A 72,089-nucleotide genomic window follows, 5' to 3' on the forward strand; every position below is an offset into this window, starting at 1 on the left:
AACAGGCAAGTCCTGGAATCCCCAGGTGCCTCAATCCACCCAGATGTGTGTTTAGGTTGCCACCTTAGATAAACCCTTAATTATCAATCTCACATCTGTCATGGATATCACTCACCCAATCCACGTCTACGGGCATAGCATGGCATAATAAGCAAACGTAGAAGTAACTCCCAAAGGTTTGATAATAAACAGGTAATAGGTACTACCTCATCTACTTCCCATCCCACAATTTAATTAGATCCTAATCATGCAATGTGTGAGGATTGATCTAATGCAATAAAACTGGGTTGTAGAAAAAGGTATGATCAAAGTGTGAACTTGCCTGCAATGTTGATGAAGATGATTCGCACTCAAAACTCTTGATAGATCTACTCGTCACACTCCGGTCAATCTATCGTAAGCAAGCAATAGTAACCACACATAAGCAATCACTCAAAAGATCAGAAAGAACGAAGAAAACAATTCGGAAAACATCGAAACCAAGCAAATAACTCTTGCAACATAAAACAATTTCTAACAGTACCAAAATTATGTGAATTTGGCCTTATTAGAATGTTTAGGTCAAGAGCTTCGATTTGCAAAAAGAATCAACTCAAACGGAGCTACGAAACTCAAGTTATGATCAAATGAAGTTTGAATTCAAATCTGATCTAATTCAAATTTTAAACTTTTCAAAAAAATGTTTGGGTTGGATTACTGGATAGAGGAGATCGTAACGAAGAAGTGGGCGTTGGTTTCGTTGTATTTGGACTAACGAGTAAAAAGTTATGATCGTTTGAAGTTCAGGGACTAAACTGTAAATAAAGTCATCACAGATAGGTCCCTGGCCGAAATTAAAAAGAAAAAGAAAAATCCTATCGAACGAACGTTCGCTAAACAGATCTACAGAAAGAAAACGTCCACTAAACTAACTAAACAGAAAACGTTCGTTAAGTAATAAACCAGGTTTTTTTTCAGAAAACCGAACTAAAAGGAAAACCGAGAAAACCGGGCGGCGGTTATACCGGTTCGATCGGTTTTTCACTGAAAACCGGCAGCGGTCGGCGGCAGCGGCAGATCGGACCGGCGAGCTCCGGCAAGGCGGCACGGGGCTCCGGCGGGCGGCTCCAGTCGTCGGGGAGATGGCGAGGCGCACGGCTCAGGCGGCGCGGGGCACGGCGATGCGGCGCGGGCGGCGGTCGGCGACGCGGCAGAGCAGCGGCGCGGAGGCAGCAGCTAGCGGCGCGGCGGCGATCTGTGGTGGCGGCGGCTCGGGATGCGGGAGGGCAGGCGGCGGCTGCAGGAGAGAGAGGGCGGCGGCGGATTTATAAGAAGGGGCGGCGACCTTGGGGAAGGGGCCAAAGAGAGGCCGGGGCGGTCACGGTCGTCGAGGCCGGCGCTCGGGAGGCGTGCGGTGGCCGGTCTCCCGCTCGGGAGCTCGGGGATGGCGGCGGCGTGGGCTGGGCCGTGGCCTGGCCTGGGAACTAGGCCGGCCCAGTCGGTGAGGGAAGTTCTTTTTTTTAAACATTATTTTTCAGACAAATAAAATAATAAGAGCAAAATAATTAAAATATTATATAGGCATATAATACATCAAAATTTTAAGAAAAAGTTTTTCTACGACATGAACATTTTTATAACTTCAAATAAAATACACACAAATTCTAATAATTCAAAGAGTGCTATTGGTCTATTAAAATTCAACAAAAATCATTTTAAAAATACCAAAATGATTTCAAATTAATTTTTCTCCAATTTTCTAATGTAGGGAATCATGTTACCCTAATTTTCATATATTTTATTTTTGGAGAAAAATAATTTGAATAAAACTCAAATAAATCCAAATTGAAAATTAATTCCAAAAGGACTTGAAATTGATCCTTTGAAACTCCCAACTCATATTTCATAATTTGAAGAAGTCATTTTATCTTCTCTCGTGAAAATCATTGAGTTGCATAAAGTTTCTGAAGTGGAAAATATTTCCCAATGGAATTCAAATATTTTTCAAACACCCTTTTCATTTTAAATGGAAGAAGTCATGTCATCTTCTCTCTAGGGTTTTGTGTTGAAAAGAATTTGAATTCATGGAGATCATAAAAGCAAATATGAAAGTTTGGGAAAGTCCTTTTATTCCCTCTCATTTAACTTTCAAAAGTTTCGAATTCACTCACTTTCAGACAATCAATCAAACAATCAATCAAATCTATCTATTTATTATAACATTCCAAAATTTAGAATTTTGGGATGTTATAGATCGAAAGGTATACCGCTCCATAATTGGTTCTTTACTTTATCTATGTGCATCTAGGCCAGATATTATGCTTAGTGTTTGCATGTGTGCTCGATTCCAAGCGGCACCAAAGGAGTCGCATCACTTAGCTGTGAAGCGAATTCTTCGATATTTGGCTCACACCCCAACTCTAGGATTATGGTATCCAAAGGGCTCAGAGTTTGATCTGGTTGGATTCTCGGATGCTGATTATGCTGGTGACAAGGTGGATCGCAAGTCTACATCAAACACATGTCATTTTCTGGGACGATCACTTGTATGTTGGTCTTCAAAGAAGCAGAACTGTGTATCTCTCTCCACTGCTGAATCTGAATACATTGTTGCTGGTCTTGCTGCGCTCAGCTTCTGTGGATGAAGCAAACACTCAAGGACTATGGCATTCATCTGAAGCAAGTGACACTCTACTGCGACAATGAAAGCACCATCAAGATTGCCAACAACCCAGTTCAGCACTCGAAGACAAAGCACATTGAAATTCGTCATCATTTTCTCAGAGATCATGTTGTGAAGGAAGATATTGATATCATACACGTCAACACTGAAGAGCAATTGGCAGATATCTTCACCAAGCCCTTGGATGAGAAGAGATTTTGCAAGTTACGGTGTGAGCTAAATATCTTGGAATCCTCAAATGTCATGTGATCAGGAACACATCCTAACACTTATGCATATTGATGACTTAGATGTGCAACACACGAAGTGAAGTATATCTTCAATCAATGAAGACATACATTCTAAGTGTGAATACATTAATGTGGAATTTGACTTCAGAGCGCCACGATAATTGTGCGCCATGTCTGGGTCTAATACTTCCTATACGGTGGGTAACACCACCACCACCAAATGTTCTGTTTGAAGTTTTTCACTCATGGCGTTACATTTGCTATGTCTTCACATTTGGTTTGGCTTCAATCTCAACATGTCTTCATGATTATCTTCACTATGTTGATTATATATATACTAGTGTTCTGTCCTCTACAGCATTCACTTATAGCTATGTCTTCTTGCTGAATCTTTTGAACTAAGTGAATGTGATCGGACCCTAACCTCTCTATGCTTTCTATCTCAAAGTCTATCTCTCCAAATCATATGCATTCTTTTGAAACTGTCAAATGTCTTCTCTACGTCCTTGTCAGCAGAAGATACAGAGACAAACATTAAGTCCGCTTTCAATGCTAATTCCTTCACCTGAAACCCAGAGAAGTGGGAACGACCCCCCGACAATCCAGGCGTGCGTGGGACGTGGAACAACCCCCGATATGCTGCATGATGGCCATGTGTTCCTCAGATGTGAATCGCCAGGGGCACTTGTGTAATAACACTGAGCCGCCCCTGTCCCTATAAATACACGCCTCACCACAGTCATTATCTCTTCTTCCACTCTCGCACGAACCCTAGCGCCACCGCTAGCCCTCGATGACGCCGGCGACGAAGCACTTCGCTGCCGCAACCTCTCCGATGCCGTCTTCACGCCGACCGTGGACATCGTCCTCTCCGCCGTCGCCGTAGGTGTCCTCCGTCGCCAAGTTAGGGCATGGATGATCGAACTGCTCGGCCTCCCCTTCCACTCCGTCTAGCAGTTCTACGTGTGGTAAATAAAACTTCCTTTTTACGGCCCCTTTTGATCCTATAGATTCGTCACTTTCTACCGCAAGTGGTTTTTGTTCACACATGTTGGATCCACTTCAAACTGCATCTCATAATATGCCTAGTATATTCACTTATGCTTCACAAAGTAGTTAGATTCCTCACTTGTACTGATCCCTGGATTTGTACAAATCTGGAACCAACTCCTTATCTATGAGTGAATGTCTTCGCACGATGAGGTCAATGTCTTCTAAACTGATTTATCTTCAAAATCTTCTAAGAATGCATATGACCTCTTCCCCTTCCCTCGCACCTTAATGCTGTCACAGGTACATGTCTGTGGGAGAATCCCTTGGTTCTCATAGTCTGCATTCATTTGCAGAATTCTTACAGTATCACATAAATTCTCCCGAAGCCAGTTCCTGTTTGTCCAGCAAGCGAAAGCCTTTGAAGCCTTTGAACGTATTGAAGCCATTCAGTTTAAAGTTCATGGCTTCAAAGAAATCAACAAGGAAGGGTGGCAGAAAGCGTCGAGGAGAAACATCAAGAGATCTGCCCGATGACCTCTCAGAGCTGTACAAGACAGATCCTGAAGAGGATTACAATCAGTGCAAGACACGAATCCAGTGGATTCGACGCTATTGGGTAGAACAGTGGTTCAAGTACAGATTTGTGACAAAGGAATATGCTGAAAAGAATGCCATCAAGCGACCATGGGGAGACATCCTCTACAAAAATCTTCAACCCAGGACAAGAGATGAAGCCATTGAACAAGGCTTCTATCCCTGCATGGTCCGTGGACCACAGCCTGCGGATGCTGACCCATCGTCACTGCTATGGTGTCGTGATGACAATCTGTTTAAGCGCAACTTCCAGTTTGCCCAGAACTCAGCGAAGCAGAATAAGAAGTCTTTGGGATTAGACTTCAATCCTGGTCCCTTTGCTCCCCGTGCCGATGGAACTCGTGAAGCTGAACCCAATCTTCTTGGGCCTTTCTACAACTTGGAAGGTCTCATCACTCACATCGTGGTTCAAGGGACAGCCGTGAATGAGCCTGCAGATGACACTGAATCAGATGAAGCGCCTGCAGTGCCGAAGCCAAAGAAGTTGAAGCAGCCTAAAGCTTCAAAGCCTGCCTCTGCACCAAAAATCTCACGGGCGAAGCCACTGGCCACTGCACCTCCTGAAGACAGTGTGCAGTCTAAAGATTTTTCACGCATCTCCAAGCCGCAGAAGGTCAAGATGCCTCTGCCACACACTGGCCAAGAACTGACTGCTGCTGCCATTCTGCGAAACGATGCCATTGATCTGTCCAGTGATGAAGATCTTGCAGATGACGCTCTTGAGCAACTCATCAAGAGTAAAGAAGAAGCAAAAATCTTCAATGATCTGCCTCTCTTTGACATGACAATCATCCACAACTTCATTGATGAGTGGTTTGACACGCCCAACATCAGCTTCGAAGATCTGCAACTACCCATTGGCCTCAGTGTCGCCTTCCATGGCGCCATTGCTTCAGAATTAGCTATCGCCCAGCGCATTGTTGAACTGAAGCAAAAGATTGACTTTGAGAAAGCTCAGTTCAAGAAGCATATGGCCAAGCTCAGTGTGCAAGAGGTGAAAAACTTCAAGATTATGCTGCAAGGCCCTTGGGCGTCCGGGCATTGATCCCGGGATGGCTGCCAAGCAGAAGAAGAAGCCCACTGTGGCCGAACCCAACGCACCAAGGCAGGAAGCAGATCCCATTGTCTTCCCAACTAGCATGACTAGCTCGAAGCCAAAGGCCCGGTCAACCGCTTTAGAGCTGAAGAAGACGAGGACTGCTGAGGCTGAAGCAAGGAAGAGGAAACATCATGAAGCCTCTGCTACTGCCCCCTCCAAGAAGAAGTGGAAGACCAAGAAGGAACGGGCTGCTCCCATAGAGCCCTTGATTGTTGACCCCATCTCCATGGTTCGCCCTGACGCTGAACCTCAAGAGCGCCAACTGACTGTCCATGAGCCTGCTTTCACAGGGGCTCATGAAGCTGAAGACTTTCCAGCAGCTGATCCCATCGCTGCTGAAGACATTGGTCACCATGACCATGTTGAAGATGATGCAGTTCTTCCTCAGCTCGAGCACCAACAGGTATCATCGCCTGTGCTAACGCACAGCGAGCTCATCAGCATTGGTTGTCCTCTGACGCCAATTGCTCAGGATGCATCATGGGCTGATCACCCACAAGCACAAGAGGAAGAAGACTTTGAGGCCCATGAAAGTGCGTTATATCGACTAGAGGGGGGGTGAATAGGCGATTTTTATGAAAGTCTTCAAAACGTGGAAGTTATGAAGACAAACGATAGAAATAAACCTATTACCCTGCAGCGGAAGGTAGACTACACTAGGCAAGCCATAGTCAAGTATTCAATAGAGTGAAAGCACAATGACTAATAGCAGCAATGTAGTAAGGATTAGGTAGGAAGATATTGTGAAGCCACACAGAACAAGAAGTCACTTAGTGAAGACGAAAGATAGTGCGAACATAAAATGACTTCACAAGGAGTAGCAGTAAGTAAAGGGAAGGGAAGATGAAACCAGTGACTCGCTGAAGACAATGATTTGTTGGACCAGTTCCAGTTGCTGTGACAACTGTACATCTGGTTAGGGCGGCTAGGTATTTAAACCTTAGGACACACAGTCCCGGACACCCAGTCCTGAACACGCAGCTCGGGACACCCAGTCCTCACCATATTCCCCTTGAGCTAAGGTCACACAGACCTCGCCCAATCACTCTGGTAAGTCTTCAAGGTAGACTCCCAAACCTTCACGGACTTCGTTCACCGGCAATCCACAATGTCTCTTGGATGCTCAGAACGCAACGCCTAACCGGCTGGAGGATGCACAGTCCTCAAGTGTAATAAGTCTTCAGATCACACAGACAAGAAGACTTAAGTGATGCCTAATTCTCTTTGGCTCTGGGTGGTTAGGGCTTTATCCTCGCAAGGAATTCTCTCTCAAAGGCTTTGAGGTGGGTTGCTCTCAAACGACAAAAGCCGTACTCTGAATCTGAGCAGCCAACTGTTTATGGTTGTAGGGGGTGGGCTATTTATAGCCACTTGGCAACCCGACCTGATTTGTCCGAAATGACCCTGGGTCACTAAGGAACTGACACGTGTTCCAACAGTCAGATTTCAAACTCACACGGCAACTTTACTTGGGCTACAAGCAAAGCTGACTTGCCTAACTCTGGACAAGATTCGCTCTCAAAGTCTTCACTCGAAGACATAGGTTTTGTTTAAGCATCACTTCAGTCATTCTGACTGGTTCTCTTGGACCCCACTTAACAGTACGGTGGTTCCTATGACTCAACACATAAGAAAGAGAACTACGAAAGATCTAAGTCTTCGAGCTCCATAGGCTTCATGTGGTGTCTTCTCTTGTCATAGTCTTCAATGTGAATATCTTCATATACCACCTTTGACTTCAATGTCTTCATACATTTTTAGGGGTCATCTCTGGTAGGAAAACCGAATCAATGAGGGACTTCTACCTGTGTTATCCTGCAATTCTCACAAACACATTAGTCCCTTAACTAGGTTTGTCGTCAATACTCCAAAACCAACTAGGGGTGGCACTAGATGCACTTACAGCCTAGCCAACTCCAACTCCACAGGCGTCGCCAGCGTTACGCAGGCTTCGCAAAGGACCAAGGCCTCCAGTCTCTGAGTCTGAAGCTAATACTGCTGAAGACATTCCGGCTGCATCAGCCGATGAAGAAGAAACCCCAAAAGCTGCTACTCCCCCGTCTCACAAAGAAGCTGTTCTCGAGGAGAACGTGACAGTGACCGACCCTCCAGCTCATCAAGTGGAGGTTGAGAATCTTGAGGCTGCCACTGACGCCACTGCCGCTGTCATGGCTGAAGCCAATGTGGAGCCTACACCAACAAAAGCACCAGAAATCAATGAAGCCAATGATGCTACCACTTCTGTTCCTGCGCCTGCTGCTGGTCCTCAGTTTGACTATCATGTTGAGCACAGGCCTCAGGTACAGAAGCCAATCCCCAGATTGCCCAGGTTTCCAGGTCCTGCATCAGCACCTGGATCCTTCAATGTCAATGGCTTCAAAGCAGACAACACTTTCTTCAATAGCTCCAAGAACCCCTACTCAAGGGAAATAATATCTTCTGATCGGTTCTGGAGCTATCCGCAGCGAAGCTATTACTCCTGCATTCTGTACAATCAAGGGCGCATCTTCCCCCATAAGCGTCTTGACATTGAAGCAATAGCTGGTCTGCCCTGTTTGGAAGAAGCTCTGGATTGCTTCAAAGAAGTTGGATTGCTGCCGTTTGTCACCGACCAAGAGCACTGGAATGAAGAGTTGCTGCTCCAATTCTATGCCACACTTCACATCCGCGGTTACAACAGAGATCCGAAGACTTGGGTCCTGGAGTGGATGACAGGAAATGTTCATCACGAAGCCAAAGCCTTTGATGTCATTGAGCTCACTGGTCTCCCCACTCCTGGCGATCTCTACGAACATGGCTGTCAGCTTCACAGTGAAGCTGTGGAGAGCATCTTTCAGAAGCCTGAACCTAACATGAGTCAGATGCTCAGTATGATGAAGCCATTGCCCCAAGATGCTGCATATCCCAAGGAATTCTTCGTTGAAGACCTTGAGTATCTGCCCAGGACTATTTATCACATCATAAGGCGAACTCTCTGGCCCATCAAAGGACATTCTCCACATGCCAAGCTGGAAGGTGCAATGAAGACTTTGGTCTTCTATATTCTTCATGGCAAATGCTTCAATGCACAGGACTTCTTCATCCGCCAACTTGCTGCATCAGGCTCTGATCTTTTTGGCTTGAAGTTCTATGCTCCATGGATAATGCGGCTGATTAAACTTCACTCCGCTATCTCATATCAGCCATCTGCTCGCAATCATCGGATCTTTCTGCCTGATGTGGATATGTCTGTTGACGCCATTTATCCTGAGCCTGCCAAGGAACCTCTAAGTCTTCAGAATGCGGAGCATCAAATTTTTCTCAGAACATTGAAGGCGTTGAAGCCGTCACTCGTGTGTATCCTTTGGCTGGAACTACACGTGCACCACATCCTGCCCTTACTGAAGCCACCGATAGCACAATTGCTCAACGACCTAAGAAGCGCACTCGTGTTCTCAATGACCGAGAGCTTTTGGTGGCTCTTCATCAGAAACAGGATAGGCATCATGACTGGCTGAAGCGCCAAATGCAAAGCCTCTTGGTGGATGTCAACCGCATTCGCAATCTTGCCACCAAGAATGCCTTTGTTGCCCATGAAACCTCTCGATGCACATGGAAAGGGCTGACGCTGATGTGCTCTGAAGATGATCTTTAAGAGGATGGCTTCTCTGAACGCTTCAAGTTTGACTCCACACCTCCTCGAAGGGCTGTGCTGCGACGAACTCCATCTCTTGAAGACTCTGAGTTCTCTTCCTCTGCTGCAACTGTGAATGCCAGAGTGATCGAGGACGAAGACGATGCTACTTCACCACCACCTCCTTCAGCACGCTTCGACACTGCTCCAAGTTCCTCTGCACCGCCGAACACCACCGACGACCCTGCTGCTTCACCTACTCTTCATGGGAACGAGTAGATGCTCTATGTCTTCAAACCTTTTTGGTCCTTATTGACAAAAGGGGGAGAAGCATATGAGTTTGATAGTCTTCAAGCGGGTCCATATGGGCAGTTGCTTTATATTTTGCTTCGTGTTTACAACTCTCATTTTAATACATTTGGTTCTTTGAGTTGTAACACCTAAACTCGATGGTCGTCTGCTACTTATTTGCTACTTCGTGATGCGACGATAAATTCCGCATGTGTGATGATAAATTCCGCACTTAGATCATTTTGTCGACGTCCATTTTCCATTATGCATGTCATTATCTTCACATACCTTCTCATGCATAATGAATTGTCATCATAAGTTGAAGAGGATCTCCACGAGTACAACCTGCCATGTGCATTTGCATTCCAAAAGCAAATTACTTATATGCACATCTTCAGGGGGAGCCCTTGCAACTAATGAAGACAATTCCTTTACAATTTCACATATTATATTCCCCGTTGAAAACTTCAACTAGTTTGTCATCAATCACCAAAAAGGGGGAGATTGTAAGTGCATCTAGTGCCACCCCTAGTTGGTTTTGGAGTATTGACGACAAACCTAGTTGAGGGACTAATGTGTTTGTGAGAATTGCAGGAAACACAGGTAGAAGTCCCTCATTGATTCGGTTTTCCTACCAGAGATGACCCCTAAAAATGTATGAAGACATTGATGTCAAAGGTGGTATATGAAGATATTCACATTGAAGACTATGGCAAGAGAAGACATCGCATGAAGCCTATGGAGCTCGAAGACTTAGATATTTCGTAGTTCTTTTTCTTCTTCTTTGTTGAGTCATAGGAACCACCGCACTGTTAAGTGGGGTCCAAGAGAACCACTCAGAATGACTGAAGTGATGCTTAACCAAAACCTATGTCTTCGAGTGAAGACTATGAGAGCGTATCTTGTCCAGAGTCGGACAAGTCAGCTTTGCTTGTAGCCCAAGTAAAGTTGCCGTGTGAGTTTGAAATCTGACCGTTGGAACACGTGTCAGTTCCTTAGTGACCCAGGGTCATTTCGGACAAATCAGGTCGGGTTGCCTAGTGGCTATAAATAGCCCACCCCTTACAACCATAAACGGTTGGCTGCTCAGAGTTAGAGTACGGCTTTTGTCGTTTGAGAGCAACCCACCTCGAAGCCTTTGAGAGAGAATTCCTTGCGAGGATAAAGCCCTAACCACCCAGAGCAAAAGAGTGTTAGGCATCACTTAAGTCTTCTTGTCTGTGTGATCTGAAGACTTATTACACTTGAGGACTGTGAATCCTCCAGCCAGTTAGGCGTCGCGTTCTGAGCATCCAAGAGACATTGTGGATCGCCAGTGAACGAAGTTTGTGAAGGTTTGGGAGTCTACCTTGAAGACTTACCAGAGTGATTGGGCGAGGTCTGTGTGACCTTAGCTCAAGGGGAATACGGTGAGGACTGGGTGTCCTGAGCTGCGTGTTCAAGACTGGGTGTCCGGGACTATGTGTCCTCAGGTTTAAATACCTAGCCGCCCTAACCAAACGTATAGTTGTCACAGCAACTGGAACTGGTCCAACAAATCATTGTCTTCAACGAGTCACTGGTTTCATCCTTCCCTTCCCTTTACTTACTGTTGGTCCTTGTGAAGTCATTGTATGATTGCATTATCTTCTGTCTTCACTGAGTGATTGTATGTTCTGTTTGGCTTCATAATATCTTCCTACCTGATCCTTACTACCTAGCTGCTATTAGTCATTGTGCTTTCACTTCATTGAATACTTGACTATGGTTTGCCTAGTGTAGTCTACCTTCCGCTGCATGGTAATAGGTTTATTTCTATCGTTTGTCTTCGAAACTTCCACTTTTTGAAGATTTTCATAAAAATCGCCTATTCACCCCCCCTCTAGTCGATATAACGCATTTTCAATTAGTCATTATGCTTTCACTTCATTGAATACTTGACTATGGTTTGCCTAGTGTAGTCTACCTTCCGCTGCTTGGTAATAGGTTTATTTCTATCGTTTGTCTTCGAAACTTCCATGTTTTGAAGACTTTCATAAAAATCGCCTATTCACCCCCCCCCCCTCTAGTCGATCACTAGCACTTTCACCTTTCCCACTATAAGTTTCTCGGACGAAGGAACCATCATGACTTCATTGAATTCCGATTCTTGAAGAAAACTACTGTACCAGCAATACTGTACACCCGCGGAGTATGAATAGCAGCAAGTTTATTACCGCACATGCCGTCGTTGCAAGTTGACACCCTTGAGGAATTGGAGTGATGTTTCCTGGGGGTCTCTCCAGAACGGTGTGGCCGTAGTTGCAAGTTGACGCCCTTGAGATGCCGACATTGAGGGGCACTCAGGTGGCTACGGTTGCGCCACTATGACCCAGTTGGGTCAATTTTTTTACAGGGCGGACATTGCCGAGTGGATTTAGGGCCAGGGTCTAGCTCTAAAACTTCAGTGAACACATGTTAAGCAATGCTCAAAGGCCTAAAAGTATGACGCTTATCGACATTGTACATTAATAATACATACCAACTTAAACTCCTATATACTGGTAATTTGCTCTAAAAACTACAGTAGTTACTAATACTGGTAGATGCTCGTAATTAATTAAACAAATGTATGGGTGACACAGACACACAGACACTAACTACTAGTACTACTACTTCTCACATGCCAGCCAGACATAATCATTATCTTTGTCGTTCTTCTCGGCGGCACCCCGCCATGGTTGGATATCTTCCCATCTCTCCTCAGCGTCACGGTAGCTATAGCCGCGATCCTAGCAGGTGGAGGCATTGGGCCATGCTGGCCAGACGCCATTGTTCTCCTTCTTGGCCTTGTCGGTGACACCCCACCATGCTTGGATCTCTGTCGAGCTCTCCTTAGCAGCGTGTGCGTCCTCTTCTTTCTTACGGAGGCGGGACTCTCTTTTCTTGAGTGCTTTCTGCCTTTTCTGCTCCCTCTGTGCGGCTTTGGCAGTCTCTTGCTCTACCCAATCGGCCTTGGCAGCTTCAAAGTTCGTCCACATAGGTGTGAGGTCGCGAGCGGCGATGAACTTGGCACAGCGGGATGCCATCGCTTCCTTATCATTTTGTGTGCGGGCGTGGGCAGCGAGGAACTCGGCACGGCGGGATGCCATCGCTTCCTTACCGGTTAGTGTGCGGTGTAGTGACATGAACGACGCTTGGAGAGAGCTCTCAGGCAGGGTGGCTGGACAACCGTATAGTGCATTGGTTTGTCAAGAGCTCAAGGACAGACGACGAAGGAAATTTGGATTCTCCTTCAATCCTGGTCATTTATTATCGCACACGGTTAATTTCGGTAGCCTCTAGAAAATGTGTGTGTTGACCCTATTGTGGGTTGCTTTCTTATTAGCCACCACCCTAGCCACGTGGATCGCACGCGTGCACCGTGATCGAACGGCATTCCACGTCCCTATCATCACACCCATGTAGATGTAGCTAGGATTTTATGTTTCTGCACTACTACCTCCGTCCTGGTTTATTGGTCCCTTCATATTTTGTGCTAAATTTTGAGTTTAGATTTATCTAACAAAATGTTAATGCATATAACTACAAATAATACCACTAGAAACTATGTTTAAATACGAATCCAATGCTATAATTTTTTGTGACATGCATTATTATTTTCTTAGTTCAATCTAAGGGGGCCAATAAATCAGCATGGTGGTAGTAAATTTCTACAAAATGCACATAATGGCCTAAATATGGTAAATGAACCCGGAAAAGTGCCAAATGTGAACACGGTGCTTTGTAGGGTGTATGTTGATCATAAAAAAAGTCAACTGCCACATTAATTGAGTATTTTTGCAAACTACAAAAACAATATACCACCACCCTGCGTTTGACTGCCCTGGCCCACCGAAACCCCTTCCCTCGCTCACACGCGCTTCCTGCCTGAAACGTTCAGCACCTCTCCAAAATGTCAATACGGCATTCATGCCCGACGCGACCTCTCACTGGTGTCGGCATTGCAGCAGCGTGACGGATGAGAGAGCGCCACCTACACGGCATCCCAGTGCAAGCGACTGCTTCGCGTTAACAACACCACGGCCATCCGTCTGTCTGCCGCCCACATTAATGACATGCAGCTGCCGACGAACCTACTCCGGTGCCAGCCGTCCGTCCGTCTGCCACAGCTCATTGCTATTTGCCCGCTATATTAACTTCAGCCCCGGCCATAGCCAAAGACCCACAGCCATTCTCCTCCGATCCCTTCCTCTGTCGGCACAACTCCAACCATGGCCTCCTCGCACTCCAAAGCTCTCTGGGACGTACAGTCGCCGGAGCAGACGAAGGACATCGCCGACTCTGCTCTGGGCGCGCTCCGAAGCTCTCTTGGACGTACTATCGCAGGACCCCTCGGTCGCCCTCCGCCGCCACAACCACGAAGTCGGCACGTTTGCGCGGGCGCAGCCGGCAGCGAGGAAGAGTAGTGCATGGTAGGTCACCGCCTCTTTGGTCCCAGGAAGGCCACAGCTCCTCCCCTTCGTCGATGCCAAGCTTGGTGGGATAAACATCAGCAACCGATTAGCCGCTTGACGGTGACGTGGAAGTGGAAATCTTCAGAACATTGTGCTCCGAAGGAGGAGGTTATGGAGGAGGATCTGGACAGAGCCAAGGCGAATGAGGAGGAGGCGAAGGCAATAGCCGAAGCGTCAGTTCTCGGGGCTCATGGCCGGACATGGTGGTCGGGCGCCGACGATCATCTAGATTAGGTTTAGAGTAGGTTTTAGTATGGTTTGTGCAAAAATTGTAATGAATTTTGTCCAGTTTATAGGAAAAGTTTTCAAAATGTAATGAATTTCATCTGGTTAATGTGAAAAATATAATAAATTTCATCTGGTTTATAGGAAAGCCGTCATGCTATAATCCCTAACGGTGCTCCATTATTTTGTAGGGAACAATTATCCCTCGATCAAAATCAGATCCGTCGTGTTTCACACTCCTCCCTCATAAGATTGTAGACGCTTTCTTACATAAAAATGGAACAAGTGAAGATGCTCTACCACGTTGTTCATGTCCTCGTCAATCCACAGGAGGTGTGGTAAGCAATCTTCAAGTCATCACCTTGTTTCAAAAAATCTTCAGTCATCAAGTCAAAAAAATCTTCAAGTCATCAAGTCAAGTTAACAAAATCTTCAAGTCATCGGACCAAGGAACCATCATGACTTCGTTGAATCCGCTTCTTCAAGAAAACATAACGCACCAGCGATACTGCTACCACACGTGAAGACTGAACGGCACTGTAGCACGTCATATCACTCAAACCCACTAGGCCAAACTAGCCCGCTTAACGCCATTGGAGTTGCCCTAATGTGAATGTATTCGTGAACTAGCTCTTTAAGTTTGATGTGAATGTTGAACTTGGAATGCATCGCGTCTGTACATTAATGTATAATTGTGGACTATTGTCTAATCAATCGCTAAGCCAAGTAGCACTACTATGAACTACTCCCTCGGTCCATGAAAAATTGTACATCTAGCATTAGAATTTTTTCCAACAAAGAGTGTACATCTACACGTTCAATGCACTTAGCCTTTAATCTAATTGGTATTAATTGACTAATGCAACAACTTATGCTTTAGCTATAGGCTGCATGTCTCCTTAATTACAGCATGCAACAACCTTCATCTAATCTTCTTATCTCAATGGTCGCATGCACACATAAGTCTACTACTTTTGGGCGTTCATTATACCATGGAATTCCGGTTCCTCTTGATCAATGTGTAAATCTCTATATGTAAAGTCTTTCATGGAGGGAGGGAGTTGTGCACATGCCAAGTTCACTGGGTTGCCGTGTTTTATACTCCTCTGTCGTAAGAGTGGAGGTAATAGCTTTCATCAAAAATAAATAATGAATAGTACTATAAAAGAGCACTGGCATTATACCGCCCGGTTTCCTTACTACTCCTCGATATCAGAAAGAATACATTCATCCGCCGACATGTGGGACATCAACCATCCTGGTCCACTTGCCATGCACCAAAATTAGAGTGCATCACACAGTACTACAGGGGAGACTCACCACAGTCGTAGCGCCGCAGTAATAAATGACCAATGAGCCGTCAAATCGCAGGCCCAACCTTTCCCACTGTAAGTTGCTCGGATGAAGGAACCATCATGACTACGTTGAATCCGCTTCTTCAAGAAAACTTACTGTACCAGCAATACTGCTACCATATGCGAAGACTGGACGCCACTGTAGCACGTCATATCACTCAAACCCACTAGGCCAGACTAGCCTGCCCAACGCCAATGTTCTAGGATATGTACGTCTCTATACTGCTATGATTTTGTTGACGACTAGAAAGAAATGGAGGGTCTTTCTCTCTGTCTCTAGATCTCTCTCCACCCCCCCAACCCCTCTCTAGCACATGTACACACTCTCTGTAGCCACTCCAAAAGTACGACGTAATTACACATTCACGCTTCTAGCGAAAAAATATGAATTCATGCATGTTACAGGTACGTGCCAATTTTGTTCTTAATGTTGGCTGTTAATGTGAATGTATCCGCGAACCAACTCTTTGAGTTTGATGTGAATTATGTATAACTGTGGACTATTGTCTGCTCAATGACCATACCTATAAGCGTACCACGAGCTCATCAGCCCCATCGTCTCTCTTCGGTGATTATTTGCAAGTACTATAGTAGCTCACACATTAGCTAGCCTGCTAACACGGTGCGGAATTAGTTGAGGTTTGACGCTAAGAATCACCAAACAAGCCCTGCTTATATGATAAACAATTCAAACTTATATCTAAGCATGTCATATATTACATCAAAACTGGTGAGGATACATCTGTTTCCATAACTCGGAGAGGGTTAGCATGATGCACTATCAAACAAAAGTAGCAAGTACCGCCCATACAAGACAGTGCACTAGCCCTAAGATGGTTTGATAACACGCATCGTTCTGATAATTAAACACAATGCAAACTACGTTGAAGAATTAGCGCGACCAACTATTTCTTGTCATCGATCTCTCGGGTAATGTCCACAGGACGAACAGCGGCATGGGAATCGATCTATGGAGCAATGTCAACAGGATGGACAGCGGCATGAGAATCGATCTCTGGGGCGATGTCCACAGGACAGACAACGGCATGGGAATCAATTTTTGGGGCGATGTCCACAAGACGAATAGCGGCATGGGAATCGATCACTGGGGTGATGTACACTGGCACTGGCACAACCTAACATATTAGTAAGCACATTGCAAATAATCAAAAACCACAACTATGGTAAGCCATTTTTTACCTTGTGCAGCTCACCAGGGGATCCCATCCCTCCCGAGGCCATCTCCTCGAATGGGGTGATCGTCTTGCCAGGGAAATACTGCTTCTCAACGGCGACTATCTCCTCAAACCTGGCCTCGGGCCTCTCATAGGTGGCCATTAGATTTTCTGGGGTAGGCACGGTGGCGCCCTTGCTATTCTTCCAGCTTTCTTTGCTCAGGAGTTCATCCGCCAACATCGTCAACTCTTTGGCCAGTGCTTGTTTCTTGGATTTCTTCATCTCCATGGGTTGGCCCGCCAACATCGCCAACTCGTTGGCCGGTGTCGCTTCCTGAAGATTTTTGTCTCGAGTGGGTTGTCCGCCGGTAACTCTTTGCCTAATGCTTCATGATCCATCAATAAACTGACAAACAAAAAGCAATCAAAAAGAAACCACAACCGCAATGAAAACGGGAAAAGAGTAAGCAGTGAGAATCGGTGGGTGCTTCGGAAAAAGAAGATTCTTCGAATGAAAATAGAGTAGCATCACTGATTTTCCCACCTTTCCTTCGTCGGTACAGAAGAAAAATGACAGAAGTGAGTAGCCTGGAGTGAGGTTTTCTTCAAGATAGGGGAGAAAGGGATTCAACGAGCGTTCCAGTAAAATGATGGTTGCTTCGTCCCGTCCATCTTCGAGGCCACTTTACCACTGTTGGTAAAGGTGTGGGTTTTGTGATATGATGGGTCATGACGGCCACACCGGGGTGACTGGTGAGTCTCGACTACAGCACCTTGCTGTGATTTGGTGGATGACACGCGGGCCCGGATGCTTGATGTCCCGCGTGTCCATGAAACAATGTAATAGAGCTGCTTGTCATGGAGTTTGGACGACGGAGGAGGAGCTGGCAATAGTAGTACTCCATAAAGAATGTACTCTCACATTTTGTTTTGAGGATTAACTGTACTCCCACATAGAAAATATAAATAATAATGCATGTTGGTGCAGCCCATGTTTCCGATAATTTGAGCCGTGGGATTGTTTACAAATTTTATGAGGCGGTGGTTGTTCACTTAATGGAGGGTCTAGTATCAGACGTGAACGTAACAAAGTACGACCTGGCACACCGTTAGAGGTGGAACAAAAGCTCGTAGCTCGCGAGCTTAATGAGCCCTCGATAGTTCGGCTTGTTATCCTCGTGGGTCACTTCTTAATGAACAAAGTCAATCATCAATTTCTTAAGGAGCTTAACAAATGAGCCAACAAGTTTCACGCTAAATTTGTTAGTAACAACACAACACATATTTCATCTTACGTGAAAATTTGTTAACGAGCGCTCACGGGCTTAAAGAGCTTCAAACGAACGAGCCAAGCAGGGTTTTTTTGCTCGTTAATCTTTTCGAGCTTAACAAACCGAGCCTTAACGAGCAAGATTTATCAAGATTTAATATCTATGTACAAGAAGTTCTCAATGATGAAACATTCAAGAAGCGGGGATGTATAAGGAGTGTTAGAAATTAATTAGTAGATTAATTAGCACATGCTAATTAGTGAATAGTCCTTAGCAAAGGGGTGTGTCCAACCCCGAATAGTCATGTCTCCTCTCTTTATTGTCAACAGGCACCTGTTCGAGGGGATGCCACCTTTTCCAGATGTATATACTTGAGAATAAATAGAAAACCGAACTAATCGTCCATTCATTTTCATTCAATCTCGTTTTACTTTGACATATTAGTCGGAGCGACGCTGCCGCCGTCATCGAAGCCGCACCGCCACCAAAACTATTCTTGAACTATCTACAGGCTGACGCCGAAGCACCGGGGATCTCCACACCTCCCTGCCGCCGGAGTGGCAGATGGAAGGAGGGAGATCCCACGGGCTCACCGCCGACAGTTGAAGATGGAAGTGGATCTCCGTCATGTTCGTCGCTCACTAGAGAGAAAACTGGGTCATGGGGAAAATTATCCCGCTAAGGCCTCATTTGGTTTCAGCGAATCCCCCTGGGATCCTTGCCTTTTCCCCGGGCCGACAAACCACGGACAGAATAAACCCCGGAATTCTCACGATCGCGTTTGGACGCCCACGAAAAAGGGGTACCCCTGGCCTTTTCCCGGCCTTTCCCCGGGAAAGGCTCCCACGAGTGGAGACATCGGGGAGGAAACCCTCGCTTCTTCTGTCTCGCACTCATGAACGACTGGCGGCGGCGACTGGAAGACCTCCTCCGTCCACCGCTCCTGCCTCCTCCGTCCACCGCTCCTGCCTCCTCCGTCCGGCGACTGCGACACCCCTGCCCTCCTCCCTTCGACGCTCTGCCCCTCCAGATGGGGCGACGGGACCGGGGTCGCCATCCTACTACTTCCCAGATCTCGTCTCCACCCCCAAGATCTTCACCTTCCGATGATGACGACGGCCAGGAGATCATGCTCCTCTTCGTCCAAGGTTATCCCCTACTCCTCCTCTTCCACCCACCATTTTTTCCTTCCCTGCTACACGCACTAACGAGCGCTTGTACAGATCCAAGAGCCTCCTCTCCTGTTTGAGTTTTGTATCACAAGAACCAATACCGAAGAACATCCATCGTTTGCAGTAGTGTTTCTACCTGACTATCCTGACCTCACAAGTGAGCACAATCACATCTACCTCCTTGTAATGCTAATCTACACACAATGTTCTAGTATATTTCTGAAGGGGACTACTCAGCCTGTACTAGCTTTGTCCTAATTTTAACTTAGAATCTTTAGGATAACCTGAAGTATGCTTGTCTTGCCTATAATAACGGTGTAGCATAAACGTACCAGTTATTGGAATTTAATCGCGTTAATGAAAGTAGCATTAGTATCATGGTAACTGTTTAGTTTAAAATTACTCTCATTCAAGTTCTTCCCTTTTGTACCAAGATATGGAACCAAGGTTTGAGCATATGTAATCTTGATAATTGGCCTTCGGTTTAAACTCTATGGACCCAAGGGGACATTCACTCCATTATCTCTGTCCATTTTACACTTTTTGCGTACGCCATTGAGTTGATCTATTGTTGTCTTAACTTCAAGCTTTATTTGTAAAAAGTATGTTAGTGGCAAAGTAATTAAAAGATGAAACCATGTGCTATTAAGATTTTGAGTTTTCCTGCGGATTATTCAAAGAGAGAACAACATCTTATTATGTTTGGATCTGTTTGTTTGTGAAAGATGCATATAAATAAGAATATGTGCTTATATATATTTTGACTTCTGAATTGATATTATCTTTTTGTAAAGAATTTTGACTTATGATGTGATTGCAGCAAAGCCAATTGATAGTATTATCGATGCAGTGCTATTAAGTCATCAATTACTAATGTACTGTTAGAAAACGGCCTTTACTGATTGAAGGAGAAAATTGCTACCAAGGAGAAAACATAAGGTATGTAATTTTGAAGTACTCCCTTCGTTCCGAATTACTTGTCGCAGATATGGATGTATCTAGATGTATTTTAGTTCTAGATACATCCATTTTTATGACAAGTAATTTGGAACGGAGGGAGTACCAATTTAGAGGTGCAGTTTTGTGTTTTCTTCCATTGGCATTTTTCAATTTGTTCATGAATTTGCACATGCTAACTCATAAGCAGGGGAATATCTTGTGGAGAAAACAGAGGGTGTATACAAATGAGTTCATGCTCTTGTCAGTTTTTCGTTGGGAATTATCTTGTGTTTTTGTGTTAATGCATCTCTACAGCTTTAGCTCCTTATGTCCATCATGTCGGCGCTGGCGACATTGAACATGTCGACGATGGGGGCAGTGCCATCCTTGATGATTCAGTTCAGGATCCCCCACTTGGCGGCGTCCTTGGCGCTGTAGCTCTCTTTCGGGTTCAGCCCGCAGCCGATGGAGACGGCCATGAACTTGCCGTATGTTGGAATAAACCCAAATCTGCACCTAGTATATTTCTCTGCCATGGTAGGCGCTTGTGTTTTGCTGCCATGCAGCGTTTTTAGCTAGTGTCTAGTTTTCAGTTTCAGTCTTTCTTCAGTCAATCTGTTAGCGAGTTTAGCTAGAGTAGTTAGTCGCCAGGAGCGATTCTGGCGTCCACTCTGATCGCTCGTGGGGTGGAATTTTTTTCAGTTGTAGCTCATTTTTCATTAGCTGATACCTTCAGTTATCGTATACCAATGTCTTTCTCTGAGCCCGTTTTTCAGTTGCAGCTCTGGATAAATTTAGTGAATTTAGTTTCACGACGAGATTATACAAAGCGAAGCAGTTGGTCAGTAGTAATCCTTTAAATATTATACAATATCGAGGAGAAAAGCTCTGACAAGCTTGTCATTCAGTCCCGTCATACAATATTACAATTGGAATAGTGTTTATACAATCGAAAAGCTCTGAAGGCTATTTTCAAACTAGTTTCAGTCTAACATTCGTTTCTTGCGAAATGATGGCTTTCATGCCGTGGTCATCTAGAAATTAAAGAGAACAATATTATACATATAAGAACACAAATAGGTGTGTGCTTATTATGTTTGCATCTATTTCATTGGGAACATGGATATAAATAAATATATGTGCTTATATATAGTTTAAAATTTACAATGTATAGTGACTACGTTGTTGTTTTTTGCTTTGCAGGTTTCCTAAAGCTAGCCAATGAAAATGTTCAAAGAAGTTGATCTTGAAAGTTTCAGTAGTGACTATCCCAGCAGCAACACATTTTGGCATGGATGATTTACACAGATACATGTTGATAATGGAACTAAATGATTATTCTTGCTGGATTTCTACCTTAGTTAGCATTTCCTCTGTTAAACCATGATTAGCACGCTAAATTTATTCGCAGTGCCATTATTTGTGCGACTGAACATGTATAACTTATGTCAGCATGTTTGATGTGGATTGAAGTGTGTTTTTTTTACAGATATACTTGTTTCATGTTTTTCTGTTTTTTCCTTGTCATTCCTGAAGTTTGCAATGAAATTAGAGAAAAAAGATAGTTACTTTTGAACTAATATAATATTTTCATAAAAAATTGTGTTATTTTTCATGGCTTTTGAATATAATGTTTTCTAAGAAATTTGATACTTTTCTGACAATTTTCTGAACGGGATTCCCTCCCCTCCACCTCATCTCCAAACTCACGTGGGGTTGTCCCCGTGGTGGGAGAGGGGGGAATCTCTACTCCTAATGTCTCAGTTGGTAGGTCGCGTTTCGGGTTTTATTTTCGTCCCACCTCACCCGGTCTTTTTTGGTACTTCTTTGATACTTCCTCCCACCTTTCACCCATCATGGTTTTTTTTTTACCTGCTCCCACCTTCCCGTTCAAAAAAAACCCAACCAAAACCACGTTCATGTAGTTCTCTCGCAAGCGACAGAATCGAACGAAAATAAACCTCCGAAGAAAAACCAGCGAAAAAAAACCCTCCACGACCCGCACGCAGGCAGGAACGAGGAGGCCTCCAGGTCCAGGGTGCCCACCTCTCCTTCTCTCTCGCCTCCCACCCTCATCCTCCCGATCTGGTCGCCGCCCACCCTCACCCTCCCGATCTCGTGAGCTGCAGGGGAAATCGGTCTCCAGAATCGCCACCACTGATGCCGCTCGGTTCCCCTCCGCAATGGTCTCCACCAGCGCCGCGTGCCCCCAAGAAAATGGCGGCCTTGGATGAAAACGTGCGGCTCGATCGACCTTGAGAAGATCCCCATCAACGCGGACTCCCCTATGTAAGTCCCCAATTCCCCTCCCTTCTCCCTTCCCTCGATCCAAATCTCGTACCCACAGATCTAGATCACGGCCATAGGGAAACCAACAACGAGAAGAAGCGGCTCGCCGAGATATGCCATGTCGACTTCTCCTTTTGTCATCAATGGAGGCGCCACGAAGGCCAAGAAGAAGGCCCCAACAACCCTGGCCATGATAGGGCCTCATGTAGAGCCTGAAGTAGGTGCAGCATCATAGTCCGTCCTTGCACATACAAAAAACAGACATTTATTTCTGATTATGGTCGACGTGAATAATGATGTCAATTAATTTGATGCTTCAGTTAACTTGTAATTTGCTGAATTACTATTGGTTAAGCACCGTGCAGGTCTTTGTTTGATTGTTAGTCGGTGACAATTAGCAAGAAGTTGTAGGAGGTTAAAATCATCTGCCAATTCTCTTTTAAAAACTGCCAACTTAATTAATGAATAATGTCGAATTGTAGACGCAGTGAACAGATAATGCAAAGTTCCTGCAATGACTAATTTGAGAACTACCGGTGTTACATATTTCTAAGACTATATGTGTACACGTCTAATGCCCTTTCTGATGTTTCTCACTATCGAGATTACGCTTTTAAAAAAGTGTTTGTTATGTTTAGTGTCAATCTAGAACAAAATCTATTTTGACTCCACTCTGGACAATCTTCAAAGAGATGCTAATTCTTCATGATTATTAACTTGACGCCTGAAATATTAATTTTGCCTGTCCTATTTTGGTTTATTTCAGTTCAGTGTGGTAATCTACAGCAATCAAGTTAACAAATCTGAAGCATTTTAGCAAGGCAACGGTGCAAGTGCTCTTTTGGTGGAAGATGAAGCTTTTGTTGGGCTTGTGATGTTTTTCTGAAGAAGACTGGCGATGAACTCAAAAGACAGATAACATGCGGTATTTGTGATATAGTACTAAATGATTCAGGACTGCTGTAGCTCCAGAAAGGATGGCACTCTTCATATTGTGATGCAACGTCATAATACTAGGTTGTTTCTATTTGTTTTGATGCAACTTCTATAATTGCAGGTTGCTACTACGGGAATACCTGATGTTGCTTCATATTAGTTATATCTTCCAATATTTACAGAAACTTCCGAAAATGGCACCAGGTCAGGACATGCTGATGATAACCTTCCAGTTTTGCTAAATCATAGTTACTTGAGTAATCTCTACTCCTAAAGTGTTCTTCGAAGGTGCTCATCAAATCTGTTGATACACAACACCGCAGTTATTGGTGGTTTACACTGGATAGTTTCCAGACCTTTATCGCAAGATGGACGAACTTGGCATCTCAGCCAGTACTCTGCCTCATCAACAGTTTGATGTCCCTTTGCATGAAGTTAGGCCAGCATCAGAATATCCGTAGCCTTTTTTAGGAGATGAAGGTGAAGAATATTAAGCCGGATAACCTCACATGTTTCCTTCTAATGAGCAGCCGTGCGTCATTGAACAAGATAGATGTTGTTGGAGAAGTTTTAGAAGAAATGCAAGAAAATGATGTAGTTCTAGGGTGGTATGCATATAGCATGGTTTCTATCTACCTGAGTGCTGGTTTGGTTTTAAAAAACAGTCCGCTCTCAAGAAACTCGAGGGCCTTGATTTTAGAAGGTAACATAAATATCTAGATTGATCGTTCATGGTCCTGGGGCTCCTTGTTACAGTTCAAGCAAGAGTTTAGTCCATAATACTCAATTTCATCCTGAAGTGCATGCCCCCTGACCCATGGGACAACGGCACGGAGGCAATCGCATAACCCAGCGGCAGGGCGTGGCGGCGTTGTGGCCAGTGAGGAGCGCCGTTAGGGCGTGCCCTGAATCGAGAGGAACAAGTATGTTCACTTTCTGTTCGCTTTGTGTTTGCTTTCTGTAGTCTCAAAGCAGAGCAATGGTTCACTGCAAATTTTATCAGAGAATGTGCAACAAAAGCACGTTGAGAAGTTCCTGTGAGCCCTAATTATTTCTTGAGAAAGCAAACTTATTGATCCTTGCTCTATTTTTTGTGTACTAAGATTGTTCGTTTGTACCCAGCATGTGTACGTGATGTGCCCTGCCGCTGTGTGTGCTTCTTGCTAATGTGTGTGCTTCCTGACGCAGTTGAGCATGCGTGTGTGTGTTCGCTGTCGCTGTTTATTAACATTGTCATGCTCTCCTTACTTTTTGCTTAACAATTCATGATCAATACTGAACATTATTTTTTGAATAGATGCCACTTGAACTTAGTTTTAGCTCTCATGTTGTTCAATGAATCATCAAGTAATGTTTTGCATGGATTTTATAACTGACACAATGTTTCTGATTTAATGAGAGCCAACCATGCGTTCCTGGCTTCCCCGGCGATGCCAACATGGCAGGGCAGGACCCAGTGGCCATCTTCGGCGCCTTCATGGACTTCGTCAGCGCCGACCTCTGCTTCATCATCTACGGCCACGACCCCTTTGCCGTCGGCATCATCTGGCACCTCGGAGTGCAAATTAAATGTGTTCATGGAGTGGGGTGTAATTGTGATTTGTGCAATGGGTTTAGAGTGGAAGGGGCTGTCATTCTTGTTTAGCAGGGGCTGCAAGTTCTATCTCTATAAGCCTGACTTGCAGCGGCAACAACAGATTCAGATGTGGTAAGCTCATTCATTCATTCTCTCAGGAGAAGAGGACCAAATTGATTCAAATTTTGTGTTCTGATCTTAATGTTGCGAGGTTTGCGATCACATGTATGGTCGGGACTGCGTGGGTCCGGCGACCAATTGCTTGCATCTCTTGCTGTATGGTGATGATGACCGGCTCTTGTTAAATCCAATACGACTGCACTTCTTCGCTTCAGGTGGCCGTGAAGCTCTGACTCCATCCTCACGACACTCAAACCTGTCTTGATGATTGCATCAGATTGCAACTCTATTATCTTTTCATACCATGATATGCGTGCATGTCTCTTCGGTTCTCAAACAAGAAATACTTTTCTTTCAGTTTGCTTTGTAGGTAACATGCAGTGTACAGTTGGTAGCAGATTATGATGCAAGTTTGTTTGTTTTCACTCCAAGCATGATTTTTATGATACATGACGCTACTCTGAGGCTGCTCCTCACTACCAGTCACAACAAGATGGGCCCCCTGGTGGTCCTCTGAAATTTGATTCCCTCGATGGCCGAGGATCGTTTTGCTTTGAAGTCTGATGTACATTTTTTTTAATCTCATGTAGGAAGAAGGTATCCCCCCTATACGAAGATTTCTAGCTTGCCTATGTGTTGATAAGTGCATTCGGCCAAACAATTTGTGGACCAAATAAACTTGTTGCAGATACAGAAGAACAAGGCTGCACACAAGGAGTTGCCTGAATTGCAGTGGCAGCGGTGTTGCAATATGTAAGGTTTTGCATTAACTTGGTCTATTTTCTATCCATAAGTCTAATGAATTGGCCCTTGTTTATCAGGAATCAAGCTTGTGAAGAAAAATTTCGTTACTTTAATGACACACACTTGCAGTAAGTCATTCAGAGATATATTCAGTACATGCTAGGTTGCCAAGCTCAGAGCCACCTGTTGTCTCCATAAATTCGCTGAAAGCAAAAATCATTTGCCCATAGTCATGTGAAACCTTCTAGAATTCTTTTTAGTATTTTGCATTGCTTGTGCATTTCTTTTTTTATCACTTCTAATAACCTCATTGATTCATTTTTCCTATCGTCATGTCAGTCCTTGCTCTAAATTTTTTGTTAATATGTTGCACTTCTTGTGCATTTCCATTTTTATCACTTCTAATAATCTCATTGACTGTTTACATCTCACCATGTTTACCAAGAACATGAGTGATAATTTTGTTTTATAATAATACAATAGTGACAATTTTATTTTATTTTATTTTATTTTCTGACATAGTTCTCAATTAGGCTTACAAATATTTTACATTGGCAGTAGTTCTGCCATCAAGCTTATGTGTAATGTATTCCTTAGAATGGTGTTTCAGCCATTTCTATGTAGGTGGCATGTGTGATGGCACGTATTTCAGCCATATCGACTTAGGTGGCATGTGTGCTGGCGCAAGAAAAGGAAGGCCCTGAACTGAAAGGAGCAACATATATTAATGAAATGCCCTGAATTGAGAGAGAGAGAGAGAGAGAGTTCAATTTAATTTGTCTGGTTTAAATATTTATGAGTAATTTAATTTGTTTGACCTTGAGTGTTGACTTGCTTTTCAGTTGTCAACAATGTCCGTTTTGCTGAATGTACTTGCTTATCCTTCTACTGGACTACCATTGGTTCACTGTGTACATACACTTTCCAATTCTGTCTGTTTACTATCTTTTGTTATTATTTGTCTTGATAACTTGATGCTTTCTTCCTTGGTTGTTTAATCTTAACAGTTCCACATCCCACATCGAACCTTCCAGACTCATCCAAGTGACCATTTGCAACATCCTTTTCCGGACAATCTGGATTAGTTCAAGGTTTTCATCACTCTGGTGAGCATATGGTGCGCTAACTCGGTTAGCGCATTGACATAGTGCAACGCCCATTGATTAAACGTTTTTATCTCTTATCATTTTCTGCATTTTCAGGTCTGCACAACATTCATGGAAATTATAGTCTTCCAAAATATTCCTGGATCACTTGCAAAAAGGAATGCTGTGAAGAGTAGCGTTCCATCATCTGGGGTCCAACAACCCAGAGGGAGCATTTCTGGGAGATTTGCTGCAAACAGCCTTCCTGTTGTCATTCTCTGGTTCGAATGCCCACCTTTGTGGAGGTTTGCGGCATTGTTATTTATATACGTTCAACATCATGAACATGCATGTTAATTGGTTTGCAATCTAAGGAACAATTTTGTTGGCTTGATAAATTATAACATACTCTTGCTTTGGTTTCATGTGGAGGATGATGATTTTTACTGTTTTGGTATTATTGTTTCTTCTGCAGATTCCTCATGCACATTTAGCTGTCAGTGGTAGAGTAATGAATGTTGGTGGAGGTCAAGCATTTAGAAGTGGAATGAATATGGGTGGTACCATTCAAGGTTTATCCTCAAACTTGGGCACCAGTGGTAATCGAAATTATGTTCCTGGAAACCCAGCTTTGGGTCCACGTATTACAAACATTGTGCGCAGAAGTAACATTGGAATAAATATAAGCTCTGGTGGGTTGTCGGTGCCGATTATCTCATCACACATCGATTTTAGGGTCAATGCTGCAAGTGGAAGACTAAATGTGCAAGGATCCAACAGGATGATGAATGGCCTTATTCTGCAAGGTAGTTTAATTAACCATAGCTTGAATTTATTACTTAGTAGATTTATGTTAAGCTTCATGTTTTAGCTTGAAATACGAGTACTATTTATAGCATGTTTAACTATTGCTATTTTAGTGCTCTGTTCAGCGTGTACTTACCATATCTCCTGCTTTGAGCTGTCCCCTCACCCCTTGACTTTATCTTACCAAAAAAATGGCATATGAAATACTTAGTGAACATCCCGTATGATGAGATATTTTCTTGGGAAACACACTAGGTAGCCTTGATGTTAGTGCTTCATAAACTATGAATGAACCATGTGGTGCTGGAGTGTACTATAGAATTCATTTTTTTAAGCTACACTATCTGAATAATTAGACATTTTTTATCTATGTAAAATAAGAGCCAACTTATAGAATTTTGACCTTAAACATTGAAGTCCAACATAATATTATACTGCTGAATTTCTGTCATATCGATATTCTTCCTTTTGCAGGCATACATTGAATATATATGTTCTTGCTTTTCTTAGTGATCGTTGCTGTACCTATTTTGATTTCCTAGCCGCGCCTGTTGCTCTGCTCTCTGTTTGAAGATGACAAAGACGAAGAACATGGTGGTAGCGCAAATGTGATAGTAAATTCCATTACAATAAATATTTGTTGATTTATATGTATGGTTAGAAAATCATGCAGCTCTTTTGTGAAGAGTAGAACCTTTTATTCTATTCAGGGGTTTCTTCAAATTTGTGTTACAGCATATAAGCTTGCATCTGAATCGGGGCAATGCTGTAGGTATGCCTGATGGAGCGATTGGGTTGATGCTGATGCTGATATACTTCCCTAAGTTGCTCCAATCGGGAATGCAGATATACTTCCGTGAGTTGCTCCCCAAAACCAATCCCTTGCTCTTCTTTGCACCAATGGTACAAGAGATGCGAGCCATCCTTTTTACTGGATGTTCTCTTGATCGTTTCTTCCTATGGATTTTGTGGTTGCCAGATGTTCTCTCGCTGTGGATTGGTAAAAAGACTAACTCTTAATCAGGGCGCGCGATTTTGATGGAGGTTGTAGAACATTTTCATTAGGCATCAATTTTATTGCTGGTGCTTGTCTGGCTGTAAAATCTGCTCAATATGTATATTTTCCTTTCGTCGTTTTCCGATATAATACTGAACCTTTTGGAATATCTCTGTATATAAAAAAATGTGTTCTGTCTGCCGATTGAAATGGACCTAAATATGAATACGAACCAGTAATTTTTTGTGTTTTTATCACCATGTACATCAATAAATTTGCCGCCGCTGCTGCATCTCTCTCATGCTGCTGTTGCATCTATCTCGGTCGTTGTCGCACGTCGCCATCGAGGGATCCACGTGCCTCCTGCACACTGCCCTGAAGCCCCCTTTGCCATAAACACACGTCCATTGAGTCCTCTGTACATTGGAATGCACATGTTTGAACATGATAAAAGGTAGAAACATCAGGGAATGTACACTCTCCAGCTCTGAACTGCTCGGTAATGCAAGTTTGATCTCATTTAGCTTATCGTTGATCCTGGTGTTAGTTAACTTGTGAATTTAGGTGCAGAAGTATGGCACTATCATTTAGGTTTTTAGTCCTATGTGTATGAATTAGATGATTAAATTCATACAAAATTAGGAGCATAAGAAATCTATTATTGAAATTTATGGGTGGCATTCCTATGATACCTTTTTGATTATTTGAGCCGTAATAGAATCATATGAATATGTACAATCCAGAAAAGATGCATACAGAAGAAAGACAGATGAACCATCACAAGTCACATAATCATCTGTTCCTGGTTTATGGCAAGGGGTACAGATGATAGGAGGAAGGAGAGATGAGGTCACTTTCTTAATTCGAAGCATCACAAAAGGTTAGCATTACTATTCCATGGGATAATGAATTAAGGTTAATTTCATTTTAGAGGATAAAAGCAGCCCGTGGAGGGTGACCCGCACATACACTCGACAATTTTTTTTGAAGTGTTTAACATCCCCTTGCGCTTGACAAGTGTGCCATGTGGTGATCGAGCTAATTATCGTGGGATTGAGCACATTCGAAGGCGTTATGATCAAGTGAACACCTCCACCATTAGTGAGGGTGAGAAAGAGGATAAGCGGTGATACTTTTTCTTGAGTCGTGCTTATTGGCTAAGGGTTTGGTTACATTTCTTTCTCCCATTGCAATGCACAGAAATTATACGCTGGCTCGGCCCCTGCTCCATCCTCTGTTGGAAATAATCACGATTAGGTGTCCCTGTCCCGTACGGATCTGTAGCGTTAGCCGAATCAGCTCTGTACTACTTAGATAGATCAGGCACTATAATAATAATAATAATAATAATAATAATAATAATAATAATAATAATAATAATAATAATAATAATAATAATAATAATAATGCCGAGAGACTATGTTTGAACCCCTAGAGATATTACAGTCATCGAATCAATCATGTTTGCCCCAAGAAAACCATATTCGTGGACATTGTAGATGCCTTGTTATCAAACGACGATCTGCAATGTCTTATGAAGGATGATGTGTTCTTACACGATGGTGTAAGACTAATTGCATAAAATTTGTGATTATTAATATAAACAATATATAATATCGCGTAAAACATAGATATAATCCATACGTGGAACTGCAGGTGATAAATGCTTACATATATTACATGCTGATTCACGACCATCTACGAGACAGGGCGGGTGGAAAGGTACATATTATTAGCACGTTCGTTTCTGGCCAGATAAAAGAAGACAGAGAAAGAGACATAGAACCATCAAAATATCGCCGCATCGTACATCATGTTAATACTTATGTACAACAAGATATGGTTAGTCTCGCCTCATCATCCATGCTTATCATGATGTATTTTTTTAATTAATCCATGTGTATAATGATTTGTTATAATTTATATCTAATTACGACTACAACTTATATGATTTTTACACCAGCGCTATTCATTCTGATTAACATTGAGCGGAGTCATTGGTATCTCGCAGTCGTCAATGCCCAAAAACATGAGATTCAAGTATTGGACTCGCTTGGTTCTCGGATCAATCGGAGTGACCTTACTGTTACGGTAACTACTATACTTTTTTGGTACTTTTGACATATGTTTGTTTGCCTTAACCTACTTTTCATATATAAAATAGTTACTAGGACTTGAGAAGCGTTTGAAACTTGGAGAACAAAGTCCGGAGTTTAATAAAGATCATGAGTGGTCTGATCTCAATGTTACAAAATGGAATGTCGTAGAACAGTTCCTAGAGGCAAAACAAACGGATGGGTAAGCACTTATCACAAATTGAAAATTATTTTCTTTGGTACTCATCAACATAAAAATATGATATATTATAACATATTGATAGTAAAATGTCGCACTGTATCTATTAGTTGATTCAAGCCATGTGGGTATAATGAACACAATTATTTTTTTTCGAAATGGTCTATTTATTTGATTCAGATGTGTGATATTCTAAAGTATTTTTTATGATATTATAGCGCATCTTGTGGACTGTTTATGCTAAATTTTATGGAATATTGGACAACAGATGTATTAACAGATCAGTTCACCCAGGTATTTCCTTTTATACATTATCTCATTATTTTATTGGAATAATGTTATATCGATTTTTTGTATATCTTGCAGGAGGATATCAAGCACTTTCGACGAAAATTAGTTGTCATTTTGCTCGATTCAGAACTGAATAAGCTAAAAAGATGTCCGATATACCATCAACCAGACATTAAAGAAAATGTATCGAAATCTGATCTCGAGCTCCTGGATAATCCACCGGATGGAGTCAAAGACAGACGTCCTAGCCCAATCCTCAGCATGCCCACGGATCAATTTGAATTGCTTGTCGGCCTTTGCAACTATATCATGTCCATTGATGATGCCAAGTGTTTGGAGTAAGTATCATTTATCAATATATAAGGTGCCAGTATACACTGTTGTTATTCTTACCATCCAATTCTCAGAAAAGAATGGGACCGAAGCTCGACACCCCGTCCAATGGGCTTAAGTCTCAAAAAACTTCAAAGCATACTTAACATGAAGCAGTCTATGGACAATGATTTTTCAACATTGCTGTGCGTATTCTGGCATGTGACGAGGGAGTATTGTTCACAGACCCTTCAATACACTACATGGATCTACAATTTTGTGTAAGTTATCATAATTATTCATTCAACATCATTAATATGAACATGTTTTTAAATAGTATTTTTTTACTCAGTCCATGCTGTGGGATTCAACACGAGATCAAAAGTTTTTGTGATAAGGAAACTATTCAGAAGTTGGCAACTTTGTTTGATAGCTGGCATGGGAGAGACAACAACATATTATCATGCAACATGGTAAGTAAGGTATTTTTCCATTGCTTGTCATGGTTTATTGTTGTCTGTAATACCTACCACTTGTAGATTTATCTTCCATATGAATCCATCGGTCGATACATCTTGTAGGTCATCGACAAAGAGGCATGTCATGTATCTATTCTGGATCCTATTCGTACAACACAAATGACGGAGATGAAAATTTTGAAGCACTTAGTGAAATTAAAAAGTTTTGCGAGGGAATTCAAAGAAACACTCGAAATAAAGCAACCAGGATGGCATTCTGATATATCAAAATGCCAACGTGTATTTCCTAATGGTATTCCAACGAGCATAGACGGGTAATAAATTTATCATACAAACATTTATTTTTATTATCACCATATTTAATACAATAACAATTTAGTAAATTACAGGGATTTGTCAGGTTTTTATGTCTTTCATTTTATGCTCTGGTGGAACGATAAAGACCTTGTGCAACCGGTTTGTGCAATGAGTATTGTGCGTTACACATGTTTTTAAATCTTCCATGTGAAGTATTCGTCCTAACTACGTATATGGCTTTTCCAGGATGGGTATGAGTTGAGGAAGCGGTTTTTATTATACTTGCTCAAACATCATGCGAATGAAGTTAAAGACAACTTGCCTGATATTGTGCGAGAATTTCTTAAGCGCATCAAGTAGATCTCAATATTCTATAATATATTTTTATTTGGATCATTACTTTATACGTATACGTTCTCAATTTGATATCTTGTTATGAGTTTACATTACAAGTTAATTGGACTTCAATTGTTATGCAATTGTGATCATGTTATATTGTCTCTACCCGCGATATTTAGCATGCATTATCTTTATGTGACTTCAACAAACTATACAAACTATTTCAGAAGCCCGTGGCAATCGCACGGGCACTCTACTAATTACTACCCTGGGATCAGGGCTATATATACCTGTAATCAATCAGCAGTCTGTTCGACGCATCCCCTCTCGAGGCTATATATACCTGTAGTCAATCATCGAGCTATATATACCTGTTCAAACAAGGAGGGGTCTGCACATGCCAACGTCTGACCACCGAACAACCCCAGTGGCAAGTTCACGCAACGACAACAATCATCATCAATATCAAGAGGCCCACAATTTATTTAAGAGCATAATATGGTGCAAGGCACAGGTAGAAAGGATTTATTTTTTCGAGCCACAGATAAAATTGAGCACATACAACAAGATGGCACAAGCAGGTACTCCCTCCGTTCCGAATTACTTGTCGCAGGTATGGACAAGTAATTTAGAACGGAGGGAGTAGTAATATTGTCTCATGGCTGTGCCCAACCTACAGAAGTATGCCCGCCAAAAAAATTGCCCCAATTACAACAAATAATGTGATTATGTGATTATTGTAACAATGTCAAGAGTACCACAGCAAATGTAAGCTACGGTAGAAATTGCTTAAAACTCTGTCTACCAAAAACAACCACGGGAGTGCAAAGCTGCTGGAAAGTTATTAAATGTGTCGAATAAGGATTGATACTCTTGTCTCCAACTGGAGATCTTATATGCCAATCTTCTTCTGGTACTTCTGGATTTGATTCAAGAAGAGCCACGTCATCTGCAAAAAGTAATCACATGAGTATGCTGCATTGTAACGGATTGGAAACAAATGGCTATGATTGTCTGCCATAGGCCTTGCGCTCTAAGCTAATCAGCGTTTACCATGACATGCGGGGCGATCCTGACACAATATACAGGGAAGCCGGAGTAGAACTTAAATGGGCCACCGGTCTTCAAGGTTTGCATGGCGCAGTCCAAAGACCCAGTGTATGGGTACTTGCCAGTGGCATCAGGTTGCATCTTCTGAATTTGTGTTTTCACGTAATCAAAGGGCAGACTGCAAGCAGCCGCACAGAATCCAGAAATGGCACTGGCTCCTGCAAACCAAAAGTTAGGAAATTTTGTAAGTTCACTGATTGGCCTATACAAAAGGAACATCAGCAAACGTCTTCTCCTAACAGTGTAAAGAATCTTAAACAGCAATGAAAAGAAAGAATCCTAAACAATAATCTTACCAATAACAGTCTGATATTCCCCAGCACCCAATTTGTCTCTGAACAGCTCAACACTTTGATCATAGGACGCAAGCATACCCATATTCAGTGACATGGCTCTCACCACAGTTGGGCCTGCACCCTTCCAAAGCGCAAGGACGCCTTCATCAGCGGTGATACGGTAGAGTGCATGGAATGCATTCTTGTAGTGACGCCGCTGTGCTGCTGGTAGGGTCGAGTCAGCTTGCATCCTAATGAGTGCCAAATCAGCAGGACTGCCCACACATGCGCCAATCGCTCCAGCAGTCAGACCAATAAAAGCTTTCTGAACAAGTGGCAATGGCTTCCCATCATTTGCCTCAATTGCTTTGTTTGTCAAAACCCTGACAAGAAATATTACCAAATACAAAACTCCAAATAAGGATAAATCAACTAGAATCAATGCAACAATAAAACTTTTTTTCCTCAGTGAAATGAACTAATCCAACTTCATAACGATACAGCTGATTCAGACATTATAATGTAATAAACATTAATTCTAGTTATGGCAACAGCCAAGTATAATTAACATTTTGATAACAAAAAACTACAAGCCAAAGACATAATATCTCATGGTAATTATCCAGTCATATGAATTTATTTCAAAACAACAGACATCCTACTAGACAACTAGATATTGCTTCATCAATTATTGTGCAAGCAATGACTATTTATAGTACTATCAATTAAACAACCACGTTATACACACCTGAAGGATCCAAGACGAGCTGTCGTATAGGTCGCTTGCCTTAGTAAACCAGCTGACAAACCCTGTCAAAAAAAATGTAAAACTTGAAGCAACAAACCAATTCAAGAAGCACAAAATAATGTGCTGTTGTAGGTGAAATGCCAGCACATGTCATTGAGGTGTTCAGATCAAACTAGAAAACCAGCATCATCGATACAAACATCATTTACAAAAAACAAAGGTCTGAAAGATAGATATGTAACAGAGGATAGGATGGGATACTTATGATCTGAGCCATGCAAAATCTGTATTCAATTCCGTACTTCCCCATCCAATGGTTGTACTTGTAGATAAAGATTAGACTCCTACAATCACTGCTAAGCTTAGTAACTCTAATTTTTATTTATTATCTCTGATGTATTCCTCTACTTAAATGTGCATGAATGGAAACTGTGGTTTCTCATGCTTCATGTGGTATTTCGATCTAGAAAAACATTATGTTCTTTACTTTTGGAGTGAATATCCAGGAACCCCAAGCTCTGGGTGGTAGTCTCATAAAACACCAGCTTTTGGAAAATTTATCACATAACCACAGTTTATGGGATCACAAAAACTGACAAGACACGCCCACATGGCAAGGACACAGGAAGATTAAAGTAATTGGGCTTATGATTATACAAAATTGGAGATTTGCAAGAGGATATAATGAGAATATAATTGGTGGTGCAAATGGTACTATTTAGATTGATTAGTACATCTTGCCATAAAAGCTATGGTTATGTGCTGAAATTTCAAAAAAATTGGATTCAGTGTGACTATTGCCCCAAAGATTGGGTTTCCTTGATCTCTTACTTTTGAGTTCTGACAAATTCCAAACAATGATCAATATATCAACTTACAACTTTTTTTGTGATTGTAAATGTTTACTATAATCTTCTTCCAATATATTCAAGGTGAGAAAACATGCACAAATAAGAAACGATAGTTGTGAATACCAGATAATATTTACACGTTTAATTTATGTTTGTAAGCCGTGTTTTCCATGTGAACTGAGCAACTGACACTAGTACATGGCAAATGTACAGACGCCAGCAGAAAACACACAGAACAGTTCTGCAAAATATGAATAAAAACATCTGCAAGAACAAACCTTGTAAAAGGAACCAAGGCCCTCATTAGCATACATGGTCTTTGCGACCTGAGCTGCAGATCCCTCACCCAACTGGATCTTCACCTGAAACCAAAAACAGGAAAAGCTATATGAAATAGATATTTACACAATCTCTGTGTTTCAGCAAAAGCTATTAACATGGTTTATTTGTTGTGATCGTAAGACATAACATTCGACTCAACTCTCCAGCAAACACCCACTTAACTATGATGGCATGTTGGTCGATGCTTCCAAAACATAGTGGTGTGGACTAATTATGTATATGCTGGAACATTCCAGCAGCAAATAGTAATAACAGAACAACATCTCAAGATCAACGAACTATTGCTAACTCATTAAGAATCAGTAAAGCCACGCCGACACACAGATCTTCTGGTAAGTAAGATAATAGCACACCACAGATTTAGTGGGATCTCCATGGAGGATCTAAGCTACCACATCGGGCAGTTTTGACTGTAGATAACAATAACGGATTGTGTCACCCCCACTTACACTCATGATGTGACAGTTTCCACAGATCTAAGAAACAAGAATAGCCACCCGCAGTCCCAGACTAGCGCACAACAAGTTCCCCTCCGTTAAGGGAGCTCACTCGAGGGTGCACTCGTCTTACTCAGATCTAACCAAGAGATGCGCAGAAATCTATCAACCCGATCCATCACTCGGCGTCCCGCGCATCCACCACAACCAACCACAGATCTAGGGCTACTCAACAAACCCAGCCACGGAATCGTATACCGCGAGTGAGCCGGAAACAAGAAAAGGATTCCGTACCTTGATCATGTCGATGGGCTGGATGACGCAGGTGGCGAGCATCCCGGAGGCGCCGCCATTGACGAATGGCTTGATCGTCTTCCAGACGCCGGTGGGCGCCGCGGCCTGCTGCTGCTTCGCGTCCGCCATCTCCTGCCGGCGAGATCTAGCCGGGCCGGGAGAGGAAGTGTAGCAGACGCGAGCCGACGGAAGGCGATGTGAGCGAGGAGGAGGCCTAGATCGCTGGGTGCCGTTGCGCTTTTATTATTGTGCCGAGGGCGACGCGAGGAGATAACAGGATTACTTTTTCCCCGAGAAACAAAAGATAGGCGATAAAATACTACTTGGGCCGTAAAACTGTGTAATAAAGTAGCGCCGCGTTCTCGTGAGTGCCGTCGCGGCTGTGCGCGTGGACGTGGTGTACAGGAGGCGGTTGGAGGCGCAAGTTGGCACAAACAGGGTTGGAAAAGGTTTACTTCAGGAGGAGAAAAGTGCTGGTGGCGTATGGGATCTGTCAGTCCGTGGTTTGAGAGGGAGATCTTGTGCACGGTGGGCCCCTGGGCAGGCCCAATTGCTGGTGTGGTGGGAGGCGTGGTCCAGCCAACCTCGTCGCCGTAGTTCCCGTCCCCGCCATGTTTGTTTCTCCCGCTAAGACCATCTCCAGCCAGTCGGTCTCTCAAGCCGCCGAAAAAGAGCCCCCTGAAAGCGAGCCGGCGCTAGATTGGCGTGTGGGGGCGATCTAGTTTCCAGTCGTCGGTCCACCGGTCGCCCCGGGTGCGGCGATGTTGTGTACAAAATATATGCAAGCTCCGCGACATTTGCACGAACTCGGCGAAACTTCATTCAAATTTGTACATAAAACATGCAAACTACGACTGAAATACGCCTAAACTACACCTAGCCGCCACCGTCCGCCGCCGCCGTCTGTACGCTCGGCGCTGGCGGCGGGCCTGCTCACGGACGTAGTCCTTCTTCGCCCACTTGAGAGCGGACTCGTCATCGGAAGCTGCCATCTCGACGTGCTCCGGCTTCACCGGGAGCAGCCCCGGCTCGGGCTTCGGCCAGACCAGGCGGAGGGAGCGCCTCCCCGGAGTCGGACCAGGCGGGGAGGGCCGGGCACCCTCGTTGATGACGAGGGCACCGCTGCGGGTGCGGCGCCTGAGCGGCATCTCCTCTGGCTCGGGCTTGACGGGGCGGAGCGGCCGGTGAGTCAGAACCCGACGACGAGGACGACCCCGGCTCCATCCGCCGCGGTGTCCAAGAGCTACCACGGCGGCAAGAGAAGGTCGGCCGCTGCGGGTACTCGAGGCGCGGCACGTTGCCGGTCTCGATGTGGTCGAGGACGGCCTCGAGGGTGCGGCCTGGCACGCCCCACCACTCGCGTCGACTGTCGGCGTTGAAGCGGCCACGGGGGATGACACCGTTGGTGGCGGCGATCTGCTCCTCGCGACGGCGCTCACTACTAGGAAAAGGGCTATAAATGATGTGGCCACTAATGGCGCACCAGACATGTGGTGCGCCACTACTATATAGCAGTGGCGCACCATGAGTTGGTGCGCCATTAGTGTGATAGACACTAATAGCGCACCAGACACTATCACACTAATGGCGCACCAGACACATGGTGCGTCACTAGTAACAAAAAAAATTATTATTATTTCTCCAAAAATATTAATGACGCACCAGGGCAGAGTGCGCCATTACTAGTTAAACTAGTAATGGCGCACCTGCTACACAGTGCGCCACTTTTTTTTTTGCAAAACTACTAACGGCGCACCTCAAGCTGGTGCGCCATTAGTAACCAGGGTTACTAATGGCGCATATGTGGGTGGTGTGTCATTAGTAACCTGTGACCAGCTAGATATTTTGGACAGCCACACATACACACTCACTTTCCTCACTTTATTCTCTCCACCTCCTCCTCCAAACTTGTGTCGGCTGCCTCCTCCTCCTCACTTCATTTGCACCATAGATTCATCCAAATTAAGTGGTTAAATTACTTTTTTTTGATAGGTAAGTAAGGGAAAAGCTATCTTTATGTTGTATATCTACTTTTTTTCTCCCTCCAACAACGTGCACATGCACTTTTTATGGCCTAGCTAGATCTATGTATGTTTGTGGTGTTGCATATGTTTGTGGTGTTGCATATATGTTTGTGTTTGCAGGTCCGGTATTTGAAAATGCGATAGTTGCCAATATTTTGCCGGAATGTTGACTCATTTCCGTTTCGGCAAGAATTTTGGCACTATGCATTCTTTTTGGTACTGTTTTTAGGGAAAGTCATGCCAAATTTTTTCTTGGTTCTAAAATATCGTTTTGCTCTACCCCGCAGGCGACCATGGTCCGCACGATGACCGACGGCATCGTGAATAGGTTTTTGAGCTTCGCGAAGGCCGAGATGCTTCAAAAGAACGAGATGGAGATAAGATGTCCGTGTCGAAGATGCAAGTTGAAGAGCCTTATTGCGGATCCGGATTCCGGACAGGTGCGGGACCACCTGCTCTTGTGTGGTTTCATGGATGACTATCGGTGGCAAGGTGATGAAGATGATTATGAAGTCGTCCATGGGGGTCGGGCAAGAAATGAGGAAGGGCAGCAAGACAACCACCGCGGCGAGGGCGGGCGAGAAGACGAAGAATCTCCAGGACATGATCACGACGGTGATGCTGTACACAGTCATCATGTAGAAGATGCCGGACATGATGATGAGGAAGATCAAGACGAAGGGCATGATCATGAAGATGAAGATGCCGGAGTAGACGATAATGGAGGCTGGGTGCAGGACCCTCATATTCAAGAGCTGCTTCTCAAGCAGACGGATAACGCAAGAGCTGCCGCCCGAGAGAAAGCCAAGCTGGATCAACTGGAGATAGACGCGATTACTCCATTGTATGAAGGATGCAGGCCCGAGGATACCCGCCTGAAAGTAATGCTCATGGCTCTGGAGATGAAGGTAAAACACAAAATGATTGACGCATGCTTCGACGAGAACATGTCATTCTGGCACGAATGTCTTCCCAAGGGGAACAAGTGCCCGACCAGTTTCGAGGAGGCGAAGAAAATCATGTGTCCTCTGGATTTACCGCACGTGAAATACCATGTGTGCATGAACAATTGCATCATTTATCGGGACGAGGACGCGGAGTCTACCATATGTCCGGTGTGCGGCGTCACTCGATACAAGAAGAGGAAGAAAGCTCCTCGAAAAGTTGTGTGGTACTTTCTGATCACTCCTCGTCTGTAGCGGTATTTCGCGGACCCTAAGCTAGCAAAGCTCCTGCGTTGGCACGCGGATAGGGAGGAGAAGAAGCGAGAAGATGACGAAAATGATCCGGAGATAAATAAAAAAGACAAGATGCTGAGTCACCCTAAGGATGCGAGCCAGTGGCAAGCGTTGAACTTCAAACACCCAGAATTTGGGGACGATCCAAGGAACATCGTGCTGGGCGCGAGCACCGATGGAGTCAATCCGTTTGGCAGCCAGAGAAGCACACATAGCACCTGGTCTGTGTTTGTGTGGATGTACAACCTTCCTCCCTGGTTGTGCATGAAGAGGAAGTACATTCACATGAGTATGCTAATTGAAGGGCCGAAACAACCAGGGAACGACATCAATCTGTATCTGGGGCTGCTGAAAGAGGAGCTAGACACGCTGTGGAAAACGTCAGCCAATACGTGGGACGCCGTAGAGAAAGAATATTTCCCTATGAGAGCCGCACTGCTCACGACGGTGCACGACTATCTCGGTTACGGATATCTCGCGGGGCAGGTGGTCCATGGATTTTCTGGATGCGTCAGGTGCATGGATGACACAATGTATCGCTAGCTAGATAGAGATCCCGGGTCTTCGAAAACCGTGTTCATGGGACATCGAAGGTGGCTTCGCGACGATGACCCATGGAGAAAATGCAAGGATCTGTTCGATGGTGAAACCGAACCCCGAAGACGCCCGCATACGAGGGGCGGCGAGGAAATATACGAGCTGTTGAAAAATTGGAAAGATTGCCCACTGTCGGGAAAGAAGTAGAAGGTGCCAGAGCCGGGAAAGAAGCGAAAGGCGCCAGAGCCGCTGCTGAAGGTATGGAAAACGAGGTCTGTTTTTTGGGACTTGCCGTACTGGAAGATCCACCGTGTGCCTCACAGCCTTGATGTCATGCATATCACGAAGAACGTGTGCAAGAGTCTGCTTGGTACCCTACTCAACATGCCAGAGAGGACCAAAGATGGGCCGAAAGCAAGGGCATACTTGTAATCAATGGGCATCAGGGAGAAGCTTCACGCTAATGATGATGATGATGAGGCGAAGTAGGACACGGAAAGTCGTCGCAAAGGCAAAAAGGCCAAGAAGACCGGAAATGACTACCCTCTCGCGTGCTTCACTCTAAGTCAGGAGAAGATCGAGCAGTTTTTCATCTGCCTCGTAGGAGTAAAACTTCCTTACGGTTACGCGGGGAAGATAAGCAGATACCTAGACCCAGCGAAGCAGAAGTTCAGCGGGATGAAGTCTCACGACTGTCACGTGCTAATGACGCAGATACTTCCAATTGCAATCCGTGGGACCATGGACGCGCACGTCCGTGAAACGCTATTTGGCCTATGCAACTTTTTCGACGTCATCTCTCGAAAGTCGGTTGGCGTGAGGCAACTCATAAGGCTACAGGAAGAGATCGTGGTGATACTATGCGAGCTTGAGATGTACTTTCCGCCCGCATTCTTCGATGTTATGGTGCATCTGCTGGTTCATATCGTGGAGGATATCATCCAACTCGGGCCGACGTTCTTGCACAGCATGATGCCGTTCGAAAGGATGAATGGTGTCATCAAAGGATACATTCGCAACATGCCACGTCCAGAGGGAAGCATAACCAGGGGCTTTCTGACCGAAGAGTGCATCTCCTACTGCACGAATTATCTAGGCATCGAGAACCCCGTTGGTCTGTCCGTCAACAGGCACCTCGGCAGGCTCGCTGGATGGGGTCACCGCGAGGGTCGCCGCGAAATGCATGTCAACTTCGAGGGTCGACTCGCCGACTTTGAAAGAGCAAACCTAGTCGCGCTACAACACATACACGTGGTCGATCCTTGGGTGGTAGAGCACAAAACCTTTATTGAGAAGACGTACAATGACCGAGGCCAACAGAGGACGGACGGAGATATAATCAAAGAGCACAACTCATGTTTCATGCGTTGGTTCAAGCAGAAGCTTTTGTCGTACCCTTTACATGAGGATTCTTCCGCGGAAGAACAACTCATATTTGCCTTGTCACAGGGCGCCGAGCACAACCTGATGACCTATGAGGCGTACGATATCAACGGCTACACATTCTACACCGAGGACAAGGACATGAAGAGCGATGGTTATCAGAACTCCGGGGTAACGATGGAATCCTACACCGGTAACGACAAGGACAGATACTACGGAAGGATCGAGGAGATCTGGGAGCTGAGCTACGCTGGAGAGAAGGTCCCGATGTTCCATGTCAGATGGGCCAAGAGCGTCCTAAAAGAAGACCGGTATTTCACCACCATGGTTATACCCGAAGCCAAATCCAAGACCGCGGGCGCAAATGTCACCGCGAAAAATGAGCCATGGGTACTGTCTTCCCAAGTGGACCAATGCTTCTTCATTACCGACCCGTCAAAGCCCAGTCGTGTTGTTGTGAGGAGAGGCAAAAGGAAGATCATCGGAATGGATGGAGTCGTCAATGAGCAAGACTTCGACAAGTACGGTGACCCGAAGATGGAACATGACGACGAGGACGAAGTAGCAGCATACACCACAAGAAGAAGCAGGACCACCCTACCTAAAGGACGTCCGTTCCACAGAAGAACTCCATTTGTGAAAAAGAAGGGCAAGAAGATTGTGAACTGATAGCTAGCTAAGATCGATTCTATTTAAATTGTAGCCTTCATTTCTCGATTGTATTTCATGGGCACTTTTTGAACTCATGAATATTTTTAAATTTCATGGGCACTTTTTGAATTCATGAATATTTTTTCAAATTTGATGATATTTTTTCATATTCAATATGAAAAAATATTGAATATTCATGATACTCGATCTCGATTCCCCTCCATCTTGATCGCTATCCCCCCTCCCCAGATCCCCCCCCCCCCCCAGCACCCCCCGCACCCTCCCCCGCTCCACCGTCACAAATGAATGCAACTAAAAATAAAAAAAAATGATTATATTTTCAAATAACAAATTTGATGATATTTTCAAATAACAAATTTGATGATATTTTTTTATATTCATAAATATTTTCAAATAACAAATTTGATGATATTTAAAAAAAATTATTACTGTTTTTATAAAAAATTATTACTGTTTCATATTCATATTCATTTTCTAAAAAATTATTAGATGCAACAAATAATAATAATAATAAAATTACTTATGGCGCACCGCTGGCTGGTGCGCCATTGCTATCTAAAAAAGATTACTTATGGTGCACCGTCCCGGGGGTGCGCCATTGCTATAAAAAAACATTCTAATGGCGCACCGCCAGGGGGTGCGCCATTAGTAATCTTCCCCCTATAGCTAGTCGCCCGATCCCTTCGTCCCTCCCTCGCCAGATCCACTCCCCCCTCGCCACACCCTCACGCCCCCTCCTTCCGCCGCTCCGACGACCCCCGCGCCCCGACTCGCCGTCTCGGTCCTCGCCGCCGACGGCCTGCCCCGCTCGTTCCCTCCACTCCTCAATCGCCCTCTTGGTCCTCGCCGCCGATGGCCTACCCCGCTCCTATGCCCACCACCACGACACAGTCAGGCTGCTCAAGGCCTTCAGCCGCACCGTCGAGCCGTGCAACTTCGGCATCGGCCTCGTCGCTGGCTTCCTCCTCGTCACCTGCGCATACTTCTCCACCGCCAAGTTCGACGCCATCCACATCGCACCCCTCGGTAAGCCACGCCCCTCTCCTCCTCCTCCCCTTCCTCCGTGCATCTGCATTCGCCTCCCGCTTTGTCCCTCCCCTCGTCGGCCGCGGCTCTGACTGACCAATCTCAATGTGTGTGTTTGTGTGTGCAGTCAGCCCCTTGGAGACCCGGATTGGCTCGCCGGTGACCGCCGCCGCCGCCACTCTTCTTCTTGTCTTCAGATTTGGGCGTGTCGGGGCTGGACGCTGCATCATCCAGGGAGGGGAGCAAGGCCGAGGTGCTGGACACAGACGGCGAGGACCACACGACCACATCCCCCTCCTCCTCCTCCTCGATGCAAGGTACTGCAAGCTTATATTGCAAGAAAGTTTAAAATTCAATCTAAAACTCAATCTGAAATTAAGTTAAAGTGATCTGAATATAAAAACTCTTGGAGTAAAAATTCAGTCTAAAAGTCAGTTAAAGTTTCAGTTTTAGAGTAATTTTCAGTTTCAATTTTGATGGAAAATCGGTCTAAAAGTCAGTTTAGACTGCATTTAATCAGAAAATGTTGCATCATCATGCACACATGTATCCCCTACTTCATGGTCAATGGCCAGCGGTATCTCTGTAGATTGCATATACAGATTTTCTTGAACAGTGCTATTAATTACAAATAGAGCAATGTTGAAAATGAAACAAAAGGAATTGGAAAACCAAAAAGATAGGCATTCTGTTGTAAGTAAGCTAAGATAAAAAAAAGTGTTTACTTTAAGTAATTGTTTACAACAAGCATTGTGTAGGAAAATGTCATGCAGGCTGTAACTTGAACTTGAAGAACTCCTTAGATAGTTTTTTAGTCTCCTTATACAAAGCAAGCTAAAGTTTGAAACCTATTTCTCCTAAGCAAACATTGAAAAATTACAGATAATTAGACACTGAAAATTGCAGCCATGTCAAAGTGTCATTTCATTTGGGAGCAGTAACGAGCAAGGTCCACCCTTCACAAAGGAATACTACTTTAATGTTATTTCACTATGGCCTGTATATAGGGCCACTCGGATCGCAGAACACAACCTGATCGTAAAAAGCATGAATCAACGAGGCCTCACTTGACACATATATAGGCAGATTAGTAGAGTAGTACTAACCTTTGACCTCCTTTAGATGCAAGGAGTTAGGAGAATTGAGTGCTAATCTTCAGTCTACTTTAGCTAAGCTGTATATACACACCTACTAACTGCAGCTCATAAAATTACTACTTGCTAGCTTAGTAATTGTTTCTATTGCGCACAATCATTTCAGCTTATTTCTCTACAGCAAGGGAGATTTATTAAGACAACAAAATTAGCCTCCAACCATAAAGCAACAACAACTGCCTTCCAAGTGTAATTGTGTAGTTGATTTGGTGAACTATAAGAAAAGGAAGTGAGTTGAATTGCAAAAAAAATGGAAGGTGAAATGAAAAGAACATTGCTCTATGTGAAAACTGTATGTGCAATCTACAAATGTGAAAAATTGTATGTGCTGTCATAGGTGCTGTGCTGTCAAAAACTGTATGTGCAATCTCCAGAAGAATTATGCTTATGTGAAAACTGTATGTGCAATCTCCAAATGTATCATCATAATGTAGGTGCTGTGTTGTGTGATTCTTCATGCTGAGAACTTCAGCTTTTTCAACTTGCTGGACTATATGTTCATTGGTACTACTTGTGATGCTGCTGCTATACTACTTGGGAATTTTGTCAACTTGTGATGTTGTTGTTGTACCCCGAGAGGCCCTTGAGTTTGTCGGAATGTCGATTAACTTCCGTTCTGGCAAATTCGGGTACTCCATATGTCCTATTTTCAGCAAAGGTCATGCTGAAATTTTCCATGAATTTTAGCATGACTTTGCTAAAAATAGGACATATGGGGTACTTGCGACTAATGCATGGGCCGAGGTATCTTAGTACTCCCTCCGGTCCTTTTTACTCTGCATATAAGGATTGTCTGAAGTCAAAGTTTGTAAAGTTTGACCATATTTATATGAAAAAATATTAACATCTACAATGCTAAATTTATACAATATGAAAGCTAAAGTCATGACGCATCTAATGTTGTTGATTTCACATTCTGAATGTTGGTATTTTTTTCTATAAATTTGGTCAAAGTTTACGACGTTTGACTTCAGACAAATCTTATATGCGAACTAAAAAGGACCGGAGGGAGTACTTAATTAAGTAGGATCAACTGCCCCTTTATTCTTGCTGCATTAAACACATATGATGAATTCATGTGTGGACAGACGAAAAAGCAACTGCCATACTTAGAAATTCTCCTTCCCTTTTCTTGATAGGGTATATTATTAGAAGATACCCATATATATAAGTCAACCTAGGATGCCTCGGCATCAATAAAACCTAAATGATGAAAACTTAACTTAGCATTTAGGGTGCCTCGGCGTCGACAAACCCTAAATGATAAAACCTTGGCTTTTAGGGTGCCTCGGTGTTGATAAGAACCTAAATGATGAAAGCTTATGCTTTTAGGGTGCCTCGGCGTCGACAAACCCTAAATGATAAAACCTTAGCTTTTAGGATGCCTCGGTGTCGACAAATCCTAAATGATGAGACCATGATAATTCCTCACAAACCCTTCTTGTTCCTTGACAATAACCAACTTTTTGACCAAACTTTTTTCCTATTTAGAGCGAAACATGGCCCACAACGATGAGGCCGGCGGTTCGGGCGGCAAGGCATTCTGGGAGCTGTCCCAGGAGATGGAGGAAGAACCTCACCGCTATGAGGACGCCGCGGAAGATACCGATCCTGACTACACAACCCCTAGTGGCGTCGGGGATGACACCACTGATGGTGCCGCCGAGGATGCCACCACTGATGATGGCAGCGCACGCACAGATGGCAGCCAACCGAAGAGGCAACCGAAGGACCGGCGCCCGAACGTGCTCCGCATCGTCAAGGAGGAATTTACTGAAGTGAACTCCGACGGGCATCCAACGGCGCCCAAAGAAATAGTCAAGGGGTACTCGGTTCGGCTCGGGTGCATTCTCCGAAGCACCGTCTCGATCAACACCGAGAACCTAAGGCATAAGGACCGAGGGAATTTGCGCAACCTCCTCTTCACGAAGCTGCACAAACAATACAAGTTCCCCGCTGAATTTAAAAACACACGCCTCTCAGGGAATAAAGTGAACAGTGCCGCCCTCATGACGATGAGCACGACCATGTCTACTTGGAGAAGCGCGGTGAAGAGAATGATTGACAAAGGTGATAGTTATGAGAAGATCAAGGCGAAAATCCTTCGATCAACGAAGATGACTACAAGGAGTTCAAGATCAGGTGCGAGAGCAGCGCAACCTCCGAATCAAGTCAGTGGGGGAAAGAAATGCGGGAGTTGAACTTAGGGGAACACAAACTCGGTCCCGACGGTTACAGAGTGGAAGAGCCTATATGGGACAAGGAGGACGCGGAGCATGCCGAGCAAGGCCTACCACCCCGCTTCGAGAAATACCGTGACAAGCAGACCAGGAACTATGTCAAGGCCCGGTACAAGGAGGACCCGGTAACAAAGGAGCTTACCACGGATCTGAAGACCAGGGCGCTTGAGCTTGTTCTGGTAAGGAATACACCCCCGCGTAATTAGTTCCATATGGTTGCATTCTAATTAATGAAGCCAAATTTCTAAATGGTTCACATTCCTTCCGCAGGAGACTGAAAGCAGTAGCGCGGGGTCGTCTCAGAGCACCCCTTGGGACAGCACTCTAAATAGGGCGTTGAACATAATGAAAAACAAGGATAAGCTCAGTAAGTCATCGTCAGCTGGTCGTGTGGCCGGCAAAGTCTTGTCCACAAAATGGTCGTCATACTATAACGCTGGTGGGCGAAAGGAGAGAAAGACCAGCTCGGAAAGCCAGTCGCGCGAGGTTCAAGAACTCAAGGCACAAGTGGCGTGGATTCCGGAGATTGTCCAAGAGCAAGTGCAACAACAACTGGGATCGACGCTCACCGCCATTGTGCCTACCTTGATTCAGGGGCTGACGACGTGGATTGCAGGCGGCCAACAGGGGCCCCCTTGGTTCCCAGCTTCACGGCCAGCAACTCGCACAACGCGCAGGCGGCGTCATTGGTGTCTCCAGCGGAGGCGGTATTGGTGTCTCCGATGCCGTCACGGGCATTAGAGCTTAATGCACCCGGGTGTACGCCGGCCGGCACCTTGGCAGCAAGCGGCCCCTCCGTCAGTTGCACGCCCGCCGTTGGCGGTGCCTCGACATTAGCCGAGCTCGACGCCATCACGGTAACTAATTAAGCCTCTCGGCCGATGACTTCATCTCCTTGCCTTTGAGTGGGCATCCCTGACGCCCTACATGTTTTCGCAGGGTGCCGCCGACGTTCCATGCACTCTCCTGCACTTCGTGGGCGGCGAGTTGATCGATGTCGCCAAGGGCAGAATCGTTCAACCGGGCAACCCCGTGTTCCACGGTAATCCGATGCCACCCACCGTGTATAGGGTTGAACTGGTTCGGGTGCTGCCAGGATTCGATGAGTTGTTACCTCTGATTCAACCCGCTGGGGCCGACGAAGATGATGTGATGACCCTCAGCGCCTGCGTAAGCTGGCCCCTACTTTGGCCGAAGAGCCAGATTCGTTTGGGGGCGAGGGACACCACCCCACAGACAACACCGCCAGTCGTGCCGGTGCCAAGCCATGGCAAGACCGCCGCAACGCTACCGGACATGCCGGACATCCCTATGGCACAGGATCCGAACATGCATATGGCACAGGATCCGGACGACAACGACAACGACGATGGTACATTTACCAATGTCGATAAGTACTTTGCCGAACATGGGTACGGTGACGAATTCTTCAGGCCTCCTTCTCAAGAACCCAACCCTGAAAAAGACGACCGCGATCATGCTGGTACCGCGGAGAAACCAAATTGCAATAGGCGTCGTCTGGCATTCAGTTCTCAGGAGACGCCTCTAGCTGCCGCCTTCACCAAGCCTCTGATAGCCGAGCTGCCAAATATTATCAGCCCCAACACACTCAAGAAGGCGGTCTGTGAGCAGAACTCGATCCCATTACAGCAGAAGAAGAAGGGACGGAAAAGAAAGAGTAACAAGGGTGCCAGCCAGCCGGCACCGAGTACGATCCGTGCTCAGGACGGTCCACCTTCACCTAAGGATATCTCGAGGAGGGTGCATGTGGCGGGTAGGCCGATGCTACCGACTAATCTGCTCAATGCTGCAATCGGTACTATGCGGAGTCTGCATGACAGTGTTCTTTCTTTGGAGAAGCGGCGTCTCTCAGAGAATGATGTGGCATACCCGGTTTTTGTGGCCAAGGTTCCAGAGGGCAAGGGCTTTGTGGATAACGCCATTGGGGGTACGATCGTCCTGTGGTTTGATGACATCTTCGCTATGTTTAACCTTCATCCGCTGCACTACACCTTCGTTCGGCTATTTTCGCTAAGTATGGAGATGCGGATCATTAGAGACAAGACCCCGGACATCGTGATAGTCGACCCCTTCTACATGCGTGCCAAGATCTTGGGCAGCGCTGGGGACTGGCAAGTCACGAGTTCTTACCTTGAAGGCGTCCTTCTAGCAAACCCAGATAAGGATAACTTCCTCGTGCCTTACTTTCCCGAGTAAGTCATCCCCTCACCACCTCGTAACATATGATTTCTTAGATTTCGATCGTTCTTTTTTTCTAACATTCCATGTTTTGTGCAGTGACACACATTGCACACTCATCCTCTTAAGCCCGAAATATTCCATGGCCACGTATTTCGACTCAGACCGTCAGTCGAAGAAAGACTACAAAAATATCAAGAAAGTTCTTGATGATGTTCTCCCCGGCTACGCCAGATCTGGAGGCACCTTCACCAGGCCAGTTCGTAGGTACGGCAAGCACGTGTTCGCCCACAATACGATGTTCTGCTACCTCAAGCAGCCGCCTGGCGATCAGAAGGATGCCTACTACGCCCTCCATCACATGCGGGCGATCGTACGGGACCATAATCACCTTCTGCTACCAAATAATCTCAAAGATTGGGCCGCGAGCTTGTCGGCAATCCAGGACGCGGACATCAGACAAGAATTCTTTCGCATCCAGTCGGAGTTTGCGGAAATCATCCATCAAGATGTCCTTCGTACCTCGGGGCAGTTCAACGTCAGATATCAACCATCCAACAGTGAGATAGACACAACGCTACAAATGCAAGCCGACAACGCCCGCGATTTCATGACCATCACGAGAGACGGCGGCTTCATCCACGCTCCGATCCCTTGAGTCGAGTCGAAAGTAGTGATGCTATGTGTAGTTCTGAAACATCGATTGGCTCATGTTGTAATTAAACTTTAATGAACTTGTATGTCTCTTTGGTTTGGACAGTCATTCAAGTTAGATGTAATCGATGCTATTTATTAGTAGGACCATGAATCGTGCTATTAATGTCTTGCTTTTCTCTTCCGATCCTTTTGTTGCATACTTATATATTGCTTATGTATTGTTTGTGAATTGCTACTAACGTTTTGTTTGGCTAGTGCATAGAGATGCCGTCGTATGTCGTGTACAAGGGTAAGGTTCCCGGAGTCTACAACGACTGGGAGGAGTATCGGAGACAGGTTCACCGTTTCAATGGTAACAATTACAAAGGGTACACCACTAGGACGGAGACGGAATCTAGATACGCGCGCTATCTAGCGGGAGAGAAGAGGGCGCGTTGGAGGAACCAGATGAAGACCAGTTTCATCGCGATGATGCTCATCGTGATGACCGCAGCTCTCTTCTATGTGATGGTAGTTTAGATAATCGATATCGACTTGTAATGTGAAGACAAACTCGCTACTCGCGGTCTCGAGACTTGTAATGTTCTATCTTTGTTCAGTCTTTTGAATTCGGAGACTAATATGATGAATTGTATTCGGAGACTAATCTTCTATTGTATTCGATGAATCTGCTGTTGCTGTGTGGTGTTGTCTACATTCTGTCCAATAATAAATTTTGTAACCTGTGAAAAATATCAGAAAAGAAAAAAATCCCTAATATTCATACTAGTGGCGCACCACTCAGAACACTAATGGCGCACTGCAAAAAGGACTCTATTGGCGCATCATGCACTAGTGCGCCATTAGTATGCCAAAGCACATGGGTAAATATGCCCTCCTGCGAGGCATACTAATGGCGCACCATGGGCTATACTAATGGCACACTGCGTGGTGCGCCATTAGTAAAAAATTCTAATGGCGTGGTGCTAGTGGCGCACCTGTAGTGCGCCATTAGTAGGCAAAACAGGTGCGCCACTAGTAGGCCTTTTCCTAGTAGTGGCTGGAACTACATGGTCCAAAGGGTGTGGCTGTCGGCGGCGTAGCGCGACTCGTCCCTCTGCGCCTGCATCACAAAAGAGCGGATGCGGGCGATCTCGGCACGCCGCACCGCTCCTTCGGGCACCGGTGGCACTGGTACGCCGCCAGCGCTCAGCCGCCACGTCCCCGGCACCCGCATGTCCGGGGGCGCCGAGTACTCGGCATCGTAGAGCAGGCGCGCCTCCTACTCTTGGAGGTGGCGGCGGCCAAAGTCGTTCGCCGCCGCGCCGTTGTTTGGGTACCTGTCGGCCATGTTTCTCGTCGGCGGGAAGAGAGGAGTGTTGTTATCTACGCCGGAGAGGGGGGAAATGAGAGCTGTGGCGTCCACCGACGGGGAGGGCGCCTTTTATAGCCATAGCGGGCGGTGACAGGCTGCATGACGGGCGACGCGTGGCTGGACGTGCGTCGCTGCGCGTTCACTGCGCCACCCGTGAGAGGCATCAATGGAGGCTGACCGGCATGGCAGCCTTCGCATTGATTCCCGCGGGAGGCGATGAGGGCGACGAAGCGGCGTCTCACTGACTCGATGGGCCCATCCGCTTTCGCGCCAAAACCACTCGCCCCGGCGCGCTAGGTTCAGTCTGGGTCCGCCAGCGCTAGTTTCGGCCCAAACCGACGAAAAACGGGCTCCTGGGGGCATGACTGGGCCGATTTTTCGGCCCCGGTGCGGCAAAAACGCTTGGGGAGGACCTGCTAGGGGCACGGCTGGAGATGCTCTTATATGTCCAAACGCCTCAGAAAGACCGCACGCGAGGCGAGGCCACACATATTTTCCTTGCTGTCCAAGTTCAGGTGCTCCAATATCATATCGTATTTCTGGTTTGCATATGATATACTTTGTGTAAGTTCTGTTTTGCATATATACCGTAGCGAGCGAAGTTCAATGGTAAAATATCTCCTTGCCAAGGAGAAGGTACGGGTTCGATTCCAGCCGCTCGCCCGCTTAATTTATCAAAGTACTATGATAAAAAGTTTAGGCTAGTTAACTGTTTAACTATTTATATTATTCATTTGTCATTTGGGATAATTTCTCATATAAACAAAGAAAAAGAGTAAAAGATTCCACTGGTCCCCTCACTTATCCTTTCCATGAGCATCATGTGCACCACAGCCGCTAGTTTCTTGTCACTGTCGCCTGCGCGCGCCATCCTTCTTCCCCTATGCACCGTTGCTCGTCGTCGATGACCGGTGTAAGGCACACATCAACCGCCCGTGACGCTCACCGATGCTGCGAGTCCATGTCGCACACGCGGTACGAAGGTATTCACGCTGCAGGCGGCCGCCATGGCCGTGCCCTCTCGTCCCTCTTTTTTCATCCATAGCGGGGAGCTGCAACGGCAACCCCACGCCCACGCTGAGACCGTATCGGCCATGACCCGCCATTTTTGAGACTCGGCGAAGGTGCAACCCGCGGCGGCCGACGTTGAGGGGTGTTGGAACCATGGGGCAATGACACTGCAACTGGACATTTATTTTGCTGCAATCGGAGAGAGCGATGTTGTGGTACCGAATCATCGAGCTGCAGCAGAGATGGCGGTGCCTAAGAGGGCTGCAGCCGGTAGGGTAGAAGCTGGAACTGGCAGACATTTTTGTTGCAACAAGGGAATGGGAAGTGCTTCCACGACGACAGAGAGGCGTGTCCTGGATGACTAATTTGTTGCAATCGACAACCACTAAGATTCCAACGGCGTTGGGAGAAGCTACCACCGAAGTAGCAAGCTGGAATCGGCGAATCAAGTTGACACTGATGGAAGATTTTGCTGCGACCGATGGTGCAAAAAGTTGGAACCCGCGTTGAAAAAAGTTTCATACCAATGGGTGGTGCGGGGGCCGAGTTGCGGCGACCATGGGTCATTGGGTGCTATGGCAGCGAGTCCCAAGGTGTTGCGAGCGGGGGTGGGGGAGGACGCCCGTGGGGAAGAGGAGGTTCGATCGGATCGAGGAGAGGAGGATTTTTCAGGGAGGAAGACGACTGACTTTTTGATGGATAATATCTGGACGGTCTAGAGACGTTGATTATACAGTCGTGCGGGCGACCGGCCGAAATTTGGGTCGGACGGCCGCCTCCTAGCGTCCACCTTTTGTAATCATGAGGAAGACACTTTTAGGTGCACTCTAAGTGCAGGAAATATGCCCTAGAGGCAACAATAAAGTTGTTATTTATATTTCCTTATATCATGATAAATGTTTATTATTCGTGCTATAATTGTATTAGCTGGAAACTTAGTACATGTGTGAATAAATAGACAAACAGAGTGTCACTAGTTTGCCTCTACTTGACTAGCTCGTTGAATCAATGATGGTTATGTTTCCTAACCATATACATGAGTTGTCATTTGGTTAATGGGATCACATCATTAGAGAATGATGTGATTGACTTGACCCATCTGTTAGCTTAACACGATGATCGTTTAGTTTGTTGCTATTGCTTTCTCCATAACTTATACATGTTCCTATGACTATGGGATCATGCAACTCCCGAATACCGAAGGAGCACTTTGTGTGCTACCAAACGTCACAACGTAACTGGGTGATTATAAAGGTGCTCTACAGGTGTCTCCGATGGTGTTTGTTGAGTTGGCATAGATCGAGATTAGGATTTGTCACTCCGATTGTCGGAGAGGTATCTCTGGGTTCTCTCGGTAATACACATCACTATCAGCCTTGCAAGCAAAGTGACTAATGAGTTAGTTGCGGGATGATGCATTACGGAACGAGTAAAGAGATTTGCCGGTAACGAGATTAAACTAGGTACTGAGATACCGATGATCGAATCTCGGGCAAGTAACATACCGATGACAAAGGGAACAACATATGTTGTTATGCGGTTTGACCGATAAAGATCTCCGTAGAATATGTAGGAGCCAATATGAGCATCCAGGTTCCGCTATTGGTTATTGACCGGAGACATGTCTCGGTCATGTCTACATAGTTCTCGAACCCGTAGGGTCCGCACACTTAACGTTCAGTGACGATTAGTATTACGAGTTTATGTTTTTTGATGTACCGAAGATAGTTTGGAGTCCCTAATGTGATCACGGACATGACGAGGAGTCTCGAAATGGTCGAGACATAAAGATTGATATATTGGATGACTATATTCGGACACCGGATGAGTTCCGGGGGTCACCGGATATTTATCGGAGTGTCGGGGGGTTATCGGAACCCCCGGGGGAACTAATGGGCCAACATGGGCCTTGTGGGTGAGAGAGGAGAGGGCCTAGGGCTGCCCCCCCTTGGGAGTTCGAATTGGACAAGGAGGAGAGGCGGCGCCCCCCCTTTCCTCCCTCTCCTTCCTTCCCCCTTCCTCCTTCCTAGTTGAACTAGGAAAGGGGAGTCCTACTCCCACTAGGAGGAGGAATCCCCCTCTCCTCTGCGCGCCCCAAGGCCGCCCGACCTCCCCCTTGCTCCTTTATATACGGGGGCAGTGGGCACCCTAGAACACACAAGTTGATTGTTTCCAGCCGTGTGCGGTGCCCCCTCCACCATAATCCACCTCGGTCATATCGTAGCGGTGCTTAGGCGAAGCCCTGTTCTGGTAGCATCATCATCACCATCATCATGCCATCGTGCTGACAAAGCTCTCCCTCGAAGCTCTACTGGATCGCGAGTTTGTGGGACATCATCGAGCCGAACATGTGTAGATCGCGGAGGTGCCGTACCTTCGGTGCTAGGATTGGTCGATCATGAAGACGTACGACTACATCAACCGCGTTGTCATGGCACTTCCGCTTGCAGTCTACGAGGGTACGTGGACAACACTCTTCCCTCTCATTGCTATGCATCACCATGATCTTGCGTGTGCGTAGGAATGTTTTTGAAATTACTGCGTTCCCCAACAGTGGCATCCGAGCCAGGTTTATGCGTAGATGTTATATGCACGAGTAGAACACAAAGGAGTTGTGGCGTGGGTATATTCATATTGCTTGCCTTCACTAGTTGATTCTTGATTCAACAGTATTGTTGGATGAAGCGGCTCAGGCCGACATTACGCGTACGCTTACGTGAGACTGGTTCTACCGACGTGCTTCGCACATAGGTGGCTGGTGGGTGTCAGTTTCTCCAACTTTAGTTGAATCGGATTCAATGAACATGGTTCTTTCTGAAGATCAAAAAGCAACCACTATACCACATTGTGGTTTTTGATGCGTAGGTAAGAACGGTTCTTGCTCAGCCCATAGCAGCCACATAAAACTTGCAACAACAAAATAGAGGACGTCTAACTTGTTTTTGCAGGGCATGTTGTGATGTGATATGGTCAAGACATGATGCTAAATTTTATTGTATGAGATGATCATGTTTTGTAACACAGTTATCGGCAATTGGCAGGAGCCATATGGTTGTCGCTTTATTGTATGAAATGCAATCGCCATGTAATTGCTTTACTTTATCACTAAGCGGTAGCGATAGTCATAGAAGCAATAGTTGGCGAGACGACAACGATGCTTCGATGGAGATCAAGGTGTCAAGCCGGTGACGATGGTGATCATGACGGTGCCTTGGAGATGGAGATCATAGGCACAAGATGATGATGGCCATATCATATCACCTATATTGATTGCATGTGATGTTTATCCTTTATGCATCTTATTTTGCTTAGTTCAGCGGTAGCATTATAAGATGATCTCTCACTAAATTTCAAGGTATAAATGTTCGCCCTGAGTATGCACCGTTTCTATAGTTCGTCGTGCCGAGACACCACGTGATGATCGGGTGTGATAAGCTCTACGTTCACATACAACGGGTGCAAACTAGTTTTGCACACGCGGAATACTCGGGTTAAACTTGATGAGCCTAGCATATGCAGATATGGCCTCGGAACAATGAGACCAAAAGGTCGAGCATGAATCATATAGTAGATATGATCAACATAGTGATGTTCACCATTGAAAACTACTCCATCTCACGTGATGATGGGACATGGTTTAGTTGATATGGATCACGTGATCACTTAGATGATTAGAGAGATGTCTATCTAAGTGGGAGTTCTTAAAGTAATTTGATTAATTGAACTTTAATTTATCATGAACTTAGTACCTGATAGTATTTTGCATGTCTATGTTGTTGTAGATAGATGGCTCGTGTTGTTGTTCCGTTGAATTTTAATGCGTTCCTAGAGAAAGCTAAGTTGAAAGATGATGGTAGCAACTACATGGACTGGGTCCATAACTCGAGGATTATCCTCATTGCTGCACAGAAGAATTACGTCCTGGAAGCACCGCTAGGTGACAAACCCGCTGCAGGAGAAACGCCAGATGTTGTGAACACCTGGCAGAGCAAAGCTGATGACTACTCGATAGTTCAGTGTGCCATGCTTTACGGCTTAGAACCGGGACTTCAACGACGTTTTGATATGATATGTTCCAGGAGTTGAAGTTAATATTTCAAGCAAATGCCCGGATTGAGAGATATGAAGTCTCCAATAAGTTCTACAACTGCAAGATGGAGGAGAATAGTTCTGTCAGTAAACATATACTCAGAATGTCTGGATACCACAACCACTTGACTCAGTTGGGAGTTAATCTTCCTGATGATAGTGTCATTGACAGAGTTCTTCAATCACTACCACCAAGCTACAAGAGCTTCGTGATGAACTATAATATGCAAGGAATGGATAAAACGATTCCTGAGCTCTTCGCAATGCTAAAGGTTGCGGAGGTAGAAATCAAGAAGGAGCATCAAGTGTTGATGGTCAACAAGACCACCGGTTTCAAGAAAAGGGTAAAGGGAAGAAGGGGAACTTCAAGAAGAACAGCAAGCCAGTTGCTGCTCAAGTGAAGAAACCCAAGTCTGGACCCAAGCCTGAGATTGAGTGCTTCTACTGCAAGGAAATGGTCACTGGAAGCGGAGCTACCCCAAGTATTTGGCGGAGAAGAAGGATGGCAAAGTGAAAGGTATATTTGATATACATGTTATTGATGTGTACCTTACTAATGCTCATAGTAGTTCCTGGGTATTTGTTACTGGTTCAGTTGCTAACATTTGCTACTCGAAATAGGGGCTACGGATTAAGCGAATATTGGCTAAGGACGAGATGACGATGCACGTGGGAAATGGTTCCAAAGTCGATGTGATCGCCGTCGGCGCGCTACCTCTACATCTACCTTCAGGATTAGTTTTAGACCTAAATAATTGTTATTTGGTGCCAGCGTTGAGCAGGAACATTATATCTGGATCTTGTTTGATGCGAGACAGTTATTCATTTAAATCAGAGAATAATGGTTGTTCTATTTATATGAATAATATGTTTTATGGTCATGCACCCTTGATGAGTGGTCTATTTTTACTAAATCTTGATAGTAGTGATACACATGTTCATAGTATTGAAGCCAAAAGATACAGAGTTGATAATGATGGTGCAACTTATTTGTGGCACTCCCGTTTAGGTCATATTGGTGTAAAGCGCATGAAGAAACTCCATTCTGATGGACTTTTGGAATCACTTGATTATGAATCACTTGGTACTTGCGAACGATGCCTCATGGGCAAGATGACTAAAACTCCGTTCTCCAGAACAATGGAGCAAGCAACAGAGTTATTGGAAATCATACATACTCATGTATGTGGTCCAATGAACATTGAAGCTCGCGGAGGATATTGTTATTCTCACCTTCACAGATGATTTGAGCAGATATGGGTATATCTACTTAATGAAACATAAGTCCGAAATATTTGAAAAGTTCAAAGAATTTTAGAATGAAGTGGAAAATCATCGTAACAAGAAAATCAAGTTTCTATGATCTGATTGTGGAGGTGAATATTTGAGTTATGAGTTTGGACTTCATTTGAAACAATGCGGAATAGTTTCGCAACTCACGCCACCTGGAACACCACAACGTAATGGTGTGTGATAACCCACAAGTATAGGGGATCGCAACAGCTTTTGATGGTAGAGTATTCAACCCAAATTTATTGATTCGACACAAGGGGAGCCAAAGAATATTCTCAAGTATTAGCAGCTGAGTTGTCAATTCAACCACACCTGGAAACTTAGTATCTGCAGCAAAATGTTTAGTAGCAAAGTAATATGATAGTGATGGTAACGGTAACAAAAGAGTAACGAAAGCAAAGTAATGTTTTTGGTATTTTGTAGTGATTGTAACAATAGCAACGGGAAAGTAAATAAGCGTAAACCAGTATATGGAAAGCTCGTAGGCATCGGATCAGTGATGGCTAATTATGCCGGATGCGGTTCATCATGTAACAGTCATAACATAGGGTGACACAGAACTAGCTCCAATTCATCAATGTAATGCAGGCATGTATTCCGAATATAGTCATACATGCTTATGGAAAAGAACTTGCATGACATCTTTTGTCCTACCCTCCCGTGGCAGCGGGGTCCTAATGGAAACTAAGGGATATTAAGGCCTCCTTTTAATAGAGAACCGGAAAAAAGCATTAGCACATAGTGAATACATGAACTCCTCAAACTACGGTCATCACCGGTAAGTATCCCGATTATTGTCACTTCGGGGTTAATGGATCATAACACATAATAGGTGACTATAGACTTGCAAGATAGGATCTAGAACTCTCATATATTGATGAAAACATAATAGGTTCAGATCTGAAATCATGGCACTCGGGCCCTAGTGACAAGCATTAAGCATAGCAAAGTCATAGCAACATCAATCTCAGAACATAGTGGATACTAGGGATCAAACCCTAACAAAACTAACTCGATTACATGATAAATCTCATCCAACCCATCACCGTCCAGCAAGCCTACGATGGAATTACTCACGCACAGCGGTGAGCATCATGAAATTGGTGATGGAGGATGGTTGATGATGACGACATCGACGAATCCCCCTCTTCGGAGCCCCGAACGGACTCCAGATCAGCCCTCCCGAGAGGTTTTAGGGCTTGGCGGCGGCTCCGTATCGTAAAACGCGATGATTTCTTCTCTCCTATTTTTTCTCCCCGAAAGCAGATATATAGAGTTGGAGTTGGAGTCGGGAGGTCTCTAGGGGGCCCACGAGGTAGGGGGGCCCCACCCTCGTGGAAAGGGTGTGGGCCCCCTGGTCTTCGTCTTTGGCGAGGATTTTTTATTATTTATTGTAAGATATTCCGTGGAGTTTCAGGTCATTCCGAGAACTTTTGTTTTATGCATATAAAACAACATCATGGCAATTCTGCTGAAAACAACGTTAGTCCGGGTTAGTTCCATTCAAATCATACAAGTTAGAGTCCAAAACAAGGGCAAAAGTGTTTGGAAAAGTAGATACGACGGAGACGTATCAACTCCCCCAAGCTTAAACCCTTGCTTGTCCTCAAGCAATTCAGTTGACAAACTGAAAGAAATAAAGAAAAACTTTTACAAACTCTGTTTGCTCTTGTTGTTGTAAATATGTCAAGCTAGCATTCAAGTTTTCAGCAAAGATTATAACTAACCATATTTGCAATAATTCTCAGGTCTCATGATTACCCATATCAATAGCATAATAAACTAGCAAGCCATAATAATAAATCTCGGATGACAACACTTTCTCAAAACAATCATAATATAATATAACAAGATGGTATCTCGCTAGCCCTTTCTGAGACTGCAAAACATAAATGCAGAGCACCTTTAAAGATCAAGGACTGACTAGACATTGTAATTCATGGTAAAAGAGATCCAATCATAGTCACACCCAATATAAATTAACAGTAATGAATGCAAATGACAGCGGTGCTCTCCAACTGGTGATTTTTAATAAGAGGATGATGACTCAGTATAAAAGTAAATAGATAGGCCCTTCGCAGAGGGAAGCAGGGATTTGTAGAGGTGCCAGAGCTCGGTTTTGAAATAGAGGTGAATAATATTTTGAGCGGTATACTTTCATTGTCAACATAACAACCAAGAGATGGCGATATCTTCCATGCTACACACATTATAGGCGGTTCCCAAACAGAATGGTAAAGTTTATACTCCCCCTCCACCAACAAACATCAATCCATGGCTTGCTCGAAACAACGAGTGCCTCCAACATACATCAGGTCCCAGGGGGAGTTTTGTTTTGCAATTATTTTTGATTTAGTTTGCATAAAGCATGGGACTGGGCATCCCGGTGACCAGCCATTTTCTCGTGAGTGAGGAGCGGAGTCCACTCCTCTTGAGAATAACCCGCCTAGCGTGGAAGATACAGACAGCCCTAGTTGATACATGAGCTATTCGAGCATACAAAACAAGATGATTATTTGAAGGTTTAGAGTTTGGCACATACAAATTTACTTGGAACGGCAGGTAGATACCGCATATAGGAAGGTATAGTGGACTCATCTAGAATAACTTTGGGGTTTAAGGGATTAGATGCACAAGCAGTATTCCCGCTTAGTACAGGTGAAGGCTAGTAAAAGACTGGGAAGCGACCAACTAGAGAGCGACAACAGCCATGTACATTCATTAAAATTAATAAACATTGGATGCAAGCATGAGTAGGATATAATCCACCATGAACATAAATATCGTGAAGGCTATGTTGATTTGCTTCAACTACATGCGTGAACATGTGCCAAGTCAAGTCACTTAAATCATTCAAAGGAGGATACCACCCCATCATAACACATCATAACCATCTCAATAGCATGTTGGCACGCAAGGTAAACCATTATAACTCATAGCTAATCAAGCATGGCACAAGCAAATATGATCTCTAATTGTCATTGCAAACATGTTTATTCATAACAAGCAGAATCAAGAACGATGAACTCATCATATTTACAAAAACAAAAGAGGTCGAGTTCGTACCAGCTTTTCTCATCTCAGTCAGTCCATCATATATCATCATAATTGCCTTTCACTTGCATGACCGAACGATGTGAATAATAATAAGAGTGCGTGTGCATTGGACTAAGTTGGAATCTGCGAGCATTTAATAAACATGAGAAGACAAAGCAATATGGGCTCTTGGTTAAATCAACAATAAAGCATATAAGAGCCACTTCAACAATTTAATCATGGTCTTCTCCTACTGACCCCCAAAGAAAAGAAAAGAAATAAAACTATTTACATGGGAAAGCTCCCAACAAGCAAAAGAAGAACAGGAAATCTTTTTGGGTTTTCTTTTTAATTACTACTGCAAGCATGGAAATTAAACTGATTAAAAGCTACAACTAATTTTTTTGGTTTTTCTTAAGGTTTATTAAACACACAAGAAGAAAGCATAAAAGGAAATAAACTAGCATGGATGATACAATGAAAAAGTATGAACACCGACATTTAGCAATGAGTGTGTGAACATGAATGTAATGTCGGTGAGAAATACGTACTCCCCCAAGCTTAGGCTTTTGGCCTAAGTTGGTTTATGGCCACGGCTGGCCTGGCTGATATCCATAATAATAGTTGTTGGGGTCGTACTGTGATGCAGCGGCTATCGCCTGCTGAGCTGCAGTGTGGCGACGAGCGGCCTCTGCTCTCCTCTCATACTCATCTGCCTCCTCTCCGGTAATAGTATATCCTCCTCTTGCCTGATAATGAAAGAAAGCAGGAGCAGGGAGAGTAATATGGACAACACGACGTCTGTCAAAGATTAGTCGGTACTGGAGAGGTGATTCGTTTCTCTCGACAAAATGGTGAGAAACCATAGAATCAAAATCTAAATAAGCAGGAGGCAACTCCATGTCTCCTTCACGAACGTCTATCTCAATAAATTTAGCTAAGCGGGTTGCATAAATTCCTCCAAAGAAATCTCCATTATATCTATTATGATGCAACCTACGAGCTACAATGGCTCCCATATGATAAGATTGGTCTCCTGACACAGCACTCCTGAGAATGCTAAGGTCAGGGACACACATGTGACATGCTTCATCCTTAGCATTTATGCACCTACCTATGAAGAGAGCAAAATAATGTATAGCAGGAAAGTGAATGCTCCCTATGGTAGCTTGCGTTATATCTCTAGATTCCCCTACAGTTATACTAGCAAGAAAGTTTCTAAATTCAGATTTGGGGGGATCCCTAACACTACCCCATTGTGGAAGTTTGCAAGCAAAAGTGAAATCCTCTAAGTCCATGGTATAAGATTTGTTCTAAAGATCAAACATGACTGAAGGAGAATTACGCGAAGATGAATACTCAAACCTCCTCAAAAAAGAGCTTGTGAGATCATGATACTGGGGGCATTTGTCTCCCTCAAAGTCCTCAAGACTGGCATTACGCAAATATGCATTAAATTCTTCTTTAATTCCCGCTTGACCCATAAAATTTTCGGAAGGCCACTCACAAGGACGCACTGGAGCGTTTCTTGGTGGCTCTTCGTCAGCATCACACATTGCAAGCCTGGGTCCTTGCTTCTTTGAAGAACCACCTTGGAACATTTTCCTAAGCATATTTCTTCCTTTGAAAAATTCTGAAATTTTTTAGTAACTTCAAAATAAAAGTAAACCAAACTCAATAATATTGATAGCAACTATTCCTACAAGTGCCTAGGGCCTATATCATGCATCAAAACTACTTTTGACCATATAAATTTGACATGCAAGCTCAAGAACAGGGTCACCTAAGCAGCAAAAATTTGCAATGAATAAAGCACTAGAACAAAAACTAATTGGACCAATGGAGGAGTCACATACCAAGGAACATTCTCCCCAAGCAGTTTTGTGAGAGGTGCTTGAGCAAGGAGATCGAAAATGGCAGCAAAGAGGGCTGGAACTCGTGCTTGAGTTGGTTTTTCGTGTTTGTGGGAGGAAGAAGAAGAGGATGGGTGCAGGAATAAGTGGAGGAGGGCCACCGTGGGCCCACGAGGCAGGGGGCGCGCCCTAAGGGGGTGGGCGCGCCCTCCACCCTCGTGGCAAGGTGGTTGCCCCCCTGGTGTGTTCTTTTTTCCATAAATCCTCAAATATTCTAGAAAAAAATCATATTTAATTTTCAGGGCATTTGGAGAATTTTTATTTTCGAGATATTTTTATATTGCACGGATAATCAGATAACGGACAGACAAATTATTTATTTTTACTTTATTTCAACTAAACAACAGAAAGTATAGAGAGCGTACAGAAGGTTGTGCTTCTCGTTTCATCCATCTCATGCTCATCAAAAGGAATCCACTAACAAGGTTGATCAAGTCTTGTTAACAAACTCATTCCGATTAACATGAAACCGGAGAAATTTTGAATAACACTAGGTTACCTCAGCGGGGATATGCACATCCCCAATAATAAGTATATCATATTTCTTCTTGACAGTAGGAAGAGGAAATTCAAAACCTCCAAGATCACATAAAGCAGTTTTAACATAGTTTCTTTTAATGGAGCATGGTATAGTAGGTACTCTTGGATCTCCAAGTTTCTTTGGTATTCCACCCTTAAAAGTATAATTAGCAAGCATGGTGGAAATTTCAGCTTCCGGTATCTTTCTTTTATTTGTAACAATATCTTTCGTGTACTTAGCATAAGGATTCATTTTGAGCATATCAGTCAATCGCATACGCAAAAAGATAGGTCTAATCATTTCAGCAAAGCGCTCAAAATCCTCATCATCCTTTTTCTTGGATGGTTTGGGAGGAAAAGGCATGGGTTTTTGAAACCAAGGTTCTCTTTCTTTACCATGTTTCCTAGCAACAAAATCTTTCTTATCATAACGTTGATTCTTTGATTGTGGGTTATCAAGATCAACAGCAGGTTCAATTTCTACATCATTATCATTGGTAGGTTGAGCATCATCATGAACATTATCATTAACATTGTCACTAGTTTCAGGTTCATGACCAGATTGAGTTTCAGCATCAGACATAGAGATATCATTTGGATTATCAGGTGGTTCGGCAATAGGTTCACTAGAAGTTTGCACAATTCTATCATTTTTCTTTTTCTTCCTTTTAGAAGAACTAGGTGCATCAATATTATTTCTCTGAGAATCTTTCTCAATTCTCTTAGGGTGGCCTTCAGGATACAAAGGTTCCTGAGTCATTCTACCAGTTCTAGTAGCCACTTTAACAACATAATTATTTTTCTTACTATTCATCTCATTGAGCAATTCCTTTTGAGCTTTAAGTACTTGTTCTACTTGAGTGGTAACCATAGAAGCATGTTTGCTAACAAGTTTAAGTTCACCTCTAATATTAGCCATATAATCACCCAAGTATTTAATCATATCAGCATCTTGTTTTAATTGTCTACCAAAATAAGCATTGAAGTCTTCTTGCTTAAACATAAAATTATCAAACTCATCCAAGCACTGACTAGCAATTTTAGTAGGAGGGATTTCAGCTCTATCATATCTATAGAGAGAATTTACCTTTACTACCTGTGTCGGGTTATCGAGGTCTGGAGGTTCTTCAATAAATAAAGGATTAAGATCATATGTTTCTTCAATAGGCGGTAAATTAAGACCATGTATTTCTTCAATAGGAGGTAAATTCTTAACATCTTCAGCTTTAATACCTTTTTCTTTCATAGATTTCTTTGCCTCTTGCATATCTTCGGGACTGAGAAATAGAACACCTCTCTTCTTCGGAGTTGGTTTAGGAATAGGCTCATTAATTGGAGCAGGAGCTGGCTCAGGAGGTGCCCAATTATTTTCATTTGTCAACATATTATTCAATAAGATTTCAGCTTCATCTGGTGTTCTTTCCCTGAAAAGAGAACCAGCACAACCATCCAGGTAATTTCTGGAAGCATCGGTTAGTCCATTATAAAAGATATCAAGTATTTCATTTTTCTTAAGAGGATGATCAGGCAAAGCATTAAGTAACTTGAGAAGCCTCCCCCAAGCTTGTGGGAGACTCTCTTCTTTAATTTGCACAAAGTTGTATATTTCCTTTAAAGCAGCTTGTTTCTTATGAGCAGGGAAATATTTAGCAGAGAAGTAGTAAATCATATCCTGGGGACTACGCACACAACCAGGATCAAGAGAATTGAACCATATCTTAGCATCACCCTTTAATGAGAACAGAAATATTTTAAGGATATAAAAGTAGCGAGATCTCTCATCGTTAGTGAACAGGGTGGCTATATCATTTAGTTTAGTAAGATGTGCCACAACAGTTTCAGATTCATAGCCATGAAAAGGATCAGATTCAACTAAAGTAATTATATCAGGATCAACAGAGAATTCATAATCCTTATCAATAACAAAGATAGGTGAAGTAGCAAAAGCAGGGTCAGGTTTCATCCTAGCATTTAGAGATTGCTTATTCCATTTAGCTAATAACCTTTTGAGTTCATATCTATGTTTGCAAGCTAAAATAGCTAAAGAAGCTTCTTGATCAAATAAATAACCCTCAGGAATAACAAGTGATTCTTCATCATCACTTTCATCATCATAATCAGATTCAATATTTTCAATCTCTCTAGCCCTAGCAAGTCATTCCTCGAGAAAATCACCAAGTGGCATAGTAGTATCAAGCATAGAAGTAGTTTCATCATAAGTATCATGTATAGCAGAAGTAGCATCATCAATAACATGCGACATATCAGAACGAATAGTGATGTCTACTACGCAAACTTCTTCTTGTAGACGTTGTTGGGCCTCCAAGTGCAGAGGTTTGTAGGACAGTAGCAAATTTCCTTCAAGTGGATGACCTAAGGTTTATCAATCCGTAGGAGGTGTTGGATGAAGATGGTCTCTCTTAAGCAACCCTGCAACCAAATAATAAAGAGTCTCTTGTGTCCCCAACACACCCAATACAATGGTAAATTGTATAGGTGCACTAGTTCGGCGAAGAGAAGGTGATACAAGTGCAATATGGATAGTAGATAAAGGTATTTGTAATCTGAAATAATAAAAACAGCAAGGTAGCAAGTGATAAAAGTGAGCGTAAACGGTATTGCAATGCTAGGAAACAAGGCCCAGGGTTCATACTTTCACTAGTGCAAGTCCTCTCAACAATAATTGTTGGAAATATGCCCTAGAGGCAATAATAAAAGCTTATTATTATATTTATTTGTTCATGATAATTGTCTTTATTCATGCTATAATTGTATTATCCGGAAATCGTAATACATGTGTGAATAATAGACACCAACATGTCCCTAGTAAGCCTCTAGTTGACTAGCTCGTTGATCAACATATAGTCATGGTTTCCTGACTATGGACATTGGATGTCATTGATAACGAGATCACATCATTAGGAGAATGATGTGATGGACAAGACCCAATCCTAAACATAGCATAAAGATCGTGTAGTTCGTTTGCTAGAGTTTTTCCAATGTCAAGTATCCTTTCCTTAGACCATGAGATCGTGTAACTCCCGGATACCGTAAGAGTGCTTTGGGTGTACCAAACGTCACAACGTAACTGGGTGACTATAAAGGTGCACTACAGGTATCTCTGAAAGTGTCTGTTGGGTTGACACGGATCGAGACTGGGATTTGTCACTCCGTATGACGGAGAGGTATCACTGGGCCCACTCGGTAATGCATCATCATAATGAGCTCAAAGTGACCAAGTGTCTGGTCACGGGATCATGCATTACGGTACGAGTAAAGTGACTTGCCGGTAATGAGATTGAACGAGGTATTGGGATACCGACGATCGAATCTCGGGCAAGTGACATACCGATTGACAAAGGGAATTGCATACGGGGTTGCTTGAATCCTCGACATCATGGTTCATCCGATGAGATCATCGTGGAGTATGTGGGAGCCAACATGGGTATCCAGATCCCATTGTTGGTTATTGACCGAAGAGTCATCTCGGTCATGTCTACATATCTCCCGAACCCGTAGGGTCTACACACTTAAGGTTCGGTGACGCTAGGGTTGTAGGGATATGTATATGCAGTAACCCGAATGTTGTTCGGAGTCCCGGATGAGATCCCGAACGTCACGAGGAGTTCCGGAATGGTCCGGAGGTAAAGATTTATATATGGGAAGTCCTGTTTCGGCCATCGGGACAAGTTTCGGGGTCATCGGTATTGTACCGGGACCACCGGAAGGGTCCCGGGGGTCCACCGGGTGGGGCCACCTGTCCCGGGGGACCACATGGGCTGTAGGGGGTGCACCTTGGCCTACATGGGCCAAGGGCACCAGCCTCAAGAGGCCCATGCGCCTAGGGTTTCAAAGGGGAAGAGTCCTAGGAGGGGAAGGCACCTCCTAGGTGCCTTGGGGGGGAGGGAAACCTCCCTTGGCCGCCGCCCCACCCTAGGAGATTGGATCTCCTAGGGCCGGCGCCCCCCTTGGCCCTCCTATATATAGTGGGGGAAGGAGGGCTTTTCTCCCACGCCTTTGGTTGCCTCCTTCTCCCTCTCCAACACCTCCTCCTCCTCCATAGTACTTGGCGAAGCCCTGACGGAGTTCTGTAGCTCCATCACCACCACGCCGTCGTGCTGCTGCTGGAGCCATCTTCCTCAACCTCTCCTTCCCTCTTGCTGGATCAAGAAGAAGGAGACGTTACGCTAACCGTACGTGTGTTGAATGTGGAGGTACCGTCCGTTCGGTGCTAGGATCTTCGGTGATTCGAATCATGTCGAGTACGACTACCTCATCCCCGTTCTTTGAACGCTTCCGCTTGCGATCTACAAGGTACGTAGATGCATCTAATCACTCGTTGCTAGATGAACTCCTAGATGGATCTTGGTGAAACCGTAGGAAAATTTTGTTTTCTGCTACGTTCCCCAACAATAATAACATAATTGGATCACATAACTATCCCTCAACATGCAACAAAGAGTCACTCCAATGTCACTAATAGCGGAGAACAAACGAAGAGATTATGGTAGGATACAAAACCACCTCAAAGTTATTCTTTCCAATCAATCCGTTGGGCTATTCCTATAAGTGTCACAAACAGCCCTAGAGTTCGTACTAGAATAACACCTTAAGACACAAATCAACCAAAACCTTAATGTCACCTAGATACTCCAATGTCACCTCAAGTATCCGTGGGTATGATTATATGATATGCGTCACACAATCTCAGATTCATCTATTCAACCAACACAAAGGACCTCAAAGAGTGCCCCGAAGTTTCTACCGGAGAATCACGACGAAAACGTGTGCCGACCCCTATGCATAGGTTCCCAAGGTCACGGAACCCGCAAGTTGATCACCATAACATACATCAAGTGGATCATAGAATACCCCATTGTCACCACAGGTATCCCACGCAAGACATACATCAAGTGTTCTCAAATCTTTAAAGACTCAATCCGATAAGATAACTCCAAAGGGGAAACTCAATTCATTACAAGAGAGTAGAGGGGGGAAGAAACAACATAGGATCCAAATATAATAGCAAAGCTCGCGATACATCAAGATCGTATCATCTCAAGAACACTAGAGAGAGAGAGAGATCAAACACATAGCTACTGGTACATACCCTCAGCCCCGAGGGAGAACTACTCCCTCCTCGTCATGGAGAGCACCGGGATGATGAAGATGGCCACCGGAGAAGGATTGCCCCCTCCGGCAGGGTGCCGGAATGGGTCTAGATTGATTTTCGGTGGCTACGGAGGCTTCTGGCGGCGGAACTCCCGATCTATTGTGCTCCTGGATGTTTTTAGGGTATATGGAGATATATAGGCAGAAGAAATACGTCAGGGGGGCCACGAGGGGCTCACGAGGGTGGAGGGCGCACCCAGGGGGTGGGCGCGCCCCCTGCCTCGTGGCCTCCTCGTAAGTCCCCTGGCATGCACTCCAAGTCTTCTGGGCTTCTTTCCTTCCAAAAATGAGTTCCATGAAGTTTCATGTCAATTGGACTCTGTTTGATTTTCCTTTTCTTCGAAACCCTAAAACAGGGTAAAAATAGAAACTGGCACTCGCTCTGGGTTAATAGGTTAGTCCCAAAAATGATATAAAAGTGTATAATAAAGCCCATAAACATTCAAAACAGTAGATAATATAGCATGGAGCAATCAAAAATTATAGATACGTTGGAGACGTATCAGCATCCCCAAGCTTAATTCCTGCTCGTCCTCGAGTAGGTAAATGATAAAAACATAATTTTTGATGCGGAGTGCTACTTGGCATAATTTCAATGTGATTCTTCTTAATTGTGGTATGAATATTCATATCCATAAGATTCAAGACAAAAGTTCATATTGACATAAAAATGATAATACTTCAAGCATACTAACTAAGCAATTATGTCTTCTCAAAATAACATGGCCAAAGAAAGTTCATCCCTACAAAGTCATATAGTTTAGTCATGTTTCATTTTCGTCACACAAGAATGCTCTCATCATGCATAACCCCGATAACAAGCCAAGCAATTGTTTCATACTTTAATAATCTCAAACTCATAAACTTTCACGCAATACATGAGCACGAGCCATGGATATAGCACTATGGGTGGAATAGAATATAATGAGGGGGGTTGTAACACCCCGGATGTAACTTTCCCAATATGTATTCCAACTCTTGCCGTTTCCGGCTTTAAGTTATTTTATTTTCTCGGGTTCGGGTCTTTGTCCCCGTGTGTTGTTATCGTTGTCATGCATCTCATATCATGTCATCATGTGCATTGCATTTGCACACGTGTACATCTCATGCATTCGAGCATTTTCCCCGTTGTCCGTTTTGCATTCCGGCGCTTTGTTCTCCTCCGGTGGTCATTTCTACCTTTCTTTCGTGTGTGGGGATTAAAAATTTCCGGATTGGACCGAGACTTGCCAAGCGGCCTTGGTTTACTACCGGTAGACCGCCTGTCAAGTTTCGTACCATTTGGACTTCGTTTGATGCTCCAACGGTTAACCGAGGGACCGAAAAGGCCTCGTGTGTGTTGCAGCCCAACACCCCTCCATTTTGGCCCAAAACCCTCTCCATCATCTAGAGCGTTCGATCACGATCACGTGACCGAAAACCGCACCTCATTTGGACTCTCCTAGCTCCCTCTATGCCTATATATACCTCCCCATTCCAAATCCGGATCTCCCCCGTCCAAACCCTAAAAAATCCGTCTCCGCCGCCATCGGACACGTCCGGACGGAGCTGGACGCGTCCGCCCGCTGCCGCCGACCTACTAGCAGCTTCCACGTGTCCCCGAGGGGACCGCTTTGCCGCCCGCAGCCGCCGGCCCGCGAGGGCCCGAGGCCGGCCCTCTCCTTCGTCCCGACCGGGCCCGAGCCCCCCCTCGCCCGCGCCGCGTCTTCTCCGCGGCCGAGCCACCTCACCCGGCCGGCGCCGCCGCCCGCCATTGCCGGCTGCCGCCGGATCCACTACTCCGGCGACCGACACCATCCGAGCCCGCCGCGCCCCGGCGCCCCTCGCCACCGGCCGCTCCGCCGCCAAGCCGCCGCCTCCACGCCAGCGAACCGCCCCGGCCAGCCCCTTCCATCTCCGGCGAGCTCCTTCCCCGACGACTCCGGCGAGCTACAGTACCCCGGCGAACCTCGTAATCCGCGCCGTCCGGATCTGGATCTGAGATCCCGTTTGGGTTGACTTTCTCCCGAAACCCTAGTTCATGTGCTCCTGTTCATCATGCTATATCTCCGCATTCGTAGCTCCGTTTTGGGCATATAGCATATCAAAATGTTCGTCTCAGAGAGTACATCATTTCATTCCATTGCATCATTTTCATTTGAGTTCATCTTGATGCCCGAAATGCTGTTAGAAGAGTGTTACTTGAGTTAATTGCCAGATCTGCTGCTCCATTTAGTTATTTGTCATTTTTGCCATGATTAATGTGTGCATGATATGCCCATGAGCTCTACATATGTTTTGTTAAGGGTTTTTCCATCTTTCCAGAGGTGCAACCCATGTATTTTTGTGATGTGTGTGGTGACTAGCACAAGCTTGCAAAGTGAGGCACTTGGTAAAGCTGATTTCACGGACTTAGCATTTCCACTAAGTCCTTGAGCTGTTTATCTCATATGGCCATATGTTCATGTTGTTTCCTAGTGATCCGTGCCTCTTTTGAGGATGATCAGTAAGGATGTTTTGTTGATCTTGGAGTGCTCTATGCATCCATGTCTTTGTTTGCAATTATGGAGAACCCAAGTTTGAGTCAATCGAGCTCTACTTTTGCTACTTCGTGAATCTGGGCAGATTGTCTACTTGTTAGCGATTTTGCCGATGATGTTGTAGTTGATCCGTGCATGCTATGTTATTGTTCTTGCCATGTCTAGCTTGTATTTTGTGTATTCTTGATGGGTATATGCTTATATTGTCATGACTTGCTCCATAGTGAGTGCATCGAGCTCGTAAACATGCCTACTTGATATCTGTTTTCAGCATGCTCCAGTTTTCACTAAGTCTGAGAACTGATTATGTTTTTGCCATGTTCACATGCTTGCAATTGTATTTTCTGATCCCTTTTGGCTCAAGGTCACTAAGGGACTTTTGTTAAGCTCTTTGAGTAGCTCCATGCCATGCTTTACTTTGCCATGTTCAGGTCCTGTATCATGTACTTTTGTTGCTCCGAAGAGTGCTATCTGATCTGATATTCCAGACAAGTGTTAATTTCACCAAGTCTGAAATCTGTTTGCCATATGCATTTTTGCCATGCTTGTTTGAACCTGTTAATGGTTGAATTGGCCGTAGCTAAGTGCTAGACTTTTGTTAAGCATCATGAATGCCTCCCTGCCATGTATTTTGTTGTCATGTTTGGGTGCTGTAGTTTGTTCATCTCTTTGCTTTTAGATGGCTACTTGCTATAAATCGCAGACCGGTGTCATATTTGAATTGCTTGCCATTTCCAAACCGTAACTCCGATTCCGGCATTCTTTATATCGTTTTCAAGCGATTTCATCTCATCTTTCAAGTGGCACACTTGGATTTCCAAGTTGAGGCCAGGTTCATGCATCCCTTGTCAAATCTTGCATATGCATCCCGCATAGCATACCATCCTTGCATCATATTGTTTGATCCTTGCACGTGGTTGATTGTGTCCTTGTTGCTTGTTTGTCTTGTTTGGGTAGAGCCGGGAGACGAGTTCGCTAACGAGGAGCCCGTTGAGTTTGCTTTCAAGGATCCAGTCAACTCTGACAACTTTGCAGGCAAGATGATCATACCCTCGAAATCACTACTATCTTTGCTATGCTAGATTGCTCGCTCTTTTGCTATGCCAATGCTACGATGCCTACCACTTGCTTTCAAGCCTCCCAAATTGCCATGTCAAATCTCTAACCCACCATGTCCTAGCAAATCGTTGATTGGCTATGTTACCGCTTTGCTCAGCCCCTCTTATAGCGTTGCTAGTTGCAGGTGAAGATTGGAGGCCGTTCCTTCTTGGAACATTTATTTACTTGTTGGGATATCATTATATTGCCATGTTATCTTAATGCATCTATATACTT

At 44.5% G+C, this 72,089-nt stretch overlaps 2 protein-coding genes and 1 non-coding gene across 24 annotated transcripts; 1 reads left to right on the forward strand and 2 right to left on the reverse strand.

The window, feature by feature from the left end:
* Positions 1-18,806: 18,806 nt before the first annotated feature.
* On the forward strand, positions 18,807-33,214 carry LOC125552440. 22 transcript variants are annotated; one of them, XM_048716100.1, is made up of 24 exons: positions 21,986-22,132; positions 22,224-22,383; positions 23,150-23,308; positions 23,441-25,230; positions 25,374-25,520; positions 25,606-25,612; positions 25,704-25,768; positions 25,837-25,887; positions 26,602-26,670; positions 26,767-26,865; positions 26,962-27,149; positions 27,320-27,650; positions 28,424-28,507; positions 28,631-29,528; positions 30,305-30,490; positions 30,612-30,739; positions 30,813-30,946; positions 31,162-31,237; positions 31,310-31,572; positions 31,642-31,827; positions 31,899-32,028; positions 32,128-32,339; positions 32,415-32,499; positions 32,569-33,214. In XM_048716100.1, the coding sequence occupies exons 18-24, from the start codon at positions 31,181-31,183 to the stop codon at positions 32,680-32,682; spliced, it is 1,047 nt and encodes a 348-aa protein (XP_048572057.1). In that variant the 5' UTR covers positions 21,986-22,132; positions 22,224-22,383; positions 23,150-23,308; positions 23,441-25,230; positions 25,374-25,520; positions 25,606-25,612; positions 25,704-25,768; positions 25,837-25,887; positions 26,602-26,670; positions 26,767-26,865; positions 26,962-27,149; positions 27,320-27,650; positions 28,424-28,507; positions 28,631-29,528; positions 30,305-30,490; positions 30,612-30,739; positions 30,813-30,946; positions 31,162-31,180; the 3' UTR covers positions 32,683-33,214. The 22 variants fall into 22 exon arrangements, 21 of the variants coding, with proteins under 21 accessions (XP_048572062.1, XP_048572053.1, XP_048572057.1 ...); XM_048716112.1 differs by lacking the exon at positions 26,602-26,670; XM_048716047.1 differs by lacking the exon at positions 25,374-25,520.
* On the reverse strand, positions 26,788-26,865 carry LOC125533382. Its single transcript, XR_007294262.1, has one exon. It is a non-coding gene; the product is annotated as a small nucleolar RNA snoR35 (small nucleolar RNA).
* A 131-nt stretch (positions 33,215-33,345) lies between the features above and the next one.
* LOC125552539 (mitochondrial dicarboxylate/tricarboxylate transporter DTC-like) lies at positions 33,346-36,991 on the reverse strand. Its single transcript, XM_048716144.1, has 6 exons — positions 36,719-36,991; positions 35,924-36,007; positions 34,795-34,856; positions 34,068-34,429; positions 33,715-33,929; positions 33,346-33,610 (listed from the first exon to the last, which is right to left on the reverse strand). The coding sequence occupies exons 1-6, from the start codon at positions 36,845-36,847 to the stop codon at positions 33,554-33,556; spliced, it is 909 nt and encodes a 302-aa protein (XP_048572101.1). The 5' UTR covers positions 36,848-36,991; the 3' UTR covers positions 33,346-33,553.
* Between the last annotated feature and the right edge of the window lie 35,098 nt (positions 36,992-72,089).

This window comes from Triticum urartu, chromosome 1 (assembly GCF_003073215.2).
Source record: "Triticum urartu cultivar G1812 chromosome 1, Tu2.1, whole genome shotgun sequence".
Classification (NCBI taxonomy): Eukaryota; Viridiplantae; Streptophyta; class Magnoliopsida; order Poales; family Poaceae; genus Triticum; species Triticum urartu.

Excerpts from the sequence above, each read along its gene's own strand:
- LOC125552539 (XM_048716144.1), bottom strand. The coding sequence starts at position 36,847 with ATGGCGGACGCGAAGCAGCAGCAGGCCGCGGCGCCCACCGGCGTCTGG. Across the intron at positions 34,430-34,794 it reads GCTCGTCTTGGATCCTTCAG|GGTTTTGACAAACAAAGCAA; the intron begins GTGTGTATAACG and ends ATTTCTTGTCAG. Across the intron at positions 33,930-34,067 it reads GGAATATCAGACTGTTATTG|GAGCCAGTGCCATTTCTGGA; the intron begins GTAAGATTATTG and ends TTTGGTTTGCAG.
- LOC125552440 (XM_048716105.1), top strand. The coding sequence starts at position 31,181 with ATGCTAAATTTTATGGAATATTGGACAACAGATGTATTAACAGATCAG. Across the intron at positions 31,573-31,641 it reads GATGATGCCAAGTGTTTGGA|AAAAGAATGGGACCGAAGCT; the intron begins GTAAGTATCATT and ends TCCAATTCTCAG. Across the intron at positions 31,828-31,898 it reads ACATGGATCTACAATTTTGT|TCCATGCTGTGGGATTCAAC; the intron begins GTAAGTTATCAT and ends TTTTTTACTCAG.